The following is a 72,089-nucleotide window of genomic DNA, read 5'->3' as shown; positions in this document are numbered from 1 at the left end:
ATGGGCATAAATACATCTTCTACTCATGATATTTAATCAGTATCATCGGTTGAAATAGGGTGTCTCAAGGCCACACTTCCTTCACCCACCAACTATTCAAAGATCTCACATCAAGCAGGGAACACATTATTTCATGCAAAGAGAGTTGTAAATCAATATCCCAACTTCATGAGGAATTTAGATGCAAAATTTCTCAATTCAAAAATGGAGAGAGAGATATTTATTAACATGGAGGGTTTATAATCTATGTTACTTTTTAAGGAATAAGAGGGCACTTTCCAGTAGCTTAGTGGAATCTTCCACTTGGGTTCTCAACCAAATCCCATTGAACTATCATTTGGTGTTATCATCCCACTATCCATGTGTACCTCCACCTTTCAAAGGTTATCAACTAGCAAAGTATTCAATGGATTTATCATCCTTCTAAGGCACATCCACTACTCTATGATTATCAGTAAGCAAGCCCCCTTGGTTTTTTAATTGGATATCATCAGAGCTTCTCCTCTCCATAAATTCTCCTAGTATAATCAGGCACATCCACTACTTTGTGATCATGAGTAAAAAATCCCCCTTGGTTTTTATTTGGCTTTCATAAGAGTTGTCTTGAGGTTTACTCACCTCCACCCACCAGCTATCAAAACCAAGAAATCATGGTGAACCATTTCATGGGCATAAATACATCTTCTACTCATGAGATTTAATCAGTATCATCATCTAAAATAGTGTGTCTCAAGGCCACACTTCCTTCACCAACCAACTATTCAAAGATCTCACATCAAGTAAGGAACCTTATTTCATGCAAAGAGACTTGTAACTAAACATCCCAACTTCGCGAGGAATTTAGGCGCAGAGATTATCAATTCAGAAATGAAGAGAGAGATATATATTTAATAACATGGAGGGTTTATAATCTATGTTAATTTTGAAGGAATAAGAGTGTACTTTCCAGTATCTTAGTGGAATCTTCCACTTGGGTTCTCAGCCCAATCCCATTGGACTATCATCTGGTGTTATCATCCCATTAACCTTGTGTGCCTCCACCTTTCAAAGGTTATCAACCAGCAAAGTCTCCAATGGATTTATCATCCTTCTACGGCACATACACTACTCTGTGATTAATATGAGTAAGCAATCCCCCTTTATTTTTTAGTTGGCTATCATCAAAGCTTCTCTTCTCCCTAAATTCTCTCAGCCCTCGTATCTTATCTACCCTCTCAGTAATTTAGTTTTACCACTCATGAGCCTCATGGACTCCCTATATTTTCCTCCATTTCCTCCCTCTGTCGTTGCATATTATTCATGGATGCTTTTCCATATACCTTTCGGCTTATTCTTCTCTTTTCCATAGGAGCCCCTTGGCCTCCTCTCTTCCTGCTTTTTTTTTCATAGGATCCTCTCGACCTCCTCTTTTTCTCTGTGTACATCCACTCCCCCCTCCTCACATGAGAGCATTTGTCTCCTCATAATACCCCCTCCCATCATTCTCTTTTCTAACTGAATGAAGGATTCATCTTCCTGTGTGGTCTATACGGCCTAACTGCCTTGGGCAGTGTGGCCCATCTTCTTCATTAATCTTTTTTTCCTTTCTTGCTTGTAGTCCCTTTCCCATAAAAAAATTATAGTGAAATAAGTATGGTTTATTTCAAGCTAATTCAAGATTAGTCACAAACTCTAACTTCCATAGGCTATATCTCCAAAAGTATAACAAATCATAACTTGAAATTTGGATCGCATGTACTTTGATATTTCTACTTAGTCTCATAAACTTTTACGATCATCAGGTTCCTATAGAAAATAGTATAGATAAATTCCATAATGTCTTGATTGAAGGTAAAACACCCTAGGATCATATGCTTTGATTCCAAATGTAATGATCCAAGTAAGGATCATATGCCTTCATATGTCTGGAAGCAGTTGTATTAAAGTACTATTGAAGGTAGTCTTGAAGCATTTGAATACATTCTTGATCTCTTGTAAAGTAATTCTTTTGTAAAATTATGTTTATATGATCAAGTTGGAGCTTGAAGGGCTTAGATTCCTAGTTGTTGACCGAGTTAGAGCTTGGAAGTTGTTGAGAGGATTGGACCTCCTCATTTTGACGAAGTAGGAGCTTGGGTCTATTCAAGTTGGAGTCTTGAGAATCTAAAATATTATTGTATAGGTTGTAGCCTAATTTTTTGAAAAAGAGGATTGGAGTCATCATTTTGATTAACAAAGTTATTTTTGTTTTTATCTCTTATGTTTTGGATCATTTTGTGATAAAAATAACTTAACTAGCATAAATAAAAATTGAAATAAATATTTATTCACCCACCCTCTCTCATTATTTCCAACAATTGGTTTCAGAGATAGATTCTTTGAAATCATCCTAATATCTAGAAGAAGGATTTTTATTCACAATGGCCACTATGGAAGCATGGAAGGCTCTTCTCTTTGATGGAACAAATTTTGCCTTCTAGAAAATTAGCATGAAGTTCTACTTCATGTCGCTTGGAGTGGAAGTATGGAAATTAGTTACAGATGGATATAAAATCACATGTCCTCTGCCAACATATACATATGGGAAGAAAGGTTATATAGAAAATTCCAAAGCCTTGAACTCTATAAAAAGTGGATTATCTAATTTAGAATGCACAAAGGTTATGAATTGTGAATTAGCTAAGGAAATGTGGGACTAGCTCGTTAGCATTTATTGAGGACATGACAATAAAAAAGGCAAAGCTCGAAACCTTTAGAAGACAAATTGAAAGTATCAAGATGAATTAATAACAAGGCATTGACGCTTATTTTCTCCAAGTATGTGAAGTTGTCAACTCTCTGAGAGGACTAGGTGAAGACGTCAAGGATAAGTCTATTTTCCAAAAAGTTTTGAGATCACTTCCAGACAATTTTGATGCCAAATTTAGTGCCGTAGAAGAGTTTAAAGACTTGGATAGTTTTCCAATCGATGAATTTCATGGAATTCTCATTGCATATGAAATGAGAATATGAAACTCAAATTCCAAATAAGTTGCATTTGAGGCCTCAAAAACATCAAGAAAAGTGAAAAGTTGTAGTTGCAGCAATGATGATTTTGATATTGAAACATAATTGCCACAATTTGTGAAGAACCTAAAGAAAGGATCCAAACTCAAAGTTAAGTACCCTCTCATTGTTTGAAATGTGGAAAAAGCATACGTTATGATGCGAAGTTCCCCTTAAATTATGATAATGATGATAAAGATGGACCCAAAAGAACAAAAATCAAGAAAAAAGGACCAAAAAAAATTACTTCTCCAAAAAATAAAGTGATGATTTTGATGAAGATGAACCTAATAAAATATTATTCAAGAAGAAAGGCTCAAATAAGAGAAACATCTTCTCCAAAAAAGATTGCAGTGATTCTAATGAAGAAGATGATTGTGTGGGAAGTAGTGAAGTATTATTCATGTCGTTTGTAGATGATACTAATGAACCTAAGGAAGAAGAAGAAGGAAATGTGGATGAATTGTTGATTAGTGCTATTGATGAAAATAAAAAAATAATAAAGAATACCATACCACTCAAAAATGAAAAAGAAGAAGCAAATAGGATAGAATAAATATTGAACACCAAGCTAAAGGAAAATGAAGAGATATGCGAGAAATTGGAAGCCAAAGTTGTCTCTCTAAAAAAGGAAATAGACTAGGTCAATAAAAGTTTGAAAAGCTGTCAAGCCCTTGATGTTATTCTCAACACTCAAAGACCACAACATGAAAAATCAGGGCTTTGCGACACATGTAAATCATCCAAATCAAAATAGAACACTAGTGTTCATCATGAAGAAATGCCTAAAATTTATATCAATGCTCTTCGCAATTATCCGAGAGAAGTGAAGAATTTCCATTCAAGTCAAAGATATCCTTACAAAAATTCAATAAATGAGAAGAATTCTTCTTCAGAAAAGGATGTCACATCAATCCAAGGCTATCCTAACAGGTATCAAACTATTTTCCTTGGGCATTGTTTCTTTTGAAAAACTTTTGGTCACCAAGCTAAGCATTGAAAGGCTTATAAAAGTAATAAGTATGTTAACTCAAGGGGGTATAGGATAAAATTCCCAAATAATTTTGTAAATCCAAGAAGATGGGATCAGATTAATAATTATAACTCATTTGATCCTTTATCTAAATATAGTCTAGAATTCTCCAAATGTAATAATATATGTCATTAAACTCAAAATTGTCCACTTGAGTGTTAGAAAATTATATATTACAGAACAATGGAACACATAAAATATTGCATAAATATAAACACAGAAAACATATAAAACCAGAGAGACATAGATATACATGGTTCACCCAGTTTGGGTTACGTCCACCTCGAACAGCCAGTCCTTCCTTTCTATTATCCATCAAAATGAAGAGACACAACCTACAACATATCCGCTATAATATCCTTTGTTTTCTCTCACAATCTCACCTCTCTGTTTCTCACTCGGAGAATACACATCTATTACATAGCCTCAATACAATGCCCTCATCTCAATACAATGCCCTCATACAAAGAGAGGGGTTGCCTTCTAGGGAAAAAAAACCCTAAACTAAACATAAGTTCTACGGTCAGATCATCCACCTAATGAACGGCCTAGATTGACTAGAAATTACTATACTTTTACAAGGAAATTTTTCATTGGTTTTTAGCTTCAAAGGTGTTGCCCCCAAAACCCCTACCGGGGGACCACTAGCTCCCGGACTCCCCAGCCAGGGGGGATTGACCCCCCCAAACCCCCGTGGGGGTGACAAGTCCCCCCCGCACACCCCCTCCCCGTGTCGAGGGTGTACAAACTTCCTTGGGTATACATCTCGCTGAAGCAAAGACCTCTAAATAATCATGCTCCACACCTAAAATTCTCCCACTTGGAGAATGATTGTAGCAACTCCACCACTGCTTCATTTGCTGGAAACTGAATCCTCTTTGGACCTGGTTGTTTCTCATATTCATCGTCATAATTGAAGACCAATTGAAACTAAGCATATTCTCAGCTTCTCCCTGGTTACAACTTTTGTTAGGATATCTGCAGGATTATGGCTATTGTGTATCTTTTCCAGGTTCAACTCTCCATCTTCCAACACTGATCGTATGAAATGGTACTTGAGTCGTATGTGTTTAGTCTTGGAATGAAATGCTGAGTCTTTTGCAAGATGAATGGCACTTTGGCTATCACTATATAACGTGACCATATCATGCTACTTACCCAATTCACCCATAAACCTTTGTAACCAAATCATTTCTTTACTAGCCTCTATAGCAGAAACATACTCTACTTCTGTTGTTGAAAGTGCAACAACACTTTGGATTTTTGAAACCTAGCTGACAGCTATTCCACCTACAATAAATACATATCCTGTAGTGCTCCTCCTGTTATCTCTATCACCTACCATATCTGCATCAACATATCCCTGTAGAGAAATGTTTGAACCACCAAAGCATAATGCTTGATTTGTGGTACCTTTCAAATGTCTGAGAATCCATTTCACTGCCATCCAATGTTCCTTTCCTGGATTTTTCATGTACCTACTTACAACTCCCACTACATGTGCAATATCAGGCCTTGAGTAGACCATTGCATACATCAAGCTTCCAATTGCTTATGCATATGGAACTTTAGACATATAATCCATGTCTTCTTAGGTCTTTGGGCACATTTCCTTACTAAGTTTGAAATGGCTAGCAAAAGGTGTACGAACTGGTTTTGCATTGTGCATATTAAATCTTTTCAACACCTTTTGTATGTACTCTTTCTGAGACAATGTGAATTTGTGATTTTTCCTGTCTCTAGTTATTCTCATACCAAGGATTTGTTTTGTAGCTCCTAAATCCTTCATTGCAAATGAATTGGCCATGTTATTTTGAGCACATTTATTTCCTGCATGTTAGACCCTGCAACAAGCATGTCACCTACATACAATAACAATATAATATAGCTGCCATCATTTTGATTTTTCAGCTAAACAAAATGATCAGAGTGACATCTAGTACAACCTTGTTTAGACATAAACTTGTCAAATTTTAGATACCACTGCCTTGGAGCCTATTTTAAGCCATACAAGCTCTTCTTCAACCTGCACACTAGTTTCTCCCTCCCTTTTACCTCATATCCTTATAGTTGTTGCATATATATATCTTCCTCCAAATCCCCATGGAGAAAGGTTGTCTTTACATCTAACTGATGCAAATCTTCAACTACTACCAGACTTAAAATAGTTTTGATTGAAGTCATTTTAACAACAGGAGAAAATATTTCATCAAAATCAATACCTTTCTTCTGTGCAAACCCCTTCACCACAAGTCTAGCTTTGTACCTTTGTTTTCCTCCATCTTCTTCCTTCATCTTGTAAACCCATTTATTCTTTAATGTAGTTTTTCCTACAGGAAACCTGACTAAGTCCCAAGTTTGGTTATGCATTAAGGAGTCCATCTCTTCTTCCATGGATAGATCCCACTTCTTCCTGCTTTCAACCTGCATTGCTTCTTCATAACATTCAAGTTCACCAGAATCAGTCAACAATAAATAATATAATGAAGGAGAGTATCGTTCAGGGGGTATACTTATTCTGGTAGATCTTCTACCACCACTTTCAGGTGTTTGGGATGTCTGTTGCTGTTGTGGTGGTTGTTGTTGTTGTGGTTGTTGATTATTATTATTTTTAGGCACCTTTACTTTTTTAGTGATCTCATCAAGAATTGTGTATTCCTTCTTTTCTTTTTCCTGTTTCTTTTCCTGCAATTGATTCTTATACAAGACCTTTTCATTGAATATTACATCTTTGCTCCTACTGATTTTGTGAATTTCATAATCATAAAAGCGATAACCAAAATCATTAACACCATATCCAATAAAGGTACATTTATTTGATTTTTCCTCAAGCTTTGTTCTATTTTATTTATTAATATGGACAAAGGCTTCACAACCAAAAGGCTTTAAAAAAGAGTAGTTAACCTTTTTAATTGTCCATGCTTCCTCTGGAACACCACCATCCAAGGAACTTGAAGGCCCTCTATTTATTAGATAAACGACAGTATCTACAGCATCTACCCAAAATTGTAAAGGCAATCCTGCATGCAATATCATGCACCTTGCACACTCCATGATTGTTTTGTTCATCCTTTCTAACACACCATTTTCTTGTGGTGTTCTTGGAATTGTCTTCTCTCTGCGAATTCTATGCTCTGAACTGTTCCTATCAATCTCTTTGCTACAATATTCACCTCCATTGTCTGATCTGAGACACTTCAATTTCTTTCCTGTCTCAATCTCAACCAAAGCTTTCCATTTCTTGAAAGCATCAAATACATTAGATTTATTCTTAATACAATAAATCTAAGTTTTTCTAGTTGCATCATCAATAAAAGTAACATAATAACGAGAGCCACCAAGAGATGATGCCTGAGCAGGTCCCCATACATATGTATGCACAAGCTCTAATTTTTCGCTCTTCTTTTCTTTCCCAACTCTAATAAATCTAACTCTCTTCTGTTTGATATAAATGCAATTCTCACAGAAGTCCAAATCAACATTCTTCAAACCCGACAACAAATTCCTTGAGTGAAGAACCTTCATCCCCTTCTCACTCATGTGTCCGAGCCTATGATGCCATGATACTGCATTTGCTCCTTTGGAAGTTAAAGTATTAACAGAGTTAGATATACCATTGCATAAGTACAATGTACCAACCTTTTCACCTTTTGCTATTACCAGGGCTCCTTTGGTGACCTTCCAAGCTTTATCTGTGAAAGTTGTCACACAACCTTCACTGCTTAACTGCCCTGTTGAAATCAGATTTTTCTTCAGATCTGGAACATGCCTTACCTCCTTTAGTGGCCATTGGTTTCCATTCTGTTGTTTTACAAGAACCTTACCCATTCCAACAATTTTATAGGGTTTATCATCACCCAAACGGACTTGTCCAAAATCTCCTTGAACATAGTCATGAAAATATTTCTTATCAGGTGTGGCATGCAATGAGGCCCCTGAATCTACCACCTAGGAATCAGTAATATTTTCGAAAGAAAGAACCAAAGAATCTTGTAACACCTCACCTGTCACATTTTCTTCATGATTGTTTTCTTGTTGTGCATCTCCTTCTTTTCCCTTCCAAGTTCTACAGTATTTCTTTAGGTGTCCTTTCTTTCCGTATTTGCAGCACACTATCCCTGATCTGGACTTGGATCTGCCTTTCCTTGATTTATTGCGATATCCTGAGCTCTTTCCTCTTTCCATTTTTCTTCCCCTAGACTCTGTACTTAAAGCATTACCCGATGTCTCATCGAAGCTTTTCCATTGCATTTCCTCACTAAGGATAGCACCGACAACATCATCAAACTTTAAAGTACTAGATCCAGAAATAGAATTACTAATGGCCATTACTAAACCATTCCAACTTTCTAGCAATGAGCATAAGAATAACAGAGCTCTAACTTCATCATCAAAGTTTACCCCTATAGAACTTAACTGACTTGTAATAGTATTAAAATCATTTAAATGGTCTGCAACATATCCACCTTCCGACATCTTCATATTAAATAACCATTTCATAAGAAATACCTTGTTTGAGGCAGAGGGTTTTTCATATAGTTTCGCCAACGCCTTAATCAAACCCTCTGTCGTAGTTTCCTTCGAAATGTTGAAGGCAACCGACACTATGAGGCACAACCGTACTATTCTGAGTGCCTTTCTATCGAGAAGGTTCCATTCTTCATCTGTCATACCCATCGGCATCTTTGTTTTTCCGCCCAATGGTAGCTACAGATCTTTCTGATACAGATAATCTTCCATCTGCATCTTTCACAGTGAGAAGTTTTGGCCATTAAATTTCTTGACCCTAAACTTACCATCTTCCACCATTTCTCCCACTCGAACAAGGAACCCTTCTTTCCTGCGAGTTTATCAGCTAAATAGACCTTCGGCTCTGATACCAGTTGTTAGAAAATTATATATTACAGAACAATGGAACACATAGAATATTGCATAAATATAAACACAGAAAACACATAAAACCAGAGAGACATAGATATACCTGGTTCACCTAGTTTGGGTTATGTCCACCCCAAACAGCTAGTCCTTCCTTTCTATTATCCAGCAGAATGAAGAGACACCACCTACAGTAGATCCACTGTAATATCCTCTGTTTTCTCTCACAATCTCACCTCTCTGTTTCTCACTCGGAGAATACACATCTATTACATAGCCTCAATACAATGCCCTCATACAAAGAGAGGGGTTTCCTTCTAGGGCAAAAAACCCTAAACAAAAAATAAGTTCTACCGTCAAATCATCCGCCTAATGAACGGCCCAGATTGACTAGAAATTACTATACTTTTACAAGGCAATTTTACATCTGTTTTTAGCTTCGAGGGCGCTGCCCCAAAAACCCCTATTGGGAGACCGCTATCCCCCGGACCCCCCAACCGGGAGGGATCAGCCCCCCCAAACCCTCGCGGGGGGGGACAAGTCCCCCCCGCACCCCCCTGCGTGGAGGGGTGTACAAACTTCCTGGGGTATATGTCCGGCTAAAACAAAGACCTCTAAATAATCATGCTCTACACCCAACATTGAGCTGAAAGGAAATATTTGGGGAAGAAAGGAATCCACTTCAGAAAAATTTGGTCTAGATTTGTGTGCACAAAATGAGGAAAACAAGTGGTTTGTATACAGTGGATGTTCTAAACACATGACTTGTGAACAAAATAAGTTTATCTTGCTAGACAAGAAGGATGGAAATGTGACATTTGGAAGTGGATCTACTAATATTGTTGGTAAAGGCACCGTGAGTCCCATCAATGGCAAGGGAAAATCACAAAATGCACTACTTGTTGAAAGACTCAAGCACAACCTTCTAATCATCAGCCAAATTTGTGACTAAGGACATGATATCATTTTTGGTGCCAAGGATTGTCAGATAAGAAGGTCTTCTTCAGGAAAAAAATTTAGGAAAAGGAGTAAGAACAACAGATAATATATATATTCTTAGTGAAACTGAAGAAGAAAAATGTCACATAATTCAAGTAGATGAAAGTTGGTTATGGCAAAAGCGATTGGGACATCCAAACTTTGACAATTTTGTTAATATCAAAAAAAACTCTAGCGAAATACATTCCCATAATTTCAAAACACGAAAAGGTTATTTTTGCACCTTGTCAACATGGAAAGTAGACAAGAACCAGATTAAAAACAAAGGAATGCTCAACATAAATGCCTTTGGAGATCATCCATGAAAATCTATGTGGACTAACCAAAACTCAAACTCTACAAGGAGAAAGGTATTTTGTATTATTTGTAGATGACTATACTAGAATGATGTGGATATTTTTCATAAGATATAAATCATAAGCACTAGAATGAATTTCAATTCTCTTGTCAAAAATGAAAGTGAATAAAAAATCAAGTGCTTAAGAATAGATAAAGGTGGAGAAATTACTTCAAAATAATTCAATGAATTTTGTGAATCAAATGGAATCAAAAGGGAACTCTCCATTGCTATAACTCTACAATAAAATGGAGTAGTTGAAAGAAGGAATAGATTAATACAATGGACTGCAAGAACAATGTTGCTTGCAACTTATTTGCAGCCTAAATTTTGTAGAGAAGAAATTGGGGCAGCAATATATACTATGAATAGGGCACAACTTCAGATGAATAGTGAAAAATTTCCATATGACTTATGGAAAGGAAGACATACTTCAGTGAGATATTTTATAATATTTGGACTTAACTGCTTTATGAATTTGAATGATGATTCACTAATAAATTTTGATTCTCGAGTTGATGAAGGAATATTTCTTAGATAATATAAAAGAAGCAAGGCCTACAAATGCTACAACAATCGGTTTTGAAAGATAGTTGAAACTATTGATTTAAAAATTGATGAAGCATTGTTTGAAAGAGAAGTTGAAATCAATGAAGAAGATCCTATCCCTGCAGATCCAGTAGAAGATGTTGCAAAAGAAGAAAAGGAGCCATCTCAAACTCATTAAGGGTAAATTTTATTCAAAAACATCATCCAGAAAATCAATCTATTGGTGATGTAGATGATGGGATACATAAACAAAGAAATATGACAAATACACCAAAAAGGAATGGCATTGTCTTGTTATCCACGATAGAACCAAAGAACTTTACTCAAGCTAGTAAGGATCCTCATTAGATAAAATATATGGAAGAAGAGATGCATCAAATCGAAAAGAATGGAACATGGGAACTAGTACCTCAACCAAAGGACAAGAATGTTATAGGAACCAAGTGGGTATTCAAGAACAAGATTAATGAAGAAGGACATATTTTCAAAAACAAGGCAAGTTTGGTGTGCAAGGGGTACTCTCAAATTGAATGAATTGACTTTGAATAAACATTTTCTCCTATAGACTGATTGGAAGCTATAAGGATGTTCTTGGCCTTTTCTTGTTCAAAAGGCTTCACAGTTTATCAAATGGATGTAAAATCAGAATTTATAAATGGTGACATAAAGGAAAAAGTTTACATGGAACAACTAAGAAGGGTTTGATTTAGAAAAAGGAAAATACTTTTTTTCAAATTAAAGACTTGCCTTGTATGGATTAAAACAAGATCCAAGAGATTGGTATGATAGACTTTATCATTATCTTCAACTAAAAGGCTTCAAAAGAGTTGTTGGGAGCAATATTTACATGAAGATAGACAAATACAACTTGCTAATCACACTTGTGTGCGTTGATGACCTTATTTTTTCCAACAATAATGATGATCTGAGTCATGAATTTGCCCAAAATATGTCAAAAGAATTTTAAATTCGATGATTAGTGAGTTTTCCTACTTTATTGGACTTCAAGTAACTCAAACCAAAGTAGATATGTTCATATCACAAGCAAAATATCTTAGAGATGTGCTCAAGCAATTTGGGATGGAAGAAGGTGTTATTGTGAGCACACATATAACTACATGTAGCAAGCTAAATAAGGATGATGAATCTCCTATGTTGGATGCTAATTTTTACAGATCAATGATTGGAGCCTCTTATGTTTGACAGCTTCACGACCATACATCATGCAGGCAATAGGAATGGTGGAAAGATTTGAATCAGACCCTAAGGAATCTCATAGGCTAGATATTAGGAGGATCATCATATACCTGAAAGGCACTCTTGATTTTGGATTGTAGTATCCTAAGGGCACAAGTCTTACCTTGATAGAATATACTGATGCAGATTGGGAAGGAAGTGCTTATGATAAAAAAATTACCAATGGGAATGCATTTTTCCTGGGAGATTGTCTCGTATCTTGGCTTAGAAAGAAACAATCATCCATATCTCTCTCCACAATTGAATCCAAGTACATAACCACTGCATATTTTTGTACACAAATCCTATGGATGAAGGAAGTTTTAAAGTATGTCAACATAGAAAAAAATCAGCCTATCACCATCTATTGTGACAACACCAATCCAATGAGCCTCTCAAATAATCTATCCATGCATTCAAAGACAAAACATATCCCAATCAAGTATAACTCCTCCAAGAACAGGTTACAAAAGAAAACATCAAAATGGAGTACGTCAACACCAAGGAGAAAATTGCAAATGTCTTCACAAAACCCATACCTCAATAATCATTTGAACATATTCATCAAAAGATGGGGTCATCTTGCTTGCATCTCATTAAAGCATCTATTTGCTACTGATGTCAAGGGGGGAGAAGTATGAAGACAGGGGGGAGAAGTATGATGACAGGGGCAGCAGCATGATAATGATGAAAAGGGGAGAAGTTTATGAGAAAAGATAATTGTTAATGTCAAAGGAGACACTATATCATGTAAATGCTGGCATAATCTTGTAGAGGACATCAAACCCTTTCCAATGAGAATTTACTTGTCTCCTAACTCCTCGTAGTTTGAGATAAAATGAATTTACAAGTTGAAATAATATATTTTTTAATACTAGTCAATATGAGCGTACATGTGAAAATCAGACAGACGTGCATAAATAAAAGGAATAACTCCTCATTTTATCTATCCAATTTGGTGAAGAAAATTGCAAGAACAAACAAGGAGAGAATTAGTTCACAACTCATGAACTAGAGAGGATGAGGAGGACGAAATTTGGTGCAAACTTTTATTAGGAAAATCTTAGTGTTTTGTGATTGGTTTTCTTGGATTATTCGTATTTTTTTGAAAGCAAATTCATCCTCCCATTGCAGGTCTTATTGAATTCACAGATAAAATTTGTTAACATCAAATTTGTGGACATAAAAACCTTTTTTTCTAGTCTCGAACATGTGCCTACCTTGTGGACAAACCTCAGATCTGAGAAAAAAAATACTTTGGACCTATGGAGATCAAGGTCTCGACCTAAGGATAGAAAAACTTAGTCCTGTAACATCTAAGTTTGGACCTAATCTTGGACCTATAACATCTCTTAATAGTTTGAACTTGCGGTAACCTTGATTAGACTTGTGCTTGTCTCCTAGTAGTTCGGACTTGTTCTTAACGTGTGAGAAGACTCGATTTGTGGTCCTATGGATAGATTATTAAACCAGTGGTTGGAATTTAAGTCCATAATAAAATTTCGTCTTGTAGATAATCCACTGTGACATTTGAACTTATGGGACACAAAAAATATTGAACTTATCATGGCATTTAAGTGTAGAAATGTGATGTAAAGAGTTAGGGCTTTTGGGTATTGTTTGGAGAAACCTAGGGACAAACTTGAAGGCACCTTTGGAGCAGAGTATAGAAGAATAAGAAGACCAGTTGGAGAATATTGTGAAGAGTACCTTGGAACACACTTGAAGAGAAACCTATAAGACTATTTGGAGTTTATTTATTGTGCATTTTTCAAGTAGTTGTATTGAAGTACTATTGAAGGTAGTATTGAATAATTTGAATGCATTCTTGATCTCTTTTAAAGTATGTCTTTTGTGAAATTTTGTTCATTTGACCAAGTTAGATATTGTATGGATTAGATTCCTAGTTGTTGACTAAGTTAAAGCTTGAAAGTTGTTGATAGGATAAGAGTCCTCATTTTGACCAAGTAGGAGCTTGGATTTGTTCACAGTTGGAGCCTTGAGAATCTAAAATATTGTTGTACAGGTTGGAGCTTGGTTTTTTGAAAAAGAGGATTAGAGTCCTCATCATTTTGATTAATAAAATTATTTTTGTTTTTGTCTCTTATGTTCTAGCTCATTTTGTGATAAAAAACTTAATTGGCATAAATAACAATTGAAAAATATATTGATTTACCCCCCAGTATTTCCAACATTTTGCAACACAAGGGAGTAAACCCTAGAAAAATAGTTCTATTTCTTTAAAGGAAGCGGGTGAAAGAAGGACCCAATGTTAACCTTGTTGGGAAATAGAGTTAGGATCAAAATAAAGAGGGTTCAAATGGTATGGAGAAATGTGTAATTACATTGATATTAACATTCTCTAATCGACCACATTGATTTCCATAAGATGCAAAAATTACGAAAGGAACCTTCCATAGGTGAACATCTTCAAAAACTATGTATCAACAATAATAATGTGAAACCATGAACAATAAAAATGATAGAAACAACCTCCAAGAATATATAAATTATATAAGGAAAACAATTATTTAAAAATGATAAACAACAAACCACAAGGAGGGTTTTACCTCAACCTTATTCCTTCTTGTTGAAGAAGAGTAACCCGTATTTAAAGTATCATTGCAATATATTTGAAAGTTAAATTCAATGATCAAATTTATTCATGAAAAGATAAAATTAGATGATTAACCTCACATAGAAAAATCCCTTATGCATATTCCCTCCAATTAGATGTTCAATTAATCCCTTTAAACTCACACTTCTTTCACACCCTTACCTAATGAATATCTTAGCATTCATATGCTTCTACTTCAAATAATAACTAATTATGGTGGTCCCCTATAAGGTTGATTATGGTTTGATAGATCTTCAACATGCCATGTGGAGGCTTCTAATTTGTTTGGGTGCACCTCTCAAGGCTTCTCTAAACCCTCACCCATTCCCTCTCCTAATAAGTATTCCAATAATAATGCTAATATTTCATTGAGATGGATTTGATACTTCTTTTTCTCCATTAGATCAAGGTCATCCTAGTTATAACTTAAATTTATGTTTAACAACTAATTTTTATTGAGTTGGGGCTTCTTTTCATTAGGGTTGACCTGCTCATAACATATATACCACATCCAAAGTTATGTTTCAAAGTGTATTTGGCCTCTTTCTTGCTTGATTGCCTCTTTGTTGGAACATTCATTGTATAAATGTGAAGAGTGTGTTCATGAAAATTTTCACTAAATAAATTTATACAAAAGAATAATAAGTTCATGTGGTAGTGAGAAAGGAGAATTTAGTTTAAATTGAAAAAGACATTATGGATTGAATCAAATACTGAGAACTTATTGCTCTTGCATAGATCAATTCTTCAAAGGTATTGTATTACTCAAAAGAAATGTTTGTACAACAAACAAAAAAAAGGTGAGTTAATACTTTTAAGTATATATGTTCATGATTTGATTCTGAATTATAGTAATGAGAAACAACATCAGGCTTGAAGAACCTAAAGAAGACCTTTGAGAAGTTGGACTTAGGAGTATTACATCTATTACTTAGGCATGGAAGTCTAGTAGAAAATTGAAGGGATTCTTCTCTCTCAAACAAATTACAATGGAGATTTGTTGAATTTTGGGATGGAGGAATGTAGACCCATGGACACACCCAGGGGAGTAGGTTAAAGATAAAAAAAGTGTGAGGCAATAATACCTTCAAATGGTACTTCATCTAATTAGTTAGAATCTAAATCTATCTTATCATCATGCATCCAGATATAAGTGTTATTTTAAGAGAGTGTTTAGGTATATGGAAAGGCCCAAGAAAATTCATTAGAAGGTCACAAAGGGAATTTTACAATACACAAAAGGAATGGGAAATTGAGGAATGGAATAGACTAGAAAAAGAGAAATGTGTAACATAAATCTGGAGTAGGTTGGATTGTCAAAACACGGGATGTTAATACATGGTTACACATTTTATTTAGGATCAATAATGATCTTGGAGGACAATGTTAATACAAAGGCATGATATCTTCAAAAAAAACTTAATAGAGAGGAGCTAAAAGTATCAATGTGTAAAGCATTGTGGTTGAGATTTTTTTCAAAAACATTGGCATTGTGTATGATTCACCAACGTATTTGTATAATGATAATTAGAGCATTATTCAAATGGAAAAAAAAATTGCTTCATGTGAATTTAAAACATTGAAGCACATTTCCATTAATTTTTACAATTTTAAGTGGGGGCGGGGGGAGAGAATATATTAAGATATATCTATGTAAGATAATAGATCAAAGAAAAATTTACTTACAAACCATGGAGTAAAGAAAGGTTTAAGTTATTATTAATGTGGCATCATTTTATCAACAAGTTGATGTATTCAAGGTTTATCACAAAATAAAGTACATCGACCCAAAGTGGTTAGGAGTAGTTATCCTTTACACAGGAGCTCAAATATTACATAACATGAAGTTGGAATCCAACGTGTTCATTACATCAATTTTAATCACTAATTATCTTGATTTTATAAATATAAAAGTGAAAACCCTATATAAGATGTTAGATTATAAAGAGAATGGTGTGACATTAGTCGTCGTGTGGACTAGTATAATTGTAAACATTTGAGCAAAGCTGAGTGAGTGAACCGTGGGTTGTAAACGTATTGTTGCAATTGAGCCAAGTATTGTTTTATATTGAATATTAGGTTGTCCATAAAACACTAAGTAAGAGTAGCATGTGTAATTTATTGCATTTCAAATTTTCAAGCTAAGAAAAATTTTAGCACTTTTGTGATCATTCAAAAATATTTTGATGAGTTTCCATGTCTTATGATGATAAAATAATTTTTGTGAAGATTTAATATACCTAATACCAATGCCAATTGTTGTTCCATAGATGTCATAGATCTAAGTTAAACAATTGTGTGGAAATGGTTATGCATCATGTTAGAGGATTGCTTATTGTAGCAAGGTATGTGAGTAGCATAGGAGAGTTAATGATAAAAGAGAAAATAAATTGAGTACATTAATCAAGCAAATGGGAAAAAATAATTATGTTCCTTAATCTACATCGGTATCTAAATCGTTTATGCATGATAGGGTGTGGCACAAATATCTCTTGGTTGGCATTGGTCACAATGGTCAATAAGAAGTGAAGTATTGTTGATTTAAAGCCTAAAATTTTGTATTGTGTTCTAACATAGAAAACCAAATTCATTTGTTTATTTTGGTAATTCCAAAACATTTGACATAATCAATTGTCATCAAAATCCATTAGAAAACCATTGTTGATGGGTAAAGGAACATTCTTATATTGGAACGCGAACCATCACCAACACTTTAGTTATAGGAATATAGTTACTCAAGACTAACATTGCCATATTGGATCAATAGAACAATGAATTGTGACTAAGGGGCTCTTCTAGTTCAAAGAGAAATAAGAAAGTATGTTAGGTCCCTATAATACTAGTGTATCCCCTATATCGTTATTGTGTGCCCCATAGAAGCCCTTTCGTTATTGTTGTTCCCTTTCATTATTATTGTTAGTAGGCCCTAATTATACTTTTACCCTTTAGACTCCTATATATACCGAGGCCTTGTCATTTGAATCATCCAATAATTGTTCATTTATGTGATGTAAAGTCAGGTTTCCCCCTATATTCATTGATCTATCTTCTCTTATATTTGTGTGCTATTTTTGGTCTAGATACATAACATTTGGTATCGGAGCTCTTGATCCTAGGGTTTTGTTGTTTCAAATGAGCCATCATGAATTTTTCACTATAATTTTTTTATGTGAAGATATAGACTATGAAATTGATACCATATGAAGGTGAATCTTGATGAACATTTTATTACAAATTCAGGCTTTGGTTTGCTGCATTTTCGGGGATATTGTCCAATTACATTAGGGTTTCTGCATGCTCCATAATTTAATCTCAAACAACTTTTTCAGGAAAAATTGTCATAACTTTCTCTTCAAGAATCGGATTTACATTTCTTAAAAAAATTCTAAAATTACACAAACTTTAGTTTCTTGGGTATAATTTTCAGGGCTAAAGGTTAAAATAGTGACACGTGGCATATTATACAAGTTTGATCCACTAAACAAGTCCATAATCAATCCATCATGGGAGAATTGGCATAACTTTATCTTGAATAATCCAATATCGATTTAACTGGTGGGGTTGGAAATAAGACACATAACTTATAAGGCTAACAAAGGATTCAATTTCAAACCTTGGGAGGACGAAACCCTAGAGATACAACATTTTCAAGGTTAGCCTTATTAAAAAGCTCAAATTCAGGCTCTAAAGGGTGTTTATTTTTAAATTTGCATAATTTTTGTTTGAAAAATTAGTTTGAAGTGATTCAAAGGGCATAGTGAAGCATATATATCATTAATTTATTCCAAAATTCCTTCCAAACAAAAAAATTATACACCCATTAAGCCCTCAGAAAGATATACTATGATGCATTAAAAAGAGGAAGAAATGCAACATAATATATCGAAATTGTGGGAACAAGTACAACAATTGTCACTTTCACAAAGAGAAACCAAAAATGAATTTTAAGAAAGATAATTTAGAAGCAAAAATAAAATCAGACATCCGAAATTTGAAAAAGGTGTTAGAAGAAAGGCTTCCTAGTGGTGGAAATGTATTCCATGAAACTCATAATGAGAACGAAATTAATATGAACCATGATTTTAGAGACTCTAAATCTAGGTTTAACACCAACCATATTCCAAAGATCAATATGAGGAAGTTTGATGGAAAGGATCCAGTAACATGATACTATAAATAGAGCAGTTCTTTCATCTACATGATGTGCAATTAACACAAAAAGAATGTGTTGCATCTTTTTATTTAGAACTCAATCAATATTTACGGTATCGATGACTTTGTTCTCATAAATCACTTGTCACTTGGACAATTTTTACAGAGGAATTGATAGCACATTATGAAGATATAAAGAGCAATACCTTATTTAGCCAAATTATAAATCTCAAACAAAAGGGTTTATTTTGGGAGCACAATGAGGACTTCCAAATATTGAATATCAAGGTAAATGATATTCCAGAGGAGAATCTAACCGATGTCTTCATAGGGACTTTAAAGGATAAAATCCAACATGAGGTTCACCATTGGGAACCTAAGTCATTAGAAAATTCATTCAGGGTGGCAAGAAAAGTTGAAAGAAAAATTATGGCAACAAGGTGGTCTACCACTCACAACTATAAAGATGGAAGTGTTGGCACTCCAAACTTCCCATAACCTACAAGGTTGACATGCCGAAAACTCGAGGAAAAAGGAGAAAAATGGATTTGTTACAATTGTGATAGAAAATACACTAATGGTCATAAGTGTGTTGAGAAGAAACTGTTTTACATAGATTATGAAGAGGAGGAAGAAAAGGAACAAGAAACATCAAAATAATAATATTTACACTAGGAACCAAACCCATGGGTTGAAAAAGAAGAAATTAATATGACCATATCTTGTAATGTTTTGACGAGAATTACCACCCCTGAAACTCTCAAGATAGAAGGATATATCAAGAAGAAAAAGGTAATAGTGTTGATTGATTCAGGTAGTACTCATAATTTTATTCATTGTAATATAGCTAAGAATTTGAATTTCTTTCTATATCCAACACCATAGTTTCAAGTGATGATTTCATATAGAGGAACTATATATTACTCAGGGAAGTGCCATAATATCAATCTCACCATGGGGGAATATGTATTGAATAGTCTAATTCTTTCCATTTGAATGGGTGGTATTGATGTGGTATTAGGAGTCCAATGGTTAAAATATTTGGGGATGATGGCTTTTAATTCTCAATAACTTTTCTTGATACTTTCCTAGGAAGGAAAGGAAATTGAATTAAGGGGCATCATAGGGAAACCTGGGAAGATAATCAGCTCTAATTGCATGAAAAATATTTTAAAGAAGGAAAAACATGGGCTAATTGCACAATTATGCTCACTAGATGTTCAAACATCTATCTCATCCATTTCTTTAGATATCCAAAGTTTCATTGACAATCATTCCAAGCAATTTGAGACTTCCAAAGGTTTCCCACCTATTCGCGATCATGATCATGTTATTCACTTGATTCCAGGAAGTGTTCCTCCAAATATTAGACTTTACAGATATACCTATGCCCAGTAGAGTGAAATTGAACATATGGTTGCAGAAATGCTAGAGGCTAGTATAATTCAACCGAGCCAAAGTTATTTCTCTTCTCGAGTAGTAGTGGTGCACAAGAAGGATGAATCGTGGTGTATGTGTCTAGATTATGGAGAGCTCAATAACCTCACTATTTAAGATAATCCCACTTGTGTCATTGATGAATTGTTGGATGAACTAAATGGAGAAATTTCTTTACTAAATTGGATTTTTCAAGATATCATCAAATTAATGAAGATAGAAGACATTCTAAAAATAACATTCATAACTTATGAAGGTCATTATAAATTTCTAGTCATGCCTTTTTGCCTTACTAATGTACCTTCAAAATTTCAAGGTTTGATGAATTCCACTTTCAAACCATTCCTTAGAAAATTTGTGATAGTATTTTTTGATGATATACTAATCTATAGAAAGTCTTGGAAATATCAAGTTAAACATGTTGATAGGGTGCTCAAAATATTGGAGGAGAAACAATTGTATGCAAAACCCTCCAAATGTTTCTTTGGGGTACAAGAAGTGGAATATTTGGGTCATATTGTACCTCATGAGGGTGTTAAGGTAGACACTAACAAAATAAAAGTCATCAAGGAATGGAAAATTCTCACAAACTTAAGGAAGCTTCAAGGATTTCTACAGTTGACAAGGTGTTATCGCAAGTATGTTATGAATTATGGGAAAATAGCAGCACCTCTAACAACATTAATGAAGAAAGATGCATTTTTTTGGACCTCATAAGAAATTAAGGCCTTTGAACATCTTAAAGAGGAAACGTGTCGAGCTTCAATCTTAGCTAGACCAGACTTCACAAAAAGCTTGATTGTAGAATGTGATGCCTCAAGAAATTGAATTGATGTTGTTTTAATATAAGAAGGAAGACCCGCTGCTTTTGAAAGTCGTCTAATCAAGGGAAAGTATTTACACAAACCTATTTATGAGAAGGAAATGTTGGCAATACTACATGACCTAAAGCAATGACATCCTTACCTAATGGGAAGACACTTTAAGATCAAAACAGATCATGATAGTCTTAAATACTTCTTGGAACAAATATTATCTTCAAAAGAGCATCAAAAATGGGTCACAAAGATGTTGGGTTATGACTTTGAAATCATCTACAAAAAAAGGAAGAAAATGTTGTTGCAGATTCACTCTCAATAATAGATGAGGATGTGGGGGAATTTCTCTGTTCCATTTTTATTATCCAACCTAATTGGATAACTGAAGCAAGGGATGAATGAAGAATGATGAAAAAGTGTGGAAACTCATTCAAAAGTTGCAACATGATCCGAGTGCATCCGATACATTTATCTAGAAAAATGATTCACTTTGGTACAAATATCCCTTATATCTATGTAAGAACTCCCAACTCAAACAAAAGGTTATTTTGGAATCCCACACCTCTCTTATAGGAGGGCACCGAGGATTTTTAAAAACTTACCATAGGGTCAAGAAGGAATTTTTTGGGATGGCCTTAAATCTAATGTTCAGAAGTTTGTGGTAGAATGTTTGGTTTGCCAACAATATAAACTTGAGATGATTAATACCCCGGGTCTTTGACAACCATTATCCATTCCAAGTCAGCATTGGGAGGAGGTCTCAATGGATTTCATCATAGGTCTACCCAGGTCCGATGTAAAGAATGTCATCATGGTGGTAGTTGATAGACTTATCTAGTATGCACACTTTTTTGCATTATCTCATCCTTTCAAATCCAATATAGTCGCTACTACATTTATAGAAACAATTCAAAAGCTACATGGAAACCCAAAGATTATTGTAAGTGACAGAAATCCCTTTTTCACTAGAAATTTTTGGACATAATTATTTGCTTTTCTTGGTACGCAATTAGCTCATAGCTAATCTTATCATCCTCAATCTGATGGTAAAATTGAGATAGTGAACAAATGTTTGGAAGTATCTTTTTTGTAACTTTGTATCTGATAAGAAAACATCATGGGTCAAGTTGTTTCCTCTGGAAGAATGGTGGTCTTACACATATTTCAATACTATAGCAAAAAATACCCCATTTATGGCACATTATGGATATCATCCACCATCCATCACATTTTTCTAAGAGACAATTCTAAGATTCAAGCACTGGAATATCACATCAAGCATCAACACAATTTCTCCATCTCTTTAAGGATAACCTGACTCTAATGCAGAATCAAATGAAATAACAAACATATCAACATCACAGTGAAAGAAGTTTTGACATGGGCAATTGGGTATTTTTGCGGCTACAACCATATAAACAAATTCTCTCAAGAATCATAAGAAGGATAATAAATTATCACCCAATTATTGTGGCCCTTACAAAGTGTTGCAAAATATTGGTACTAGGCATACAAATTGGAGTTGTTTGAATCTTCACGAGGACACCTAGTTTTCCATGTTTCATGCTTAAAGAAAGTTATAGGTGACAAGATCTCAGTTCAAACTATATTGTCAAAACTTGACGAGGAAGGAAAAATCAAGTTGGGGATTGAAGCAATCACAGAAACAAGAATCAAACAACTACAAAATCGACCAATTTCATAATATCTCATTAAGTGGAAGAACTTACTTTTCAAATATTTCACATGGGAGGATGAGTATTTTATACAAAATCATCTATAACTACTCAAGCATTAAGGTCAATAATTTTTGGAAGGAGAGGGGCATGCTAGGTCCCTATAATATTAGTGTAGCCCCTATATTGTTATTGTGTGCCCCATAGAAGCCCACTATTGTTATTGTTGTGCCCTTACATTATTATTGTTATGTAGGCCCTAATTATATTTTGACCCTTTAGACTCCTATATATACCAAGGAGGTCTTGTCATTTGAATCATCTAAGAATTGTTCATTTATGTGATGTAAAGGGAGGTTTCCCCCTCGAAGTGGCTTATTATCTAGTCATTGATCTATCTTTTCTTATTTTTTTGTACTATTTTTTATCTAAATACATAACAAAGTATATATAAACTTGGAAATTTTGAAAAGTAATATTTTATAGTTAGAATTTATGTTTAATGAATTTGTGTTCCTTTGAGAGTCTTTTGTCTATGATTGAGGGGCCCTAATTTCTTTAACATATTTGTGATCATCTATATCTACATTATTTGGCTTCCATACAAAGAACTCCATCAAACTTTATTGGATGATGTAAGTGATGAATAAATGATACAACACATGCCAACAATATAAACTAAGAGTACATTAACTTTTGGACATCATTATCACCCGCAAGACTTGAATCCCACAACCTATTGAACCCAAGAATCGTCCTTGAAGACAGATTCATTGGCATATATCACCCATGAATATCATGTCCTAATTCCTACCAAGAATGTATCTAAATACCTACCAAACCTACTAGATGAAAGTTCAATTTTCCTACCAAAATATGTTCTATCAAGAATACATCTAAACCTTCCAAGTTAGTGATCATGAGATAGCCAATTCAGTAATAAAATGATAGCCAAGTTAGTAGTAATATATGCCTAGATCCTAGGTAGGCTTTCATATACTCACTTTTGGTAGGATATTTTTGGTAAGTAGTACTTCTATACAACTTCAACTAAGGGACTTGAACTTCCACACAACTTTTGCATTTCTTATATTCGAACTTCTTGGTTGGACAATTCATTATGAAAAGCTAGGTGAAAAGGCTATCTAACGAAATAAAACAAGTATATGCTATGGTGGGTATTACACACACATATCACTTATTGACATATAATTCAAAAGAAAATCAAATAGTCCTTGTACACAAAAGATCCATTGTAATAGTGACTCTTAGAAGGCATAGTTCAATAGTATAATTGAGATACCATTTAGGAAATGAAATTAATTTGAAAAAACTTTAAAGTCACTTGGAAAATTCCTTTGAAAGAAAAAGTTCTAGACAACATAATTCTAGCCACTCTCTTACATACACAAAAAAACCCACTTTTTTGTTATGGGTAGGCCTACTGGTCACAAAAAAACAAGAAAAGTGTGTTGTTAGAATACCTTCAAAGTGACTATTATATTCCCACATTACACTTATAATGCTTAGATATGTGATAATAGAAGTGAAAATCATGTTTAATTAGTGAGTTTTAGTTTTAGTTTAGTTAAATATAAGTTTTTTTTGTGGAAGCAAGAGTCGTGCCTTATATATCATTAATAAGGAAAATAAATTACATAAAATACAAGAGCCCATGAGGAACTGTGGGTTACGGGCATCAAGCTGCAAGCCGAAACCACAAACCCTACCTACAAAACCTCAGAACTTTCAAAAGACAGAAAATATTAAGACCATTCAAACATCCCACCAAGGTCCATCGGATGCGAATCAAATAGAGTTGGCGCTAAGCACCCTCATTACATTTACTATGGGGTCCGAAGAGAAAAGGAAACCAATTTTGAAAGGATATCGGGTCCACCTGTTGAATGTGCTGGAAATATTCATCTTCCAGACTTCCATATTCAATATTAACCATCCAATCTCCGCTCCCGATATAACGGCAATGGAAGATATCGTGGTACCAAGCAGCGCGGCACTTAACCCCTAGACCCACCTACATGCACGATCATTCCTGATCGTCGATCCACCATGTTTAATCTGATGGTCGAGGCTCATATCGCACGGGTCAAGTGCACCGAACATTAGCGCGTGATGAGGGCGGTATTTGGTCCCGCCCCTTGGCCACGTGTAACTTGATGAATGGAATCGCTCCCAAATCTTCAAAACCGCTTCCCACTTAGAACGCTTGCGATATACCATATACCGCCCTGAGAGCAGTAAAGTGTCCATTGAAAGAGAAATCAAGGTAATACGACCGCCGAAAAAACCCGGATTCCGGCCCCTCACACTAATCCTACTATGCCATCCCTCCAGCCAACCCTCCGCTAACACGAGTCTTCCAAGCAGATTCTCTCTAGAGCATCTGTCACTGTATTTGTCTGGGATGCAGAGGTTGACAATGATCTGTCGTCTGCAAGGACTAGACTGTGAAAAAGGCCATGAAACAAAATGAAGCCTAGTCATCTGGACCCTGCCTCCATGGCTCTGATTTGAAACACCTTCTGATCTTCATCAACTTGGTCGTGACAATACGCCTTTAATCTATCCTGAGGCATCTCTTGCCACTCCATTTCGACCTTGCACTCAGTACAAATCACTCCTTGATTGGCCAGAATATCTGCCAATTTATTGGTCAATCTTCGCACATGATTAAAACTAACTGTGCGAAGGCTCTGGAGGTGAATTTGAATCCGTTGAAAGACCTAGATCAGCCTCCAGTGTTTAGAGAATTTTTCTGACGATGTGCCCCAGCTAATTATCTTGACCGAGTTAATAATTAGCTCAGAATCAACTTCAACAATCACATTTTGGTGGTTATCCTACTTCATGAAATCTAGACACTATTCCATAGCCATAAGCTTCGCCATATTATTAGTGGCTCTTCCTAAATGGTAATGAAAGATGGAAAAAATTATTCCATTTTCTTCCCTTAAAACCCCTCCAAAGCCAACAATTCCTAGGTTGCCTTTTGAAGCCCCATCAATATTGAATTTCAAAAAACCCTGAGGGGGAGGGTGCCAGAAATCCTGCTTAGTGTCGATCTTCATTACCTTCCTATCCAGGTCCTAAGGGATAAGCCCTTTCACACCCAGCAAAAAAGAATCCTCAATTTTGCATTTGAAGGAGGGTTCTTAGGGGGGTTCCGCACAATGGTGCCAACCATTTCCTTAATCTGGTTTAAGATCTGCTCAAAAAGGTGATGGGAGGGAGTTTTTTCATTCTTGAAGGTTCTTTTGTTTCTTTCTTTCTAGAAATTCCAAATAATGAAGCCTGGAATAAGAGCCCAAGCAGTGTCTAGAAATTCATAATCTGAAAAGTTACGTCTCCACTTGGTTAGGGTATTGATAATACACCCTTGGTCCCTATCAATCTATTGGAAAATAGAAGAAAACGTATCCCACAACCAGGAGTTAAAACTACAATTATTAAGAAGATGCTCCATTGTTTCCTCTTGGGCTTCATAGAACTGGCATCTGGAAGGCCCCAGAACACCCCTCTTCCTAATGTTATCCCAAGTTAAAATTTTCTTATGATAAACCAGCCACATGAAAAGTTTGATCTTCATCCAGCCTTGATGCCTCCATAGGTTCAACCAAATCCTATCCGGAACTTGGGAGTCCAGCTCAAGGAGTAAGCGCTTTGCCTCCTTAAGATTAAAGGAACCCTCATTATTGTTGCCCCATCTAAGTTGGTCATGCCCTCCTGTCACTAATATCTTCCTTTGTTCCACCAAATTCCTAAGCTCATTTGCTTTTTCTTGCAAAGGGTTGCCATCCCTGTAATCCATGTTCCTCCAGGTTCTCCATTTTCCTGCACTGTTGGTTTGATCCCAAAAATATTTTACCTTAATTAGCCCTTTAGTTTATGTCTCATTCTTGAGATCCAAAAAGTCCTCTATTAATAGTATAGGTTCTTGTTTCCATTTATCCTCCCAAAATAAGGCCAGATTTCCTTCTCTGATTTCCCAGAAGCTGTTTTTTTGTACTAATCCTCTGTTCTCCCAAGCTTTGTTCCAGATGTGTGATCCTTTTATACTTCTAGACATTCTTATTTGATCACTATTTTGCCAAGAGCTGGCATATTTTTCTTTCCAGATACTATCCCATTGTGCCTTTGCATCTTTGACCCAGGGCCACCATAATTTTGCCCCTAAAACCTTGCTAAGAATCTCCGGATCATCCAATCCAAGTCCCCCATGGTTTTTAGGTTTGCAGATTTTATCCCAGGCAACCAAGGCCCATTTCTTTCTTTCCTCCCCCTTACCCCAAAGAAAGTCTCTTTGAATGGATCTGAATTGTTGCAAGACTCCTTTTGGTGTTGGGATAGCTGATAGTATGAAAACTAGGATTGCTTGAAGAACAACCTTTGTGAGGACCAACCTTCCAGCCAAGTTTAAAGATCTAATAGTCCATTTCTTGATTTTGTCCTGCATCTTATTAATCACTGGCTCCCAAATGCTCTTGTGCAAAGGTTTAGCAGTTAGAGGAACTCCCAAATATTTTGAAGGGAGGACATCCCTTTGAAAGCCCAGAATTCTGGAGATATTCCTCTGAATGGCAATATTAGTATTAAAGAAAAAAATATTAGATTTGGAAAGATTAGCTTCCATACCTGAAGCCATGGAAAAGTCATACAAGATTTGTCTATGCGCAAAAGCTTCTTTGACCGTGGGGATTCCCGACAGCATGGTATCATCCACAAATTGCTGATGAGTCAAGGCCTGTACATTATCAGAAAGTTGGAGACCTTTAATCTTACCCACTTCTTTTGCTTGCTTGATAGACCTACCTCGTCCTTCCATCATGAGGATGAAGAGAAAGGGAGAGAGAGGGTCTCCCTACCTAAGGCCTCTTGAAGGAATAAAAGTCTCTAAGGGAGAGCCATTAACCAAAATTGAAAAGCTGGAAGAAGCAACTAGGGCCATGACCCATCTGACCTAGTTGTGATCAAACCCAAAAGAAATAATAACTTTCCTAATATAGGTCCAGTTCAGCTTATCATAAGCTTTTGCAATGTCCAATTGCATGATCATTCCAGCCTTCCTATTGCTGGTCAGAGAATGCACCACTTCATGTGCTTGAATGATATTATTGAGAATTTGTCTACCTTCTACATATCCAGATTGTTCCACAGAAACTAGAGTAGGAAGAAGAAGTTTGAGTCTATTGGCCACAACCTTGGATATTATCTTGTAAACCACATTGCACAAAGCAATGGGTCTAAACCTGTCAGGAGTTTGAGCCAAGTCCTGTTTAGGGATTAGGGAGATAAAGGAGGTATTGAGCGCCTTCAAAATAGTTTTATTCCTCCTGGAATCTTCTACTACATTCAGAATATCATGTTTGACTATACTCCAGCATGCTTTGAAGAAGTCCACATTGAAGCCATCACGGCCTAGCGCCTTACCATTTTGTATTTCTTTAAGGACCTCAGTAACCTCCTCTTCCGTCACTGGCCTGTTAAGGTTGAAATTATCCTCTCTAGACACCAGCCTGGGTATATGTCTTGTAAGGTCCCTAATTGAATGTTCTCTATTTGAAATGGTTTCCTTTGCTATATCACGAAAGTGTTGAACTAGCACAGATTCTATTTCTTCATGCGAATTGAGAAGATTACCACCATTGTCCTTGATAGAAGAAATCATGTTATGAGCTCTATTCGCAATTGTGGATCTATGGAAAAATATAGTGTTTCGCTCACCTTCTTTAAGCCATTGAACTCTAGACTTTTGTCTCCAAAATATCTCCTCTTGTTTACATAGATTCTCCCAGTCTTGATGATATTTGGAAACCTGATCACTTTTGTCTTTATCAAAGCCATCCGTGATAAGGGCTTGGTTGAGTTCCTGCATTTTACCTTCAATATATTTTTTAGCTTCAAAAATATTGCCATATTCATTCCTGTTCCAATCTTTGAGCCTGAGCTTGATGTGTTTTAGTCTTTTTTGAAGAAGGAACATTCTTGAGCCCTGAATATTCAAATCTTCTGACCACCAGGTGGCAATGTTGCTAATGAAATCAAAGTGGGAGAGCCAGATATTCTCAAATCTAAAAGGTCTATTTCTGGGGGTACCAATTCCCTAAACCTCCAGTTGAATCAGACAATGATCTGAGCCTCCAAAGGGGAGAACTCTTGCTATCATTTCCTTGTCTGTGAGCATTAGGTCCTATGAGATTATGAATCTGTCTAATTTTGAGGCCACCTGAGACTCTCCTCCTCTTTTGTTGTTCCAAGTAAAGAGACCATTACTTGTTACAATGTCCACTAACTTCATTTTATCTATGAAAGTTTGAAATGCTAAAGAGTCTTTACTTGGAATTCTGGTTCCCCCTTTTTTCTCCGAAAGTGATTTGATCATGTTGAAATCACCTCCAAAGATCTAAGGTATTCCTGCATATCTATCTCTGAGATCCTCCAAAGAATTTAGAAACCTAATTTTATCATCCATTCTTTAAGGGCCATATACATTCGTTACCAGGTAGGTTTCCTTATCTCCCACAGGTTGAATGACCACAGATAAATAATCCCTAGATGCCTCAACATCTATTATTCCAATTTTTGGGGGGTTTCAAAGAGTGAGTATACCTCATGCTGTATTCTCTGCTTTGACTTCCAGAAACTCAAATCGATTGAGCCATTTACTATGGATTTATTTTATTTTTTGAATGGAACATTTGGTTTCCTAGATGAAGATCACATCCAGAGTTACTTGTTTCATTCTATTACTCAGTAATCTTTGTTTTCTTTTACTACCTAGACCCCTGATATTCCAAGAAGTGAACTTCATAATTAAATATTTGTAAAGGAGTAGCTGGTTAGGTCTTTCATCTTACCTGAATCTATCATTAGCTTCCCACACTCCATTAATAGCTCATTCTGCTTTTTTCTACCTCTTTTCTTTCCTGGGTTTCTGGGTGCTAATCCTGGTGTGGTTTTCATTTCACACCTTTGTTGCCCTACCTTTCATTGTTTCTTTGCCTCTCCAACCCTTTGGTCTAGGTTTTCCATATAAACAGTTGTTGAACTCTACTGAACTCCTATGGAGGTGACGAGTCTATCCCTTCCCTAGTTCCTTGATTCAAGAAACCTTCTAGATCTAGGTTATCTTTCTCAAGAATCTCCTGTAGCTCATGGTCCTCCATTTCCATCTCACTCTAGGTCATTTCATGGTCCATCTCTAGTTCTGCATCACTCATCAGAGTTTCTTTCTATTTATTATTATCTTGTGTTTGTTCACTATCTTCTTCTTTCTCCTCCTCCCTTGGACTTCCTCCCTTTACCTGATCTACTTTTTTTATACCTTCTTCCTCTTCAAGAACTTGGAACCTGTTCTGACTGGCTTGTTGCCCTTATGATTTTTGTATCTTTGGCCCCCTTTTGCTTCCTTTTCCTTTATGTGCCACTTTGTGAAAGCTTTCAGTATCTTTCATTGTGTTAGCTTTACTCTTATTCTCTATTTTACTAAGAGGGCAGTCTCTGAATAGGTGCCCATGCTCATGGCATTTGCAACATCTAAATGGAATATGTTCATAATCTATTGTTTGCACCCAAGATTACCTCATCCAGTAGAGCTCTAGAGAGATCCATCTCCACACATATTCTAGCAAAGGAAGTATACTTTCCCCTTCTAGTGGCCTCAAAAGCTTTGACAAAACGTCCTAACTTATTTCCTATGGCAAATAAGGATTCCATTTTCCAGTAATCAAGAGGTAGAGAGTAGAGTCTTACCCAAATCGAGACCAAATTAAAAGTCTTATGCTCCGAAACAAAATTCATAATCCATGGTCGCATATAGAGGCCTGCTACAGCATAAAAGTAGGGCCCTCCTTCAAACACTCTGTCCTTATCTTCAATATTTGCAAATACCACAGTGAAGAAACCCTTAGACCCAAGATGTAGGTCAATGCTTCCTTTTGGTTTCCAGTGGTATTTAATCCACGTTTGTAAAGCTTTTTCAGTGGGCCATAAACCCATGAATTTACAAATGATTGCATATGTCTGCATGTGGTCCCTGTGTGCCTGCAGAGCAGGATCATTTAAAACGACTCTGGGTGTAACCGCAGCTTTGGGTTTACATGGTCCCATTTGTGCTTTGTCTTTTGTTCCCTGTTCCTTGTCTTCTTCCTCATTTTCCTTAGTGCTATTATTCTCCCTTGATTTAGTACCATCTTGTTCCTCTTCGCTAATACTTTTCCTTCCAACTGAAGGGCCTCTATCATTTTCCATTTGTTTTTTACCCCTACTAGCCATAGCCTGCTTGTAGGAGGGAGTGGAGCTCCCTCCTTTGCGACCTTCCATGGAGAACAGCCTCTGCAAAATCCGGTAACCCTATTTATTCGCCCTGTGCCCCTCTCAATTTGGATGACATCAATAAGTTAGTTTTATGTAAGCTATTTCTATATTTATGTGAGCAAAGTTTAAATTATCAATTAGTTGAATGTTAGCGTATTAGAATGTTATTGTGGCTGCTTTATGTCAATTATGATACAAAGACTAATAACTTATTCAAGTTATCTATAAAAAGAGTCTTTAATGCATGAAAATTAAATATTTTTTCTCTCTTCCTTTAGGATCTTTTTGGTGGAATATTGAATATAATTCTCCCAACTATAGCCTTAATGCTTAGATATGTGTTATAAAATATCACATACATATGGCACTATAGTCAAATATGGTCACATAAAATTAGGGTTTATGCTTTGAGTTTATTGCAACCAAAATCAGTAATGCACATTATTTAAGAAAGGAATTGTGGAATATGGTGAAATGAAGGTGAATATTATGGATATAAATAATTTTCAATATAAAATTAGGTTAGTTTCTCATAAGCTACAACCTACATCGTCAGTATACCTTTAGGAAAGTTTGGCATAGGCTATATCCTACATTAATTAATAGGCAGCCAAATCTATTAAATCTGGGTTACCATTTACTTAGGTCAACCAATGTGTGTTTTTCATGGATTTATGAATAACCATATTTCCTTATAAAAGTGGATGTTTTACCTTGTATAAGTAGTGTTGTTTATGCTATTTGTAGGATGTATTTACTCTAAAAGACGTCATTTGACATCTTAATCTTCTTAGTAATGCTTTTAATAAGGCCTTAAACAACCTCTTTAATAACAATGAAAAACCTTAAACAAAATAACTTGTATATTTTAACTTCAAAAGTTTTGATCATAAAGGTTAATTAAAATCAAGATAAATAACATCTTCCAAGAGTAATCCAATAATAAACTCCTTAAAAATGGAAAGCCAACATGGAAAATATATTTTAAAGTCAATAATATTTAACATGGAAATGTTATCTGGATGAATGTGTCACCTTCCATACATTCCTTAAAAGAGGGATTATGTTGAGTAACACATTTGTAAGGCTAAGAGGCACATTCTACAGCCGTATGAGTGAGAAGTGTAATTCCTTTAGTACTCAACCTTAGTTGCCAAGTGTTTCTTTAAAATAAAAATAAAATAATCAATAAATAATATATTATATATATATATATATATATATATATATATATATATATATATATATATATATATATATATATATATATATATATATATATATAATCCAATACAGTATTGTTTCCATTAACTTGATATGATGTAATAACAGGAATAGTTGTATTATTGATACAAGCTAACCATATTTGCATAGATCATGATGAAAAACAAAAGCGAATATTCATATTATTAAACACCAATAATCTTACACTCACTATGTTTATTTGGCTAGTTCTCGATATTACAACCAAAACAAAAATAATTAGTAAAATATTTCACTTTTACTATTAGCCATAAATAAAATATTTTGATATACAAGCTAACCATATTTGCATAGATCATGATGAAAAACAAAAATGAATATTCATATTTGGTTAGTTTTGATTAAAAGCATTATAAAACAACTATAACCTTACACTCACTATGTTGTTTTGGCTAGTTCTCAAGTTTTAATTAAAAGCATTATAAAACAACACTAGCCTTACACTCACTATGTTTGTTTGGCTAGTTCTCGATATTACAGCCAGAACAAAAATATTTAGTAAAATCTTTCACTTTTACTATTAGCCATAAATAAATTATTTTGATATCCATGTGAAGTAAAATTTTATATCAAACTTCGAAAAAAATAAAATAAAACTTACTTTATAAAAATGTTTCAATATAATATTTAAATAAACTATGTGAATATCCATGTTAATCCATGTTAACTAATATATTTCAATATCAACCTGAGAAAAAAACTAAAAAAAATTTACTTTAATGTTGATCATAGTAAAATACTTTAATATCAAAGAGAAAAAATAATTTAAAGGGAAAATAATTATTTACTTTCTAATAAGGAGATGTGTAATTCATTCAATTCTTAATAAAATAATATTTGGAAAATATTGTTAATAATAATAATAATCAATGTACGTGATAAATATAATATTTTGTTTGTCCAAAGATGACTATAGGCTTAACTTTTGGCTTGAGAAACAGTGACCTAGGGGCATCTAAACTGTCAAAAGCACCCGGAGATTGCACCGGGCCTGGGCACCCTTAACATAACTGGATTTTTTCCCAAAAAATTTTTAACTGAGAACCTTCACATCATGGAGTGACTTAACAATACACCCCATAACCATATATTCTATGCCCCGTGGTCAATATAAATATTTTAATAGAAGTACATATCAAAATTTATTTATAACAAAAAAAAAATACATTTTAATGGAATAAGATAGTCGAAAAATAAAATATTTCAATGTTCATTTTAAGTAAAATATTTCAATGTCAACTATGTATATACTATATATGGTCAAAAAATATAAAAACTATGGATATATTATATAAAGCAATTAAAAATATAATTTCGTAGATTTTTTTTGATCTCAAACTTTTGTGGTCCTGTTGAAGCCCCGAAAATCGGGTCGACAACAAGGGGGATACCCACCCGGTCCGGACCTTGGTTGGCAGCTCCTTATCCGTTTGGTATAGCGGGTCCGACTGGGGATAATGGGACCAGTTTCCCAATCTAAGGGGGGTGTGTGTGTGTGTAGAGTAGGATGATGCTGATCTATGAGTATTTTAAGCTAATTTAATTCAAACTTCTAAACTAACTCTATGCTACTGTAATCTAATAAGAAACAACACATCTAATCTACGCTAACCCAGGGTGTATTTCTTCTATTATGCGATCTAAAGAGATTTCGAACAATAACTGGTAATAAAGAACATTCAACTATCATAAGAATAGAAATCAATTAAGATAAACCACTCTGCATAAAAAGTTAAGCAAAACAGTTGTGAACAGCATATCACATAATAAGTTATTCATATGTCAAGCACAAATAAATGACTACATCGTACAAAAGTGCCAAATGGTAACCCACACATTCATGCATTAACATACAAACAACTGAAAAACTGCATATCACTTTAAGAATATAAGCAGAAATTGGTCAAGAGATAAAAGTACCATTTATGACTGGTTCTACTCATAAGCTTCAAGCAATAACGATTTATCTCTACTTGTTCTAACATCTACTAAGAGTACAAAAGTGCAACATCAGTAGCAGACATTAAATGCAAACATTGATAAATCTCGATCCATCCATTCATCAAAAACCCCCTCCGAGGGTGCAAAAGTGCATGTTCTGAGGACAAGTTTTTTGACAAATTTCCGGACCCTTCTCCAAATGCCTGAGAAGGGTTTAAATACTACTAACTAATTAATCTTAATTACATAAATTTAGGACATGGTTTCAAATGACCGCCCTTCTACTAAAGCAAATTTATTTCTAAAAATTGAATCTAATTTCTAACCGTTTCTGTATTTGCTCCTTAGTGTTGTAAGCAATGCAACATTCGCCTGGGAAGAGTTGGCTAGTTGTCTTCTCCTTTCGTTTGAGCTATGAAAATAGAAATAACAAGAGCTGGCACCGTTTTCTAACAAACTAGAAGATATTTTCGAAAATCTTCCTCTGGCTTGGTGTATTCACTGTGTGTATACTTGGTATAACCCAAATTTCTTTCAAACTGATTGTGCTGTTGCTATTTTGGTTTTTGGCCGTGCGAATGACTGAATAAGTTAGGGACTTTGCTCTCTGAACAATTTTCTATATTGAAAACTGCTTCCGTTCTTTGTTCCAGGCTTTTCTGGAGCGTCTTCCCTCTTTAGCGTTTTTCTTTTTGCTTTACCCAGTCTGAGCTTCAGGATCTTTTGTAAACATGCTGCTTTTGTGTGCCTTTGACTCTGAGTCTTGGATAGTCTATTTCCATCAGTATCTGTTGAGTGATACTCTGGAATCCACGGTCCTGCTGCATGCGGCATCTATTTGCGAAGGCATCTCTTCTCTGTTCTCCGAGTATTGATGCTTTCCCCTTTTCCTTAGATGTTTCTTGCATATTGATTTATATTAGTTGTTGTCTTACAATTTACGCAAGGGAAAAGAGTAATGACGAAAAGATTGACATGAAAGCTTTAAGCTCTAATGAATGCATAATCATGACACTCATAATGAACTGACTCTTCGAAAAACACAACACAATCCTTCTTGGATACTTTGGCATACAATCATTAATTTATCTTAAGGCGCGCGCCCAATTTTGGTCTACAGACAGCTTTCCTTGAACACTATGTCGAGGAAATTTTGCGATGAGTGATTTTTGTGACTCGCATCGCAGTATCAAGGATTGCGATGTCAAGATGTGTCATCGCAGGAATTGATGGTCACATTCATCGCAGATCGCAACATCGCAGATCGCAAATCGCAGATCGTGCTTAGTCATCCAATCATTGTGTGCTACTTATGCGATGTTGCGATATGCGACGTCGCATATCGGCCGTCGGCGATTCCTTAATTTTTCATTTAAGAGCGCTTCACAATATATGCGATGCGAGAAATTTCGCGTCGCTTCTTCGCAGCTTATTATGCGCATAGGAAAACGTCTCACTCTCTTCTTGCGATGCGATACAACTTTAGGGAGTTAAAATACAAAAATTTTGATAAAATGTTTTTTGGATTTTTTGTTAAGGGTCCCCATTTGCTTGGTGTTATTGCTAATACCAAACAAAGAGGGGGGTTGTTGGTGACCACAACAATGGCGATTCACTGTGAAGAACTAGTTATCTCTGCTTTTCTATTGAATTTCAACTTCCGAAGCAGAAAAATTTTCATATGTCTAAATTTTGTTATGGACAGATAGAGTACATTACGCCTTATCCTATCAATGATACTTTGTCTCAACCTTTTCATATTCCAATTGTTTGTTTCCTCAGGCTTAGTTCTTGTATTCACACCAGACATTACTTGGTCCTTTTTAAAGATAAAATAAGGTCTTCTCTGCGTGCTGGCTTTTAAAATATGCTCATTTGTCGTAGGTAGAGCCTCTGCTACCCGCAAGCATCCATAGCCTCGACAGGGTTACCTGTTATCCAGCAATGATCCTTTATCTTGCTTGAGGTTATTTACAACATTTCAGAGAAAAACCCTTTTTGACACTTTTTTCTTTTTTTATTCTCTAAAGAACAATGTCTTGGTTTGGTGGCCAAATTATGACACAGTCATTCACTTGATTTACACTTTTGCTGAACAAGCTGGCTCGTGATGAGACCCCTTGTCTTTTGATTGCAACAATCTTGAGTCGTTGCCCTGTTTTGGTAGACAGTATTGGCAAAGTCAACAAGTTATAATATCTGTGATCATGATAAGTCGGCTCGTGATGAGACGTCTTATTCTTTGAGATATAGTGTTTTCTCGGATTGTTCCTCTGAATGCCGCGATTTCCTTTAGCAGGGAGGAAGTCATTGTTTTTCCTTAAGAAAGCTCTGGACAACAATAATAGAGTTTGAAAACAGCAGCTTTACAGAGAATATTTATTTTATTATTGATACCTTTCATTGTGCTGATATAAAACAATTTCTTACCAAAGGTTACTTTCATCAATTTTTTTGAAGTTGAAACTAGCATCATGTCTAGGCTAAAGTTAACTCTACTTGTCAATAATAAAAATCAGATTTTTCGAAAAATTTTGCTACTTGTACAAGCGAAAAGCTCAAAATCTGATAGAGAATTGGTGTCTTTTTCATGAACCCTTTTAGTGACCATCTACAACTAGTTTTATTTATAAGAAAGAGAAAAACAAATAAACTAAAACTAAGCTACAAAAAATAGAAGAGTGATCTTCTATGGAAAATACATTTTAAGAATCTGTCCATTAACAGGCGAAGAATCTCTTCTACCTGCCAAATCCTGCAACACAAACGTTGATGGGCCTATGACTTCCACAATTTGAAAAGGACCAAGCCACAGTTTCTGAAATTTCGTATGTTTGCCCTTTTCTTCATGAGCCTTATCCCATTTCAAAACTAAATCTCCCATCTGAAAGTTTTTTCTGGTCATTATGCTTGAGTCAAAAGAGGATTTTATCAGCGCTTGGTGATGGGCATGGGTTTTCTTAGCTTGTTCTCGTTGTTCTTCTAATTTTATTATTTCCATTTGTCTTAGTTGTATGGAGGAGGTTGATACCTCATCGATGTGTTGTACTAAAGACAAAGAGGGAATGACTAAGTGAGTTGGAAGAACCACTTCTTTCCCATAAACTAAATTAAAGGGAGAAGTGCCGATTGAAGCTTTCTTCGTTATTCTATCTGCCCATAAAGCATTTACCAACGCTTTGTGCCAATTCTTTTGGTTTTGGTCGACTGTTCTTTTAATAATCCTGATCAGGTTTTTGTTTGTTGATTCAGCCAATCCATTACCTTGCGGATAGTAGTTGGCCGAATATTTCAGTTTGAACCCTCTTTTAAGTGCAAACTCAGTCATTGTATTTCTAGAAAAGTATGAAGCATTATCGAAAATTAAGGCCGTTGGCAACCCAAACCTAGTGATTATAAATTGATCTATGAATTCAATAATATTTTCAGAATTAGCTGTCTTGAGAGGAACTGCTTCTACCCATTTAGTAAAATAATCTGTTGCCGTGAGGATGTACCTATGCTGCTTAGAAGAGTGAGGAACGATCACACCTATTATGTCCAAGCCCCACTGACTGAATGGTTGCTCGATGTTAACCGGATGTAGTGGCATGGACGGTTTCATTTGTTTCCCTGCAGCAGTCTGACAGACTTGGCATTTCCTCACGTAACTGTGTGAGTCTTTGAACAGCGTGGGCCAATAATATCCTGCACGCAAGACTTTATGTGCAGTAGCGTCTCCAGCATAGTGTCCGCCTGCTGGCCCATCGTGGAGTTCCTGCAAAACCTTTTCGGCTTCAGTTTTCTCAAGACACCTAAGAAGCATAGAATCGTAATTCCTTTTAAACAGAACATCATTTATGAGCTGGTACTATTTAGCTTTCAATCTCAGAGCTCTTTTCTTGGTATGATCCAGGTGTGATGGAGCATACCCGTTCTTAATATAGTAAATGGTGTCAGCATATAATGATTCTGCGTCGTTTAGGCTTACCTCATACATATGTACCTCTTCAGATGAGTTCTCAGGAATTTGCGATGCTCCAGCCAACATTTTACAGAAGCCTTGACCTCTTACAATGTTTGCTAGTTTGATCTCAAGATCGTATTCTTGTAAAGAGGTGATCCAATTTGCTCTTTTTTCGCCCACATCCTTCTGTATCAGAAGGTTTCTTACTGCTGGAAATGGTACTATGACCTTAGTATGGGCTTTAAGTAAGAAAGGTCTGAAATACTTGATCACTTTGAAAACAACATATGCCTATTTCTCCACGTCTGAATAGTTGAGTTCAGCACCTTGTAAATTCGAGCTAAAAAATGCGATTGGAGCTTCCACTTTCTCTTGATTTGCTTGAGTTAGAATCGCGGCATAAGATTTCTCTAAGGCAAATGTGTATAAGATAAAGGATTCTGAAAAATTCAGGGTCGCTAAAGATGGAGCGTTAATGATAGCTTGTTTAATCAAGTCGAATGCTTCATGCTCATCTTGACCCCATTTAAAATTTGAACTCTTTTTAATCATATTTTGCAAAGGAGAAACAATAAGTGAGAAGTCTGGGACAAATCTCTTCACAAAATTGATTTGACCAAGGAAATATTGCATGGCTTTTTTGTTATGAGGCATGGATATTTCAGAAATTTCTTTGATTCTGTTAGGTTCAATGTGAGTACCAGATTTTGACACTATGAATCCTAGAAGTTTTCCTTCACTTAATGCGAAAAAAGATTTCTTTGGGTTAAGTGAAATACCATACCTTAAACATCGTTGGAAGATTTGTTTCAAGTCTTTGAGATGGTCGCTTCGCTTCTTGGAGTACACTGTTATATCATCCAGGTAAATCACTATAGATTTATTGACTAAACCTTTAAATGCGATGTCCATGGCTCTCTGAAATGTAGCGCCGGCATTGATCAAACCAAATGGCATCTTCCGATATGCGTATGTTCCCCATTTAGTTCGGAATCTGGTTTTTAACTGATCATCGAGATGTACCAGCACTTGATTGTATCCTGAAAATCCATCCAAAAAAGACATTAATTCTGAGCCTGCTACTGCCTGTAATATCTGCTCCATAGGTGGGAGGGGAAAATTGTCTTTTTGACAGGCTTTGTTGAGATTTCGGAAATCGATACAGATTCTAATATCTCTGTTTTTCTTTCTAACGGGTACCATATTGGAAACCCATTTGGAATGTCTGACGGGGAAAATTATCCAGGCTATCAACAACTTATTTAGCTCAATTTTTATTTGATTTTCTAAATTGGGGTGGATTTTTCTGAGTTTCTGTTGGACAGGTTTCTCATTGTCAATCATAGGGATAGTGTGTTGAACGATAGAAGTGTCGTATGTCTTCAGCTCATCGTAATTCCAGGCAAAAACATTTTTGTAGTGTCTCAAAAGACGGATATATGCTAATTTTTCTTCAGGGGCTAGGCCGTGGCCTAGATTAACATTTTGTGGTTTCTCATCGGTTCCTAGGTTTACTAATTCGTAGTTTGGAGTCGAACTGTAGAGTTTAGAATTGGTAGACCTTTTAAACCGACTTTTCAAATCATATAAGTCTTCTAACTTAACCACTAATTTAGGTATAGAATTATCAGTGCTATTTTGTTGTATTTGGTGATCATGATGGTCTTCGTCAATTATTTGATTTGAGTAGGATCCTTCAGAAGTGAGGAAATTTACAATGTCAGGATCGTCATTGAATACTCTCTAGTTTGTAATGTTGTCAGGGATGGACGGTCTAAAGATTAATTCTATTGAGAATCTATCTGGACTAAAATCTTTGGAAGGAACAAGTCTAGAGGCTACGTTAGCTAACAGGTCTACGCTCGCATTTTGGAGTCTTGGGATTGACGAAATATTGAATGCTATGAAATGTGTAGTCAGATCTTGTACTAAAGATTGATAGTGTTTGAAATGACCTGATAGGCAATGTATGGTGTTACATACCTGTTTGACGACAATATCAGAGTCTCCGAAGACTTGAAGGTACTTAGCGTTCAATCCGATTGCTTTGTATAGGCCTTGCACCAAGGCCGCGTATTCCGCTGTATTGTTTGTGCAATCGAATTCAAGTCTGCACGTAAGCATGGTCTTATTTCCGTCTGGGCTAATCAGAATGCATCCTGCTCCTGCTCCCTCGTTAGATTTAGAGCCATCAAAATATAATTTCCAAAACAAAGATGTATTTACAGGGTTATCTAAAAAATTAACACACTTTGAATTATCAGTTTGGGAAAAAATTTCGACTTGGGACAAAACTGAATTTTCTAAGTAAGGTGAGATATGAGCATTGAAATTGCCGAGGAAAGAATCTACCGAGTAATTGCCTATGATACTGCTGTTGTATGCTATTGCTTCATTTTCTCCCTCCAATTCCGTCACTATGTATTTCTGGTGTAACTCTCGTTCAACCTTTATTTGATTCGGTTTACCATTGTAGGGTAACCACATGTGCGACCAGTCGGTTGAGAAGTATCTATGGAGTTTTTTGGACCAATCCCTGCTAAGAATTAAACCATAGAATTCAGGGATATCAGCTACTAGAATGTCAATAACCTGACATACCTTCGGGTTAGACGACAATCTTATGGTCACTTGATTAAGTTCACCAATCACTTCGACTTGAGATCGATCAAGCTGAACTAGGCGCACTGCGGATTTTTGTGGTTGAACATTCAACTTGGCACATATTGATCTGGGTAAAATATTCGTTGAAGCACCAGAATCTACCAAACAATTGTGCACGTTCTTATTGAAAATTTCATAAGTAAGGAGAAAAGGGGGAGTGCGAGACCTTGACCTTCCTCCAATCAAGGCGATGTCATTTGGGTCAACCTTATTGATCGTGTTGGTTGGAGGTCTTCCCATGTTGTGTGAAGCTACAGCTGTAGGCAAAGATGTAGTAGGCACGACATGTAATTCTTTCATCATTATCTTCTGTTGATGTTTCAATTTGCTCAACTCATAAAGGGTGATATTAGCCCTAGTCTTTTTCATGTCATCGATAATGTTGTACTCCATTTCATCCGACACAATGAGTGTTCTTGATGGAGGTGTTTGATCTGATTGTACTGGGCTATATTGAGTCACTTTAGCGGTTGTTTTCTTTGTTGCGACTTTATCTTTTGCTGCAGGGCTTGCGCCCTTCTGTTTAGGGGTAGTTTGGGGAGGATCAAGTTGATTTTTGCTTCGTGTGCTAACCGGAAATACTTCTTGATCTTCTTCTTGTGGGAGGATGAAATCCCACATTCCTTGTAGTTCCACAAATTCTTCGTCATCGGTCTGCCCTTCAGTGGTATTCTCTTCTTCTTCCTCTTCTTCGGATTCGACGTTTGAGATAGCGTTGGGTGGTTTCACATCCATTGGAGGATTTCTTTTAAAAGCTCTGTAGGGCTTTTTTGAAGAAGTTTCTGCTACTTGTTTTTTTATGTCAATCATCTCATTGGACATGGTTTTTAACACTTTTTGTAATCCTTCCAAATCGAAAGGATCTTTCGTTTGTTTCTTCTTGGGGTCTTCTTTGTAGGAGACTTTCTTAGATTTGTGTTCCTCTATCGCAAATATTTTTTCCAGGGCTACTACGCGTTTCTCTACTGCTATCGCCTCTGTCAAGTTTTCAACTAAGGTTGTCTTATTTTCCCTATCCACGAAGATTGCCAAGTTCGATGGTAAGGCCGTAATGTACCATTCACATCTTACTTCTTCGCTGGGCTGGGAAGCAGTGGGAATTTTGTTGAGGATTTTATTGAACCGTATATTGAAATCTTTGATGGGTTTTCTAGCCTCGGCTTTAAGATTGGATAGGTCATTGATTAACGTCGTTGTTGATCTGTCATCACCAAACTTGGTGAGGAATTGACTTTGAAAAATGTCCCAACTTGTGATAGACCCGGAAGGTAATGAAAAGTACCATAAACTTGCTGTCCCTTGCATTGTGTAGGGGAAAAGCCGGACAACAGCGTCCTCATTGGTAACTCCGTTGAGATTTACAGAAAGCATGAAATTATTAATATGTTCTTCAGCTAGCATGCCTGCTTCTGGATTGAATTTGGGTAGCCATTTCTCAGGATGGGCTGGTATTGGGCTCAGGGGTGGAGGCATTAAAACCGCCCCAGGATTGTTCCATGGAGACTGGGCCATCGTTGAGCTGCTAGTGAACGAAAGTGCAGAGGATGATCCCTGATGCTGGGAAGATGAAGATATTCTGATCTTTGATGATTGAAGAGGAGGGGTTGTGGAAGATGGATGAGTGGTTTGGAATGAAGACGTGGGTGGTTGACTTCGCAGTGAGGGAGTTGAAATGGACGACGTAGATGAAAGAGTCTCACTGTCAGACTCTGGTGGTGTTTTCCTTGCTCTTTTCCTGGTGGGAAGAGGGAATTCAGTTGGCTGGATGCCAAATTTTTCACTCTTTAATCTGGTCAGGGGATGAGCAGGATTTTACTGCGAAGTCACGCTTCTTTGAGATTTATCAGACCTCTGAGTAAAAATAGAGAATCCCTGGAGTTTACGAATCAGAGTTTGAATTTCAGGGGGTTCAATGATAAATTGGTCTGAAATATTAGGGTATGTAACAGCGGTTGATACTCGAGCGACTTCTGACTCTGGATTTAAACGTACTGGGGAAGTCGGGGGAGTTGATGAGGGCAATTTACTCTCAGAATGGTATTTAGATTTTGATTTAGGTGCCATTCATAGTTCGGGCCCCTCCCTCTAGCGCCAAATGTGTTGAAGCCCCGAAAATCGGGTCGACAACAAGGGGGATACCCACCCGGTCCGGACCTTGGTTGGCAGCTCCTTATCCGTTTGGTATAGCGGGTCCGATTGGGGATAATGGGACCAGTTTCCCAATCTAAGGGGGGTGTGTGTGTGTGTAGAGTAGGATGATGCTGATCTATGAGTATTTTAAGCTAATTTAATGCAAACTTCTAAACTAACTCTATGGTACTGTAATCTAATAAGAAACAACACATCTAATCTACACTAACCTGGGGTGTATTTCTTCTATTATGCGATCTAAAGAGATTTCGAACAATAATTGGTAATAAATATCATTCAGCTATCATAAGAATAGAAATCAATTAAGTTAAACCACTCTGCATAAAAAGTTAAGCAAAACAGTTGTGAACAGCATATCGCATAATAAGTTATTCATATGTCAAGCACAAATAAATGACTCCACCGTACAGAAGTGCCAAATGGTAACCCACACATTCATGCATTAACATATAAACAACTGAAAAACTGCATATCACTTTAAGAATATAAGCAGAAATTGGTCAAGAGATAAAAGTACCATTTATGACTGGTTCTACTCATAAGCTTCAAACAATAACGATTTATCTCTACTTGTTATAACATCTACTAAGAGTACAAAAGTGCAACATCAGTAGCATACATTAAATTCAAACATTGATAAATCTCGATCCATCCATTCATCAAAAACCCCCTCCGAGGGTGCAAAAGTGCATGTTCTGAGGACACATTTTTTGACAAATTTACGGACCCTTCTCCAAATGCCTGAGAAGGGTTTAAATACTACTAACTAATTAATCTTAATTACATAAATTTAGGACACGGTTTCAAATGACCGCCCTTCTACTAAAGCAAATTTATTTCTAAAAATTGAATCTAATTTCTAACCGTTTCTGTATTTGCTCCTTAGTGCTGTAAGCAATGCAACATTTGCCTGGGAAGAGTCGGCTAGTTGTCTTCTCCTTTAGTTTGAGCTATGAAAATAGAAATAACAAGAGCTGGCACCGTTTTCTGACAAACTAGAAGATATTTTCGAAAATCTTCCTCTGGCTTGGTGTATTCACTGTGTGTATACTTGGTATAACCCAAATTTCTTTCAAACTGATTGTGTTGTTGCTATTTCGGTTTCTGGCCGTGTGAATGACTGAATAAGTTAGGGACTTTGCTCTCTGAACAATTTTCTATATTGAAAACTGCTTTTGTTCTTTGTTCCAGGCTTTTCTGGAGCGTCTTCCCTCTTTAGCGTTTTTCTTTTTGCTTTACCCTGTCTGAGCTTCAGGATCTTTTGTAAACATGCTGCTTTTGTGCGCCTTTGACTCTGAGTCTTGGATAGTCTATTTCCATCAGTATCTGTTGAGTGATACTCTGGAATCCGCGGTCCTGCTGCATGCAGCATCCGTTTGCGAAGGCATCTCTTCTCTGTTCTCCGAGTATTGACGCTTTCCCCTTTTCCTTAGATGTTTCCTGCATATTGATTTATATTAGTTGTTATCTTACAGTTTACACAAGGGAAAAGAGTAATGACGAAAAGATTGACATGAAAGCTTTAAGCTCTAATGAATGCATAATCATGACACTCATAATGAACTGACTCTTCGAAAAACACAACACAATCCTTCTTGGATACTTTGGCGTACAATCATTAATTTCTCTTAAGGCGCGCGCCCAATTTTGGTCTACAGACAGCTTTCTTGAACACTATGTCGAGGAAATTTTGCGATGAGTGATTTTTGCGACTCGCATCACAGTATCGAGGATTGCAATGTCAAGATGTGTCATCACAGGAATTGATGGTCGCATTCATCACAGATCGCAACATCGTAGATCGCAACATCGCAGATCACAACATCGCAGATCGCAACATCGCAGATCGCAAATGCAGATCGCGCTTAGTCATCCAATCATTGTGTGCTGCTTATGCGATGTTGCGATATGCGATGTCGCATATCGGCCGTCGGCGATTCCTTAATTTTCTATTTAAGAGCGCTTCACAATATATGCGATGCGAGAAATTTCGCGTCGCTTCTTCGCAGCTTATTATGCGCATAGGAAAATGTCTCACTCTCTTCTTGCGATGTGATACAGCTTTAGGGAGTTAAAATACAAAAATTTTGATAAAACATTTTTTGGATTTTTTGTTAAGGGTCCCTATTTGCTTGGTGTTATTGCTAATACCAAACAAAGAGGGGGGTTGTTGGTGACCACAACAGGTCCATAGTGATTTTCAAGGTGAACTTTCGGATTAATCACATAGAGTGTTTACTATGGATATATTTTATAAAGCAATTAAAAATATAAATTCTTGGATTTTTTTTATCTCGGACTTTTGTGATCCATAGTGATTTTCAAGGTAAACTTTCAGATTAATCACATAGAGTGTTTTTTTGTCGATGTTTCAAATCTTGTTCCTATAGATGAACCTCATTAGTAGGTTCAAAACGTCGACCAAAAAAGTACTCTGTGTGATTAATCCAAAATTTCACCTTGAAAATAAATTCTTAGAGTTAAAACATTTCTAGTCGTACTATTTAACATTTTGGCTCATTTTCATATATTTTCTAGTAAATTGTCTAAAATCTAGCAAAGATTTCTTGGAATCGCAAAGTTGTGTAGCCTGCATAATACAAGTGTCAAAGAGGATTTTCAAGGCATTAAATCCATTTATACATTCAAAAATTTCATTCATATATATACAAGTGTCCAAAGGGATCAAATTTCTTGATATATAAACATTTTTCAAATAGATTCGTGGTTAAAATGGATCTATATTAGTAGTTAACACACTTTCTATTTAGAAGATATTGGAAATGTCATAAAATAGAATTAGACAGTGAAAACATATTAGCACACCAAAGAAAAAAGAATGATTGAAGTGATTAGCTCTCTAAATACACACTTTAATAGACTCCATAAATGAAAGTAATTACATCCAATTAATTTGAAAATTGATTGTATGTGGTCTAGTATCCTGTAGGGGAAATACCTCTCAATTAGTTTCAAAATTGATTTTATGCGATCTAGTATCACGTAGGGAAATACCTCTCAGTTCATATTGTCTGAGTATTATTTTTTGTTTACATGGTTATAACTTTCCATCTAACCATTTTTTTGGTTATGAAATATCTAAAGGCATATTTTGAGTTTCATTTTGTATCCATAAATCATCGTTATTTTTGGATTTTTATCATTTCATTCATTTTTTTTTTAAGCTTAGTAGTATCTTTCATTTATTCATCTATAAACAGGCAAGTTACAAATATATAAGTCATTCAGTAGCTTGAACCTGCCCAATGGAAAAATAGGTATGTTGGCCACTGAATTGCATTATAAGCCATCCAAAACATGAATAATTTGAGTCTATTTAACCAATCCTTATAAGGCTGATAGTCTGGAAACCAACTAGTAAGCATAATACTGAAAACATAAATGCTACCCGACATATACAACCAAAATTAAGCCAAAATTAGCAAGCATAACTTCGACCAACTAATCATCTGAGAACTCCACCAGAGCAAGATTTTTAGCACTTGATCCTGGCAATTCAGATTGTGGTAGACATGGTATATGTCGCTCAATGCGGCCCATGCGAGCATTCTGATTTTGTGAATAAAGTTGAATAATTTGGAGCTCTTTTTGAATGTCTCAGAGGCCCAACTCAACCTCACTTTGCGTTTTTGTGTTGGTGATCGTAACCATTGATTTGGCCACTATCCATTTCATTAACCAATAGAGATGGATGGACTATCTAAACAGGGTGAGACGATCTCCGAGTTTACCCAGGGTCCATGATTAAATCCCCCCAAACTTCAATTGGTAGTTCAAGCTCAACTTTCAAATTCAACTCTGCCTCCCAGGTCATGATCAATTGGTTCACCTGCGTTGGGGTCCCTTCAAAGTATGCCTAAACCATGGCCTGAAGAATCTCAGGGTTCATTTTCCGACCCCTTTTCTGTGGAGTCCTCTATCGTGCAGTCCTCTGCCGCGCAATACTCTCTCACACGGTACTTTTTCGAGAAGTACTTTGTCACATAGTACTCTGCCACCCAATCAGACTGGAAGATGAACTAACTTCTTTTCCTTTGCCTTCGTGGTGTTTGCGGCCCCTTCCATCTTGGCCCGAGGCTCCACCACAAGGCTGAGAATTCATCATTTCTACCAAGGTCGGGCCCTCTTTTTTCACCCTTCTCCCACCTTCCCACACTCATAAACCAGCCCACTATACAGAGATCGAAAGTGGATACAGTGTAGGTGGACCTAAAATATGATTTATATAGATAACCACTCGAAAGACAAGCATTAATTTAATGTATGACCAAAAAACTATATGAAGCGACGGACAGTATTGCATCCCTTCAGAATTCCACCACTCGAGCTAGCAAGCATACATAAACAGTAACCCTCCAAGAGTGGGAGGTACCACCAAAATAAAATTGGTGGCCCCCATGCACCCATGAGACCTAATTCCATAGACTCAGCCCTGATAATTTACCAGAACCCTTACTTTCCAAAGTGCTTGCCCAAACAATTCCAGCGTAAAATGGGGAACCAAATTACCAACATGTAGAGGAAACATCATGAGAAAAACCTAGAAACCAGTAAACATGCCCATGTGAGAAAGGATGTTTCCAAAAAAGATAGAAATCGACATTACATAGTCAAGAAGGCCAATATTGCTAGTCACAAAAACTGCTAATTTAACCAGTGTTTCCTTTCCCCTTCGGATGCAAGGCTTATCACGAGTAGCAACCCCCAACCTAAGATACAAAGATAGCATTATAACATACCAGACTTCATACGCGAACCTCGAACTGAGACAAGAAACAGCTGGGTATACCTCCCTTGTTCCCAGTGCCACAAACTTGTAAACATCAAAGATAACCTCCCTAAGAAGTTGAGGACCCAAGTTTATATGCCATACAGATGGTCTTAACTTCACCTCCACTCCCACCACCTGTAGGAACCAAGGGTTACCAAGCTTCATGTCATGGATCTTCCTTGATCTGCAACGCTTCATGTTATCATAGTGAGTAAGCATGTGAGGGAGTGGGGGATACCACCCACCATCCCAAACAAATAAATGATCTGTCATATCAATCAAACCCAAACGGGCCTCAAACAATTTCGCACCCTGATCGAGGGGTTATCATTTCATTCATTTAAGATCAATAGTAATTGTAAAAATAAAAGGAATGCAAAAGGCTAATTTAATTATTTCACCATCAATCCTTCAAATAAGATCAAAGTGTTTATCAATACATGCTTTACATCCTTTTAAACTTTCTATTCTATTTCATTACTAGCACTTGCATGCAACTATATTCATTGGTAGCAATGAAACTATTGTCACGCTATTATATTTCATTGTTCGTACTTTTAAACTTGATATTATATTTCGTTGCTGGTACTTTCATCAATGTGATATTGTCACACTTCTTACTCCTAGCTTCACAGAAAAGGGAATAACCGTATAGATTTTCCTGACATGAATATAATCTACTTTCCAACATGTCAACCAGAATTTTCAATGGTATTACTAAAGTAAAAATGTCTGTTATCCAATCTATGTTAGGAATCTACACAATTGCTAAAACCACAAAGCTAAGTGCTACTTCAAAGAAAAACATGTCTAATACAAAGAAATAAACATTAAGCGTAATGATAAGTACACCATTTTTGGCAATGCCAAAATATCTCTTTCCTTTCAATAGTTTACGAGCCAAAAAAATTCCCTTCAGGAGTTTACTAGCGAGCAGCGAGTGAGTGAGTGTTCTAGCCGAGTGAGTGAGTTGAGTGAGTGAGCCAAGCGAGTGGGCCGAGCAAGTGGGCTGAGTGAGAAGCGAGTGAGACAGCTGAGCAGTGTGTGAGCAGTGGGCAGTAAGCAGTGGGAACAGTAAGCAGTGGGAGCAGCGAGCAATGTGAGCCAATGAGCAGTGGGAGCAGGGAGTAGTGGGAGCAGTGAGTAGTGGGAGAAGCGAGCAGTGAGAGCCAGCAAGTGAGCCAAGTGAGTAGTGTGTGAGTAGCGAGTAGTGAGCAGTGGGAGAAGTGAACAGTGTGATCCAGGGAGCAGTGGGAGCCAGCAAGTCAGCCGAATTAGCAGTGTGTGAGTAGTGTGCAATGAGAGCCAGCGTGTGAGCCGAATGAGCAGTTTGTGAGTAACGAGTAGTGAGAAATGGGAGCAGTGAGTAGTGAGCAGTGGGAGTAGCGAGAAGTGAGTAGTGGGAGTAGCGAGCAGTGTGATCTAGCGAGAAGTGAGATCTAGCGAGCAGTGTGCAGTGTGTGATCAGCGAGTAGTGAGTAGCGTGAGCAAGGAGTTTTTATGCAACCGAAGTATTGAATAGTGAGCAAGGAGCAGCGATAACCTGAGCAGTGGGAAGCAGTGGTAAGTATTGAGAAAGGCGACAGGGGTCTACAACCATAGGTAAGGGCTAGGTTTTCTCCGATCGAGAGTTTTTTGTGGGACCACAGCACAGAACTGTGGGAACAGGTCTGCCCCGTTTTTCTCTGTGCATTTTTTAACATAGAAATTTTAACTTTTACTGTCTGTTGATGTCTGTTGGGGTTGAATAAATAATTTTGAGCTACAAATAGAGGCATTAGACAACATCAAAATGTCATTTAAAGCCTTGTCCATGCCTAAAGTGGATCAAGGCAGTGGTAAATGATGCTAGTTTTGTTGCAAGTAAAAACCAAATTTCAGTGGAAAACATATCCCCTCACAATCTTGGATTAGTAAAATGGTCTTCAAACTATTGTGAGGCAGTGAAAATTCCTATAGAGACATATCATGACTTGGAATGGAAACCCCTTTTACCAGAGTTTCAGCAAGTTAACACAAACAACCCAACTGATAAGTGGATCTTTGTAAATGAGAAGCAATATTTGGGGATATTAAAGTGCAGCAAGCTAGGAAAAGGAAACAGTTGTAGGAAAAAGACTCATCATGATCTTACCAAAAGTAACAAAAAACAACATTGGGGAAGCAGCTATAAGGGGCCTTTCAATAGTGAAACAAATTGACCAGGGAGGTAACAAAGTCAAAAATAAGGAGGCACTCTCTTCCCACGAAACATACAAGACAAAACAAATCAGAATTGAAACCTCTACATTAAACAAAGGGAAGAGTAAAGGATGGACATCAAAACAAAAAAAACTTATATAGTCGCACAACCTTACCTTTAGTATCGTCTCTAGAACAATATGTAAATGAGCTCATGACTATCAAAAATAAGATCCAAAATTTTAGACGCAAAGGTACATCAAGAAGACAACCAGATAAAAGAAATCACAAAAGCTAAGGGGAGGATTGAAAAAGAGAACAAGTTGTTAAAAGAACAGGTAAGAAGCCTATAAAACAAAATGGAGAAAGGGCAGCAAGAGCTAATCAACTTAAAGCAAGAAATGGAACCGACAAAAAAAAACGATTAGAGTCGACGAGAGGGGCTAGAACAATTTAGATGGACAAGTTCCAGGCAGTAATGGTAGACATGGAAATAAGAGAAAGCAAGCTAATGGAGCAAATAAAAGGTAAGAAATATGCAAAAGGTAACAATAAAAGGTAATGGAGAAAATAAGAGAAAACAAGCTAATAGATCAAATAAAAGGTTAGAAGCCTACAAAAGGTAACAATAAAAGGTAATGAAGAAAATAAGAGAAAAAAATATAATGGATAAAATAAAAGGTAACAAGCTAATGGAGGATTGAAAAAGAGAACAAGTTGTTAAAAGAACAAGTAAGAAGCCTACAAAACAAAATGGAGAAAGGGCGGAAAGAGCTAATCAACTTAAAGCAAGAAATGGAACAGACAAAAGAAAAAATTGATTAGAACCAACGGGAGAGTCTAGCACAATTCATATGGACAAGTTCTAGCCAGTAATGGTGGACATGGAAAATGGAGCAAATAAAAGAGGCTAAATCTTGGGCCCAGGTGGTATAAGAACCGACATGTGAACAAAAGGAAATTATAGAAAAATAAATCAAGATACTAATGAAGAGGAAAGGGACAAAGAAGAAAAAACAACAAATATCATCATCAAAGGTTTGAAATACTTTGTGAAAAAAGAGAGAACAAATATTCTAACAAGGGATCTTCTCAAGGAATATTTGTATTGGACAAATGGGATTTAATAGGGAAATAGGATAGGAAATATTATGGGAGTAGGAAGGGATAGACACATGAGAGTTACTTTGAGATTAATCAAGAATGATCAGGAATAATCTGAAATGATCAAGGAGTGATCAGAGAATCCAAAATATGCTCAAAGTTCTAGAAAATGCTCAAAACTCAAAGTTGTCAAATGCCTTTGAAACCGCTCCATTGTGTAGATTTCCTTTTTTTGAATCCAATGCAACTTGAATGGTTGTAATCCGACTTCATATGAAGAATTTATTCAAGGTCAAAGTTCAGATCCAAGTTAGGCAAAAAGTCAAAGGTCAATTGTTTAAGGTCAACGCTCAAGGTTTCAAAATTCAATGGTCAACTCAGGGTTCCAAGCTCATAGTTTCAGCTAACACATGGCATCTCCAAGTTGCGACAAGTGACATAATCTGGTTAGTTGATTTTAGGTCAATCATGAGGCGACAAGTGGCCCTATCAGAGAGCGACACATGGCCTTAGAGGATTGGTCAAAAATTTGTTTAGATCAACCAGCGAACCTAACAGGATTCAATCTCGTAACCTCTCAACAAAATAAACGATGCCTTACCATTGGGCTACATTTGTGGCTCATGACATAACCTCTTTATGGTGTTAAGATTATCCAAGTGGCATGAAAAAAAGGCGTAGCCCACCATTGTTGGTGGCTCCGCCATATCTAACTTTGCCTCTGTTATAGTAATCTTTGTCAGCGCATTGGATAAGGCTTACGAGCCATAAATTTTAATTTTTACGGTTATGATTGTTTAGAGGGATAAGGTATATACATTGAATTGGAGGGATTGGGCGGTGGGTAAGGCTAGACACCCGCCACCAAAACCTTATAAAATTTAATTATATGCCAACGAACCATAACAAATCGCACAATTTGTGGATTGAACCGCCACCAATCAAACCACAAACATCTTCTGAATCATAACAAATCACACAATTTGTGGATTGAAACATGGACCTGAATTTGGTTAACGTTGCAATTTCTTTTTAAGTGCAGAAAATAGTGTTTTTGACTTATTTTGCCATTTTGAGACCGTTTTGAGCACGGAAAGAGTCGGTACAAGGGTTTTGAGACCTTATGAATGCACTGGGGAGATTAGTTTGATGAGTTGGAGCTCATATTTTAATGGAAAATCATTTGAGCATTTTAATAAAGAGGCATCCCCACTTAAGATCGAGCCCGGAGATGTAGGCTTGAAGATAGTCGAACTCTGTTATCAACGTGCTGGTGTTTTTGTCTCTTGTGGTTTGTTTATTTTGCTACAATTTTCCTTTCAATTTTCCTATGTCTTTTAAATTGAGCTCTTTTTAATGGTGGCTTTTAATTACATCCATACACTTTTAAAAATTTAATAAACCAGTATCAATTTCTATCGAGATTTCAGATAAGAGATGCATGGAGGACAAGGAGAGAATCTTAAATAATAGAGTGTTGCTTAAAGGCACTTGTATCTATTTACATGAAGACTTAAAACTCGTCCAACAAGAATAAAGGAGGAAAGAATGGTAGAAAGTAAAGTCAACAAAAGAGGTAGGAAAGTGGACATGGTTGAAAAACGGGAAAGCCCAAGTCACTGATAGAGTAACACATAAGAAATAAGGATTCAGGGCCCCACGGTAGTACCTAAACATGGTAAGCTGGAATTGCAGGGGTTATCCATGGAGAAGGGGACTAGGGTTGGGGCCCATAGTTGAGGGTAAAGAGATTATTTGTCCTATGGAAACACACGAACACGATGGATGTAGAATTCCAAACTTCAAAAAATACACTAAAATTTTGGTTTGGAATGAAGAAACAAAATCAAGTAAAGGAAATGGAGGAATAACAGTCCTAATAAAAGAAACATGGACCAGAATTATAAAATTGGAGAAAGAATACCCAAATAAACAATTTATATGGCTGAAAATAATAGATATGGATGCAACAATATGGTTGGTTGCTTGTTATTTTGCTCCAAAAAGCTCAAAATTTTACCAAAAAAAGAACCTAGATAGTGAAGACCAATATGTAGCATTGAAAAAAAGATATTTCAAACTTTAGTACTAAGGGATAAATATTCCTAATTGGTGATTTTAATGCTAGAACAACAAACAATCAATCTATTCAGTTGGGCAGCGAAATGGGAGAGGATAGCAATCCGCTATGGCTTAGAGAGAATGAAGAGCACCCTTGGAGGAGGACATCGCAAGATGGGAAAGGGAAGGTTTCGCACTTTGGAGCAGAACTATTAGGCCTTTGTAGCCTAAATGACATGGTTATATGTAATGGCATGAAAAATTGGCCGAAGTCCAATAGTATTACTTGTAAAACATACAACGTGAAAAGCACAATAGACTATGTTATATGCTCTCAAAGGTCTATTTCCAAGTTGTTGAACTTTAATATTGAGTGCTACCCTATAGAGATAGACTCTAGCCATTTTCCTCTTCTTGTTAAGCTTGGTATAAATACATAAGATCAAAGGGGTAACATCCCCATCATTTGCATAAGAAAGTTTTAGAACATGGGAGAATTCTCTTAAACCAAGAAAAGAAGCAGCTATTTAGGCTTTCTCTTAAACAACACCTCCAGTTGGCCAAAAGAAACAATAGGGGATACAAGGATAATGGAATAGATAAAAGATATGTTTGCAGTAGTATGTTGATCCCATTAATACACAAAACATCAAACTTATGTAAGATATCTAGGCCTATGAAGAGGATTGCAAATACCTTCCCAGCTAATCCTTAGTATGATAAAGAATGCAAGGATGCGAAAATATTTCTCAAAGAAAATCCAATAAAAGAAAACAAGATTATATATAAACAATTGATAAAATCAAAGAAAGACAGTTATGTTATTTCAAGAAGGAATGAATTAATCTCTTTGGGAAAACATAAACCTAAAGGTTCCTGGAAGGAACTACAACAAAAGAAAAAACAAATAGAAAACAATATCACAAGGGCTTAGTGGTTAGACTATGAAAAACTTTTGTATGAATGGACAAATTAGAAAAGTAAGCCTCCCATAATTGTCTCCTCAATAGAGTTATTTTCAGTTGCTGATATTGAACAAAGTATAAACAAACTGGAAAATGGCAAGGCGCAATACATTGACAGTTTACAAGCAGAATTTTTAAAATGGGAAATGGAGCTTCTAGCCCCACACATCAAGGATATATTTAACAGTCAATCAAGATAGCTTTATGGTTGAGTGAACAACCAGTGTTGTTATACCTCTTCAAAAAACCATAGATATCAATAACCCTTCTAACTACCGTACTATTATGATCAACCCTCTTCTTTGAAAACGTTTTGGGAGCATGCTAGAGCGCAAGATCAGTGAATGGGAAGAAAAGGAGGGAAAAAGAGTAAAGGTACAGGCTAGCTTTAGGCCTAAACATTCTACCATTGATCATTGCATCACTCTAAGACACTTCATTGGAAAATTTTGGGACAACCAAGGTGGGGAAGCATTTTGTTGCTTTGTTGACTTCAAAAATCCTTCGATACTGTCCCTAGAGATAACCTATGGCATAGAATGGAAGAACTAAAGGTCCCAAAGGAATATAGGGCAGTTGTTCATGTGATTTATGAGAGGGTTAGAGCCAGAATCAGAACAAAGGAAGGCATGTATGAATGTTTTGACTGTGACATAGGAATCAAACAGGGATGTCCTCTTTCTTCCACATTATTTGGTTTATATATTGATAATCTTGAAGAGTGGATAAACAATACCAAAGGAAGGCATCCGGTTGGCAAGCTATGTAGTGAAACTACTTTTATATCCAAATGACCTTATTCTTATCGCTAAATTGGCACTAGGTTTAAGAGAACACATGAAAGCTCTGGAAATCTTCTGTCAAGAGGTGGGAATGGAACAAATACCAACAAAACTAAAGTCATGCTTTTTTGTTTGAAAAGAAAGAAACATCAAGGTACTTTTCTCTTTGAGGGCAACGCCTTGGAGGTGGTAGATGAGTACAAGTATTTAGGAATTTGTTTTCACTATAAGCTTAGCTGGGAGACATGTACATCAAATAGAATCCAAAGAGGTTGGAAAGATTCTTACCTCCTTCTGAACAAGTGTAGACAAGCAGAACTATGGGATTGGAAGACTAACAAAACCCTCTTTGGTATATTAGTGGTGCCAGTTGTCCTCTACGGTTGTGAAATATGGGGGAAAAACATGTCAAGCCACAAATGGCGAAAAATAGAAAGAATGCAAAAGCACCTAATCACAAGTAGCCTCAAAGTTAAATCAAAGGTCCCATATGAAATCATTTTAGTTGAGGTTGGTATGTTTCCAATTGACGCATCAGTGATCATTCATCTGTTGAGTTACCTAAAGAAGGTTGAAAATATGGATAAGCGTCGGTGGCCCAAATTGGTTGTTGAAGAAGCACTAAACCGCCGGAAAACGATATGGATGAAACAAAACAAAAAGTGGTTAGGCAAATAGGACATAAATCTACATGCTTCCCGTCGCGCTTAGGAGGAGATAAAAAGGTGGGTGTTACAAAAATTTAGGACTGCCATGTGGACAAAGAAGGTAGGAAAAAAGAAATCATATTATGTAAAATAATTTAATCCAATGTGGAAACATGATGATAAAGAGTATTTGAGTTCCTCAATCAAAGAAGCAGCTAAACTTTTAATTGATCAATTGAAGACTAGCTCCCATCATCTAAGATGTGAAACTAGTAGATGGGTGGTCCCTAAAGAAGAGTGGGAAGAACGAACTTGCAATTTTTGCAACAAAGGGGTGGTAGAAACAGAATGGAATTTTATCAAAGAGTGTGCAGTGTATGAAGTTATCAGTCATCAGTTTGATAGTAGCCTAAAGCTGAACATTCTTAGTGATAGTTGTTAGGAGACAAGGCTTCACAAAACAACGAATTTCTTACTCAATATCCATAACAACAGAATCAACCTAGAAAAAAAATTGAATATGGATTAACCGATAGTGGGAGCTCCCTTAGACCGCGAGGTCTTGTGGACGTCATTAAAAACAATTTCATTTCATTTCATTTGTTAAGGTGTGCCATGGGCTGATATTATGGAGTAAATATTTTCTTGGAAAATACAAAAGAAGAACAAAAGATAGAGAATTTGTTTTTCATAGTACTAATTCTACCAAAGGGTTGGAGGAGATCTCATATCATATATGTCACACATACCATGCCTGAGTGCTCTGAATTGTATCTAAGTTATATGTTATCCCAAAGATGAAGGTGACTCAATTGTTAGAATATGCTTCTTGCTTCTTTAACAGGTAATGCACTGAAACATGACGTAAATCTACAAGGTATATATGTTTAACCTTGGGAAAGAAATGGATATGAGAATCAAATGATACTCCATTCCCATGAAAACTCTGAAGTATCTCAATAGAAATTGTTGGAAATGCAATAAGCAATGTGTTGTATTATTTCAAACCAAAACAAATTTTCTGCAATATGGATTTAAATATCATAACTCCAATATATGAGGCTATCAATATACATAAGGATGGCACAATTACATTGCCAAAGAAAATCTTTATTTCCCAATGTTTCGAGTTAAGGCACCTTAACCCCACAACACAAACCTATCACCTATAGTTTCCTTGCAGCTTAGCAGTCATGTGTGGTGGTGGAAAGGAAACTACATGGGAAGATAACATTGAACCACCGATTGATAATTTTGTATTCACGGGTATTTTTCGCCTTGATATCGAGCTACATAGAGTCCCTGTAAAATAATTTTACCCTGTGCCATTGTTTTTTTTATTGCTTCATCCAAACAACAATGTCATCGTGAATGACACCTCTTGAAATGCCTTTTAAGCAAAATTCTGGTGTAACACGAGCAGATAATGAAACATCCGTATACAGACCAATAGCTATGATGTTTTGTTGTACAGGCTGCCACCACATGCAAAGTGTCGTCAGGGGTAATGAACTTATTCCAACCCTTGAACTCAATCCAAGTCCTCCATTGTATCTATCCTTTAATAATGAGGCAAAACCACCACTTTCTATCACAGACACTGGCATAGATATGAAACAAAGGTTTCTACCAGCCTGTCTGCCAGTACTTGTTTTTTATTATTAATAGAACTGACTCATGTACAAGGCCTAGCCCCAACATCTTTTGCATAACTTCTTGCCTCATCAGTTAGAAGCTGGGAGGGAGAACCTCTAATGTTGGTTGATGGTTTAATGCGGTGAAGCCATTGCAAGATCCTATTACCAATGCTCCCACAAATTTTGATGTCCCTGTTTTGTATGTTTTTGTGCATGCTGAGAGCTATATCAAAAATATTTCGAGTGCACCTGCAAATAATTGTTTACATTAGAAAGATGTTCTTAAGCAAGATCCTAAGAGAATTACTTACATATAAATTCAAGTCGAAGACAATTCAAAAGACAACAGATCATTTGATAGTGCTCCTTCTCTAAGGAAACCCTTAAATCTAATCATTCATAAATCATACAATAATCAGGACCATAAAATGGATTGCACCTTGTAGTCTCCAAGCATAAGACATGAATCCTTTTAGCAATTCTGCCATATATTAACTGAAGTAACAAGAAATTCCAAACAAATTGCATATAAATATACAAAATAATAAATATACTACACTTGTTGGCATTAACAAGTACCAAGGTACACTGGGAAACATCAATGTTCCACCAAGTTTCCAAGACGTGGGGGTGAGGGAGCGGGGATATGTAGGAGCAGCCTATGCAAAATCTCCCTAACAATTTTTAGGAAATGTGGAGGGATGTTGGGATCTTAAAAACTTATAAATATAAACATGTATAATATATCATTGAAATTTTAATATTTATAATGTACCTGCCTTTATCATTATATAATATATAACACTTATATCATGAAGGATAAATGATAAGTCAATGAATCATATAACTAAAGTCTGAAACAAAATTAAAATGAAAAGCATGATATCATATAATCATACATCATAAATGCAAGTTTGTAATTGTACAGCGTAACTACTAACAATGTACAATGAAAATAAATGTTTAAAGTTTTAAAGGTTAAACCATATTGAAGTTCCAACTATGAATACTAAATATTGAAATAAAAGTCAAGTTTGATAAATCAAGGGTCGATTTTTTATGGAGTCAAGACTCAAGTCTAATATATCATATATCAAGATTCAAAATAAACTGAAGTCTAAAACAGAAAATCAAATGTGGAAGAACGAGAGGATGACTGAGCAGAGCAATATCATGAAAAGATGAAACAATGTGAAATGAACATTGAAACCAAAATTTATACCCTTCCCCAATCATAAAAATTAGGATTTTTTTTGTTTCATTAAAAAAAATTGTGATTTTTGTCTAGAGAAATGACCCCTCACGACCCCTTTCACCTAGGAAACGACCCCATTTGGAGGATTTGACCCCGAAAATCGAGGAACCAACCCCCTTACAATTTTCCACGCATACCCTGCTTTTTGGGAGCATGGGGAACCCTCAGTCATCCCCAAATCCCCGGAGAAGGAGGTAGCTAGGAAATTCAACCCCCAGGTGGAGGGACGTGACCCCGTGGAACACTGGGAAACATAGAGGAATTAAAGTTATAGATTTTGCAACATCTAGGAAAAAATTTGATACAAGTCTGGCTCAATCGACAAGAATGAACAAAGATGATGGATATAGGTGAATTTTCTTATACTTGAAAGCTAAAATGTTATTAACAAAATCTAAAACCTAAATACAGAGTTTTGATTGACTTATCTATTTTGAATCATTTTAAAGCATCTTCCTTTAAGCGCCAATTATCCTATACTTAGAAATGTGGAAAGAGGATAAATCATTGATGCAAGAAGTTCTATTTAGAGGTGGGAGATTAGTGTTTGTCAAATCAGTGTTTAGATCAATCCCTATTTATTGGCATATTACCCTAGCCTATATCCCGAAGGAAATATTATAGAAAAAACTAAAACCTAGATAAGAAAACTTCATAATTTTATGGTCTGGGAAGAGGGAGAAAGAAGGCATTCCCTTTGTGAACTGGCAAGCAATTGCTAAGTCTAAAGAACAGATTTGGATGGGTCTAAAACACAATGACCATTTTAGGAAAGCTATATCAACCAAGAGTGTCTCTCGAGACTAATATCCTAGGATGGACTTTGGAATCAGATATTCCAAATATACATTGACCATTTTAGGAAATCTATAGCAACCAAGAGTGTCTCTCAAGACTAATATCCTAGGATGGACTCTAGAATCTGATATTCCAAAATATATTGAACCTAAGTCAATGAAATAATGGATTAGAATCCCAACCAAAGCCATAAAAAATGTATCCATAGCATGAAAAGAAATGGTACTAGCCTTCCCATTGATTGGGAACTGGTTAGCCTAGAGGGTTGGTAATGGGGAAAAGAATAGTATAGGACTAGATGCTTGGGTGAGAAGTGGTGCTTATTACAAACTCGCACAATGTATAAACTCTCTACATAGAGATCAACATGGCTCAAGCAACTTCTAGTGAATCAGAGTGGAAGAGGGCTAAGAAGATATGCTTAAGAGGCCAAGCCAATAATTAGTGGGGAGTATATATCAACAAACTAAATTTGAGCATTAAAGACTTGAAAGATGAAATTGTCTGGTTAAAGAACCTAGTGCTGGGAGCCTAAGTCATATCGTTCAAATTCAAGTTCAGCAATAATGAAATTGGATTCAAATTCAAATTTACCAATGAGATTCGGATAATATTTTCCATGTTTCGCCCATGGGGACTTGGATTGATGGTGAATGGGTGTAATGTTAAGGCACTCCATGTGAAAAGTTCACCAGTTGAAATCCCCCGTGATTGTTCACCTCACCCAAAAAAATGGTTCCCCCATATATATAATTCAAAATTTTCAAAATATTTAATAATATATATAATAATAATAATGCCCACGGGGAGTAGAATAGATAGTGATCGGGTGTACTGCTAAGTCACTCTGTGATGTGAAGGTCACCGGTTCAAATCTTCGTGGGAAATAATCCAAACGTGTTAAAATTTTGGTGTGGCCTAGGCCAAGTGCAATCCTTGGGTGATTTTGATGGCTTAGATGCCCCTGGGTCACGGTTTCTCATGCCAAAGGTCAAGCCTATAGCTGTCAACTCAAACAACCTGACAAACTAAAAAAAATCATCTAATAATAATAATAATAATAATCTAATTTTAAGGTCACATCCAAGCCAAACACCAAATTGGTGTATGATACCCCTTTATTTGTGGGACAATGGACTAAATTGTGCACAACAATTTGACTGTTAAAGTCCATGGAAGTGTACATAATCTACCCCCTTTTGATTTGAACCTATGACCTATTTAGGAGGAAACACATGCATGAACCTATAATAAAATTTAACTTATATTAATTTATAATATACATAGATATGAGATTAATGAAATTTATATATAAGTTTATAGCAAATGTTTTTAACATATATATAGACTTGATTTGTTTAATATTTATAAATTCAAAATATGTCAAATTTATTAGTTATATGTTAATATAAGTTATAGAACCCATGAATAACTCTTCTTCCTATAATTTGCATCAACCCTTGAGTAACTCGTAACCCTATTAGAACATGCATCACATGGCTACGTTGGTTCTTGTTGATGCGGAGGTCCTTCTAACAAAGCACAAAATATCTAGGGGTCATGAAGGTTTCACACAATATATCTCCTAGTCTAATAACTTACCCTTCCATCAAATTTCCAAACTCATGCAATCACCCTCCTTTGATACTTGCAATAGAGGCGAATTTCTCTATTGACGCCTTCAATACCAATTCAAATCTATGTTGAATTTATAAAAAGGATTGGAAAATATTAATCGAGGCTTTTAAATTTGCTTAAATTTGAACTTCAAATTCAAATCTGACGAACCCTATGAGTCTGTTGGGGTCTACACTCCAAAACTAGCCTATAAAGCAATGTTCACTCCAGATAGACCAAACACTTTCAATGGTGGTGGGAAGCAATTTGAAAAATCAGGTCCCCTTTAAAGACTAAAATATTCATGTGGTTGGAAATCAAGTTCAAAGTCGTCACATAGGAAGTACTGCAGAAAAGGCATGGATTAGGGCCAATCAAATGCATTCTATGTGTATTCGAAAAAGAAAATATCAATGTTGCAGTTATCGTGATAATATCACCATAACCAACCTCTGCAATAATATCAGTAGCATTTATCACAATATTTTTTCCTTTTGAACTTATTGTGATAAGTTCGGTAATTATTGTGATAATTTGGAAATTATCATTGTCTTTGTGATTTTCAACTTATAACCAAATTTAACCCTCATCTTTTAAAAGTGAGTTAGGGGATTGAACTCCAAGGATATTGTAATTGTTTTCCATTAAGAAAACAAGCCAGAATCTATTGTTTTCATTTCCCATGAGATACATACTATAGTAGTTAATGGTAAACTTAAATTATTAAAGTAAAACTACCTTAAATTTTTAACATTATCATTAATTGTTTCAGGATGTTTAAGAGTGGTTCTAGCCTCATTGGATTTCATATGGAGAAAGTAGAATTTTAGATCCCCTTCAACATTCAGCAGACTTTATCGTTTTCAGGATTTTAGGATTGGCATGATTGCAATGTTTCTACATGATTATGTGATGTATGAGGATATCGAGCTGACAATGTAATCAAGAGCACCATGCTCTTTATCTACCTCGATGTAGATGCCATTGATTGTTGAACTTCATCATGACACTAGTAAAAATGTACACCTCACTCAAGAAAAATCATGGATCAAGCATGTTAGGATTTTTCTATCTTATTTTAATGCTTAGAGAGTGACCTTGATGAGGAGGATACTAATATAAGCAATGATTTTGATGCTATGTAGCTATTTGTTGGACATGATTTTCTTTTGGACTCTAAAGGCCATTGAGAGAATCTTTTTTTATGTATTTTGATTCAAAGATGAATTGCACTAGGCGCTATTATGGTTATATGCACTCTTATTCACTATTTACATGAAAAATATGCATATTTGTGTATAATAGTTTGGATTCATATGGATGAAAATAAATTATATGTTCTTTTCAAGATTTGAATATTTTGTGTTTTATGTTGAGGATGCTCTGACCATTTTCCATCAAGCAAAAAATTGGATATCCATTGTTTTCATTGCCATGATTGATCTCATGAGATACATTTATTGTTGTTTTGATGTGCTTTTGTATCATTCTGTTAGATCTTATGACTCGGGACAAATATCATATTTTAGTATCAATATCTAATGTACCACTTAACATCTTATGCATTTTATTTCATATTTGTTTGATGTTGATGTTGCTTTATAAAATTATAAGTTAAAAAAATGAGAAAAATAATTTTATTTTTAAGTTTCCCAATCATTTCAAACATTTTTCCCAATATTAGCACACAGGGGTAGCTCAATTGGAAATCGTCGTGTTATGAAGTATTGTGTAAACCATGAAATTCAAGGTTCAAATCCCCCATGAGTCAAGCCAACAACAAAAATATTATTTTCCCCGATATTGTAGATAATTTAAATTTTGGACCCCCAACAATAAATTGCCAATAATGATAAATTTAACATTGGAAAATATAGTCCCAAGGGTTAGCTCAATTCTTCGAGTTCCTATTGCTAAAGAACCTCACCTATGATAGGTCATAGGGTAAATTCTTCTCAATGCCCTTGGGGTTTGGCTATGCTAATAAACCGACGGGATGTGATCCCTTCAGGTGGATCTACCTGGATATGTCCTCAAAAATAATAATAATAAATAACATTGGAAAATATAGGTCAATTTTTAATTTGTTGTCCCTACACTAAGGAAGTATGGAATGAAATGGACTCTCTAATAGGGATGAAGGACAATTGGCAAAGAGAGACAATAGTAGAATGTCTCAAATAGTGGCAGCAGAAACCTGAACTCAAGGAATTTAAAGGTTTCCTCTTAAGTGTTCCATGAGGTATCTGGCTAGCCACGAGGTTTTCCTTCCAATGTGCTTTTCAAGATAGACCAATTTTTCATGTTTCAAATATGGACCAATATCCCTTACTCAGAGACATCCAATACATGCCCCATTTGATAAATCTAAAGCACGTGGATAATTTTCCAGAGCTAGTCAAGGTAACCCAAAAAAAGTGGAGCTCGAGGTGTAAGTTTTCTAAATGACTTTCAAAGTACTAGATTTAAAGAGGGATTAGGGAAGGTACCAAAAAACTTTGCAGAGCTTCTCACTCTAAAATTTCTCTTGAAACTGGTGGTGCAAAAAGGGAATCTCAAAACTTCAGGTGTTTGGTGACTCTATTGTAATAAACTGAATGAATGGCAACAGAAGAATGAGAATCCTAGTAAAACCATATTTACCCACATTTAACTCAACATGTTGTATCCATGTTTAAAGATAGTTTAACAATGAAGCAGACTCCTCATACATCTTAACTCTAGTTCTTCCAAGCACTGAGAGGGATCAAATTTCTCTTCACTCTAAAAGAGATTTATATATCAAGAGATTTGATCCCTCTCGTCACTTGTTAGATCTGGATTTAAGATGGATCTAGGCTAGTTTAATTCCCCCCTTTAAATAGGAAACATTCTGCATGAATACCATGGGTCGATACCATAGATTCTTAATACCATGGACCATTTTTATTTTAATCATTATTTTATTTTTATAGGATTTTTTTTTATATTTTTTTTTACCGAGTTAAAATGTTCAAGTCACATTCCATTAATATTTTTTATTTAATTTTATTTTATTTTTATGTGATTTGATTTAGTCAAAATGTTAAACATCACATTCCAATATCTCAACCATACTGGGCTGGAGCACTTCTTGGCGCAAAAAAGTAGGATTACAGATCGTTGTTGGCACATGACTATGGAGAAAAATTAAGGATGGTCTTCTCCTAGAGGAACACCCTTTCTCCATCCTTGAATAAAGATTATTCTAATTGGTAAACTTATGAGGAAGAACATATTGATTCTAGTGATGGTTTATAAGAGAGAATACAAAAGCCACATTTTGTCTCATGAACCAATGCAGGAATGTATATATTCTAACTGGTAATTTTTTCAATAGCTACCTCACTATAGATATCCTTTAGAGAACTCTTATAAAATCACTATGTAGAGGAAAATATATGAAAGTTCTTCAAACTTTGGCTTGATCTCTCTTTTTATTTTTTGGAAGAGAAAAATCTACAATTTTATTTCACAATGTTTGAAGCATGTACAAAGCATTTTTCTTTCAACTCGAATGAAATATATGATTTTTTTTCATTTTTCTTCTTCTTTTTTTTGGCGGGATGGGTGGGGTGCAGAGAACTTGAGTAAAAATAATAGCCATGTATTATTATAATTAACCATATAGCTATCTTGCTTCATGAGACATAACTTCACATATTATTGGAACAAGTACAACAAAGGGAGGTTTTTGCAGTATGGTGGTAGGTTTCTTAATCAGGTTAGGTTTTTACTCGGGTATGGTTTTTATGGATCTTTATGAAGCGAATTTGGGCTATTTTGAAGATCCTTGGGTGAAAAGTCAAATTTTTGTTTCACCCATACAAAGTCACCATTCAATTAAGAGGGATAAGCTTTTGGATTTTGAGGGTGAGTATATAGGTCTAAGTTCCATTGTTAAAAAGGTTTTCCTTAAGGATGATAATGGCACAAGTCCTTCACTTTGTGGTGATAAGGATTCTAGTCATGTTATGACCCCAAAATGCTTTCATGACTTTGGAAGTGAGATTTTGGATTTCTCGGGCTAGTTGTATCAATTCAAGGAACCCTAAACACTATGTCCATATGGGTACAAGGGTAGAGGAGAGAAGAGTGTCTGCAACTAATATGGTACATGAAGTTCACTCCAAAATATCTTCTCCCCACATGTGCATTTGTATCCATCCATCAGTGGTTTCCTTCCTCATACAAAGGGAAATTATATCGAAGACTTGGCTTAGGGATGCCAATCTTCAAATGATAGTTTATAAGGTATTGAACTTGTTGATGTGGTACTATTCCTAACTCCTCTATATCTGGGTAAATCGACTCCAAAGGTTTGGCTGCAAGATTCCTAACTCCCTGGATCGGGCATATCCAAAAAAAAATCATCCATCCAGATGTTGGTTGGGTCCCATTTTCAAGTTTGAGGAGTATACTTAGAAGATCTTGGTGCAATCTTGGAGGTTAAAATCCATTGTGTTTGTTCTCAAATGCTAGTCTCTTTTATTTTAAACTTGTATGAAAAAAAATCATATCACCCTTGCATGGGTAAAATTCCTTGTTATTCCTCTAGAATTCTAGTCATTAGAAATATCTAAAGAGATAAGCAATGCTCTTAGTACTTTCATTGAAACAAATATGTCATTTCTTAACATTGGCATGATTCTTACAACTCTTGTATTAGTTGGCATTGATATAAAAGAAGGGCTTGCTACAAATATGACATTGCAAAAAGGCAAAAAGGAAGTCATTCTTTCAAACAACCTTTAGATTGTTTGGGGGTCCAATTTATGTGTATCAGGTGTCATATGTATAGTCATCTGGCTATGGAATAAGCAACTCTTCCAAAAGAAAGCTTGAATTTATAAGGTTGAGGTGGGTAAGAAATTACATTTTTAAGCCTCTGGTGTTGATATTTGTAAATGTTTTGCAAGATGAAGTTAGTTTGGTGGCCAGAAGGGAGTCATATGGGTTTATGTTGGAGGTTGTTCATGAAGTTAAGGGTGGATGGAAATACAAGATGTGTTGAAGAATCTAGAGCAATTAGGTGTAGTGTGATACTTCACTTCTTGATAACAAATTGTGAAGCACTTTTACAATTACCTTAGCTTGATCTTCTTCTTATCATTAGTGTGTGTGTTTCATCAAACTGCTACCAAAACCACAAAGACAAGAACACAGATGTTGGCTCTCTGTCAGTGCCAAAACCTCTCTCTCTTAGAGAGGAAAACCTTTCGGTAAGTTTCTCTTATTGAAGATTCTTATTGATCAATGTCAAACCCTATACCCTTGACAATAATATCCTCTAAGCACAAGTCAATTCCTTCCTTCTTCCTGCACTTTGTTTTCCCAGAACTTCATCCTCCTTCTTTCGACACTTTGTTCCCCTACACTTTGTCCTCCTACTTCATTCGGAAACTAGTGATAGACCTTGTTATTCATGGTTATAGAAGAGACATTTCTCCTTGAACCTTAGTGAAATCTTTAACAAAAGATGATGCCTTCTTTCTGTTAACCAACCAAGCTCCTTCTTGATGTGAAGTTGCAGACTTGATGTGACATCAATTTACCCCTAGTTTTTGACACGTGTGGGAGGTTTCCCTTAGGCTTTTACCCTTTTCTTCTTCACTTGAGAGAGTCTCTTCTTCGTTATAGTGGGAAGCCTTATAGGCCTTAGTTTCTAACCCAAAAAATGATAGATGAGAAAATTTGATGTTTTTGTTGTAGTGACCACAGACAATCCTCCTTTTCCTCGTGCATGTGACTGCAATTCACCCTAAAATGGTCCTTTAGACTTTGGTTATGTCTCCTCCTTATTCACTGCACTAGAGGCTCCTTTAAAATCGACTTTTCCACCTTTTATTCTACTTCACTTGCTCGCTAATTTCAGAGGTGATTATGATCTCATTGAAGGAGTGGACAGACTCTATATATAGAGGATAGGCCGACTTGAGGACAGTGGGCCGACTTGACTTCCTTTGCATCGGTTTTTTTCTTTTGATGATGTTGTTGCACGGAGAGGACTTTGACTTTGCTTGGAGAGATATTCTTTGATTCTTATACAAATATATACATGGTGTAATATGCCCTTAAGGGTCTTCAACATTTTATTTTGACTATTTGACTCACCTATAGCACTTAACATGTGCTATACCTATTTCAATGAGCAATAAACTCATTGGCATATATTATAAAAATAATATTCTTTTCTTGAATAAATACAAATATCAAAAGTACATTTATGAAGACCGAATCTAGTTACATTTCCTTCAACACTCCCTCCTAACTAGGGAGGTATTCATACAACATTACAATGTGTTTGGCTATTTTTCAATATTGAAGAATTCACATAAGAGACACCGGATTGGCAATCCATATGTTATAGCATCATAGTAACCAACATCGTTTCCATAGCAAGGCCTTCACTGATAGCTCTATCTCTCAATAGATCAGAGCACAATGTTGGTGAGACCAATGACTTATAGACACCTTAGTCATTGTCTCTCAAGGTACATACCCACTTGGGTGTTCACTGAGTATGACCTTCTAGGAATATTCTTATCTTGGGTTCCCATCCCTCAAAGAATACCAGTCCCCTTGCCTACTCTTGTTTTGGATTCCCTGCACATCCTCAAAGATTATCAGATGCTAGATGATTACCCAATACTCCCATTATTTCTTCCCAAGTGAAGACAAGAATTTTGTGTCTATCACTTCCTCTTAATTGAGGAAGACATGCCCAAGTATCCTCTGACAAGATACTTGTCCAAGTTCCTTTGTAATTGGGAACTTTTTATAACTCCCTCTTAGCTAGGAACTTGTCCATTCATCCGCAACTTCTTCTACATGGGTCATTCAGATGCTTTATCTCCTTCCTTCCTTTGATGTCATGAAGTCTTTGTTTGAATTTTTTCTTGGTGGGGCACCATCCATTGATCACTTTCCTTCCTGGTTTGTCATGTCATTTCTTCCTTCGTGGAAAGTGGCCTTCTTGTCATATATTAGGTTCTCTTGTCATTTTTTTATTCCTTGTCATCTTATCTATGCTTCGGAATACTCTTCATATGGATGATTCTTTGTACTTGCATGTTCCCATGCTTTGATCTAGTAACCCTTCATGACTTCATCTTGATATTGCTTCAAATTAAATAGTGCTTTTTTTGGATGGCTTCATCATCATGACATCTTCGTAGAGTATATTCAGTTATATGCACCTTTCATATCTCCAAGGCCTTCATAGGTGTCAAGGGTCCTTTGATCTTTTCCTTTCTTAGTCAGAGTTGTCTTGCCTTCCTTCGAGAGATGTCTTCAATGGTTCTTTTTCAAATAGTGATTCCTTGTGATCATGTTGTTCTTCACATGCTTGATCTCTTTCTTCATTTAATTCTTCATGGATAGATTGATCAACCACCTTCTGCTCCTTGTGAGAGCAATTCTTCATTGCTTGCTTCTAGGACTAGTCAACTTTTATTCTTGCTTCTTAGTTAGCAATCTTATACTCCTTATGTGAGTATTCCTTTTGTTGACCTTCATTGCATTGTAGTACATGCCTTTGAGCATGTCATTGGTGAAATAGATTCTTTCTTACTTGATCACGTCATAGAACTATTCCCATGACTTAATAATATACAAATGATAACATGACTAAACTTTAATGCATACATACTTCATCTTGATTCTCCTTTGATCATCTTAGCTTCATTTGGTTGTCCTTGGTATGGCCCTACTTGCTTCATCTTAGCTTGCTTGCATATCATCCTTTTCTTGAATCCCATGAATGGGATTCCCATGAGACATCTGCTTTTGATTATGAATCTCCTTTTGAATATTCCATCGTAGGATCTTGAAGACCCTTACCCTACAAATGTTTTTTCCTTTTGATGATGGAGGTCTTCTAAGATTGTTAATCATGATTAATTTTATTTCATTGTGGATGAGGTCTTATTCTAGGTATGCTCCTTCTACATGAATACCTTGAGCTATATCTACCATGCTCCTATATTCTAGAAGATATTTCTAACCATGCATTTTGTTCTCATTTATAAATGCTCCTTCTACATGAGTATCTAGAACTCTATGTACTTCATGCTGCTAGATTCTAGAAGATATTGCTTAGTTGTTCAATTTTATTCTATTCCTACATGCTCCTATCCTACCCAAAACTTTGAAAGAAGACTTTAAGTAAAGAGTTTTACTTATTCATAGTAGAGATCTAGAGGATCTTCCTTCTTTTGCTTCTTTTCTTCTTCTTTCACTTCTTGAGTCATGTGAGCTTATTCCCTTTTTCTTTTGTTGTTTTTTTCCTTCTTTAGTTTAGGACAATTTCTCTTGTAATGTCCATATTCTTAGCATCCATAACATTAGATTTTGGACATATCTTGCCAATTTTTCCATTTCTCTTCGTCGTGGTAGCAAATTCTTGCTCCTTTGATCCCACATATTCCTTGGCTTTGAGTCTGGTTTCCTCGGTTTTGCATAGACACCACATTTCACTTAGTGTGGTAGCTTCCTTCTTGTAATATATGCTCTATGTGAAGTTTCCCTAATCCTCAGGTAGAGAATTAAGTACTACAGTTGTCATTTCTTTGTCAAACATGACTTCCCCTAGCTCTTCAATTTAATCTCTCATATCAGATATCTTCATGAAGTAGGGAGATATTCCTTCCTTTGATATCTTCATCTTGTACAATTCTTTTCTTAGATATATCACTTCTCCAACTTGGTTACCGAGAATAGCTCTACTAGTTTATCATAGATTTCTTTTGATGTTTCAAATTTGGAGACATAAGGAATGAGAGAGTCCTTGATAGATTCTATTAGAATCCTTTGAGCTCTTGTCTCATCCTTATTGTTCCTTATCAGGGATAGTGATATTTCCTTTGACATGTTCTAGAAGTTCATTCTCCTTGAAAAGTAAATCAGTCCTCTTCTTCCATGCAAGAAAGTTATTGGTACCTGCCAATTTGTTGCTTTCCTCAAAAAGACATTGATGTATATTCAGAAGGGGACATATACTTGTTGGAAATAATACTGAGAGGGGGGGGGAGTGAATCAGTATTATCAACTCTTTTCAATTTATACAAATATTTGCAGATCTTACTAATGAAACTTGCGTATACCTTCCAGACTAGTAATTTAATATATTCTTCAGATGTGGATTATTAATCTGTGTGTTAGAACCATATAACAATAAACAAGAATAGAGAAAACAGTCACACCAAAGAACACAAGATATAAGGTGCAAACCCAATGTGGGTGAAAACCACCTGCTGCAATATGTCTCTATCTTCTTTCAATTAGAAACTTCTTTTTACAATGATTCTGTACTGGTGCAGTCTTATACCAGCACGCAGGCTTCAACCTATAGAAGGCTACAACCTTCTCTTTTTCCTCAAGGACCACGTTTCATGAATTTTCAGACTAGATCCATGAATATCAATCAAACATCAAATAGATCTACAATTAACCAACTTCCTTATGCAACTATTGAATCAATAACTTCTCAGAACACAGTACCAGTAAACAATTCAGAACCCTGAACACTACAGTAATAAGCAAAAGCAGCTAAACAATATTTCAAGAAAAGGTCTGCAACTTCACCAACAGTAACCTGCGCACATCCGCGCCTTATCTATGTCAAGTCTGCAGGTCCCCGCACCCACACTGTGTCTGTCCTATGAACTTCACACCTGCAGTGTGAAAAACCTGGGAACCTCCACACCTGCACCTTGACTGGCCTGCGGGTCTCGACACCTGCGCCTTGACTGGCCTGCGGTTCTCCGCACCTGCGCCTTGTCTGCCCTGCGGTTCTCCGCACCTACATCGTGTCGCACCTGTGGTCCTATGGGTATAGATATTTTTCAGACTTCAAGTATACCCAGACTAACAGATTTACAGATCTGATCATGCGCCAAGGAGATATCGACCCATCAGTAGATCCGTCTTGTAATGCTCAGGTTTCTCCTTGATTCAAATCCAGTTATCACTCACCAACTGATCACCAGAATTTCAGATCTTTCTCTGCTTAAGATATTCAACACATGAGTGTTCAACCAAATGATCTCCTTTCCTTTTTATAGACAAGCCCTCACTCAAACCATGGACCAAAACCATAGAAACCCAATACAAGGGACCAAAAATTTGGGTTCAATACTTTAGAAGAAAAACCATGGACCAAAACCATAAGATAAAAATCATCGGACAAATACCATGGACTATCCATAATATTTCCCACGTGCGCGCGTTTTTCTCTGCATGAAAGTTCGTGAACTTTACGACCACACTTTTTGTTCGGCACACCCGTGAACATGTCTGCACCTTTTGTTCTGCACGCCTGCGAAACCTGCCGATGGCTGCAGCTTTGTGAACAGGAACCTGCGAACCTACCATTTTCTACCATTCTGAACTTTTGATCTACTACTTGAGTGAATTTCCATCAAGGACAACACTTATGTAATCGAGCGAATCCTGTGTCATAATGCCAACAATCTCCCCCTTTGGACTTGATGGTAACCCCCAAAGTCACTCAAGGTCTTTCCTCCCCCTTTGAAATCAAGGGCAAAGGGTTATACTCCCCCTGAATGCATGCTGAAGTCTCAGCTCTGCTGAGCTATCCAAGCTCCCCCTGAGAAATAGGCAAGATATTGACAAAATAAATATAGAGACAAAATATTAGTAGCATCTGTCAAGCACTATTCAGATCAGTATCCATGTTCTCCATTTTCACTTGCTCCTCCTGAAATCAAGACAACCGAAGAATTGAATCAAGATCTTCTATGATAATGCCAACAATGCATTATTAGAAGAATATATGCTCCCCCTGAACCTGAGCCAGATTGTCTTTGACAGACCCATATCAGACTCTTCATCCTTGCTCTTCTTCAAGTCGACTGTACCCACATAAACTAGCATATGTACGCATATACCCCATATGAAACTCGCGTGCAACCAACAATCTCTGAAACAGACAAGATTCAACAATAAGATGATGCATCAACTACCCCCAGCTTTTGTCTGAGATATTCAAAAGTCTCCATGGGTAGTGGTTTGGTGACGATATCAGCAACTTGTTCCTTAGAGGGAACATACTCCAATTTGACCTTTTGTTCAAGCACTTGTTCCCAGAGAAAGTGATACTTGATTGGTATGTGTTTAATCTTTGAATGCATGACAGGATTCTTTGAAATACTGATTGC

The sequence above is a fragment of the Pinus tabuliformis genome, chromosome 8, assembly GCF_031772625.1.
Source record: "Pinus tabuliformis cultivar Carrire ecotype Pingquan chromosome 8, CPIR1, whole genome shotgun sequence".
Taxonomy (NCBI): domain Eukaryota; kingdom Viridiplantae; phylum Streptophyta; class Pinopsida; order Pinales; family Pinaceae; genus Pinus; species Pinus tabuliformis.
Note: the sequence above shows the minus strand (reverse complement) of the source record.